Source organism: Gorilla gorilla, chromosome 1 (assembly GCF_029281585.2).
Source record: "Gorilla gorilla gorilla isolate KB3781 chromosome 1, NHGRI_mGorGor1-v2.1_pri, whole genome shotgun sequence".
Taxonomy (NCBI): domain Eukaryota; kingdom Metazoa; phylum Chordata; class Mammalia; order Primates; family Hominidae; genus Gorilla; species Gorilla gorilla.
Genome location: NC_073224.2, coordinates 50,894,195 through 50,964,686, shown reverse-complemented (window position 1 = coordinate 50,964,686; position 70,492 = coordinate 50,894,195). Strand labels below are relative to the sequence as shown.

The following is a 70,492-nucleotide window of genomic DNA, read 5'->3' as shown; positions in this document are numbered from 1 at the left end:
TATTTTACCAAATATAATTTATCAGTTAAGTTGACATTTGTCAATTCAGTTATAGTAACTATAAATAATTCTCTTAAGACACAGTTCTGTAACTTTTTAAGGATACGAGAGTAAACCAATATTGCTCCTTGCAGCCAGGCCAAAAGTACATGCAGTTGGTACAATCGGGGAAAAGAAATGAAACTTCCATGAAAGTCACCTTCATTTTCTTTCCCTCTCACCCTACAGTCCTCCTCTGCTCACACTCAGGGCCTGGGGCATGCCTATCTGTCTGCTTTTTAGGCAAAGGAGGTCACTCCAGAGTCTTCTGGGACTGCCTGGCCAAATTCCAGAGATGAGGAAGGGGCGAGTGACTGGGGTAGGGGTGGCTGGAGACCACAGGGACACAGCCTTAGGGGCAGAGGAGTTGGTTTTGATGCCTGTACGAGAAGAATCTGTGTGTAAGTATTTTTTGAGGTGGAGGAAAAGATGAAAAAAGCCCAGAGGGAGGAGGAAAAACAAGCCCAGGCTGGTGTTAATGAATTCTGTTGGACATAACTCCAACTAGAAAACTTCTAAAATTCCTTCCAATTCTACGGCTCTATGATTCCAGAAGGAGGCCTGGAGGTCTGGGTAGAAATGGAGGGAGAGAAAATATGGCCTCTGGAGGTCTAGGGCAGGTTCCTGGGATAAGGTGCAGTGTTGGTAGAAACAGGATCATTGCCTAAGCCTTCCCTTGGAGGTGGGCCCTTGAGGCTACAGATGGAAGGGTTTCTGTGGAAGCTTCTGAGAGAGAAGTTAGAAAAAGCCTACATCCAAATCCCCAGATCTGTACACGTGTGACTGCAGATGGAGGCTCCAGTTTTCTCCCAATTTTGTGCTAGGCAGAGAAAAGTAGAAACAACCAGATGATGTCTACCTTGCTAGTTCTAAATCCTCTTTTGGGTGCTTGGTAAGGAGAGGTGGAGGGAAGGGAATGTGAGGAAGGGTCGTTTAGGGAAATAAATACTGGTTGAGCAATGGGGCGGTGGCTCTAGCTGTGGTCAGCACTGCACAGAGTAGGGGTCTGGAAAGGAGAAAGAGGCAGAAGAATCTGGCTTGAAGTAGATGCAAATACTTACAACGAGGAAACTTTCTCTGCCAGATTCAAAGGGGCACATGGCCTTTGTAACCTGGAGAATGAGGTGAGGTTAGAGCTGTGTTTCCCTTACCACTGGCTTATCAGTGCCTGGCACAGTACCTAACACATAGTAGGCACTCAATAAATATTGCTCAAAGAATGTTTCAGACCATGCTTGTCTGCAGAAGAGCTCATCTTGCAGAGGCTGCATATTTGCTAAATGAACGAATAAATGATTGGTGAGTGTTTGTGGGTAGAAGCCAAGAAAGAGGAAAACTGACCTCTATGGCATGACAGAATGAGTAATTTTAGGAAGTGACAGGGTCCAAGGTGACCAAGTGATTATGTCCTCAGGAGAAATGGCAGCAATGAGACACCTGTGGTTGTCCTCAACCTCCAAACCATTCTCCACATACCCATGACCTGTCCCTAATCTCAAAACCCAACCTGGCAAGCTCTGGGGAAGGTAGTGCTTAGAGACAATTTGAGATGAAGGTTGAAGAGAGACAAAGAATCTGGGCCCAGGTAGACAAAGTCATCTGGGCCCAGGGAGAATGTGGATTTTGGGGAACCTATAGGTGGACATGGGTCAACAGGAAGAAGAGTGCACTGTTCCATTTTTTCATGGATATGACAATCAACTGGAAATGATCAGAGGGAGGGGTTGTTGATGTTGACCAGGCCATTGAACAAGAGGCATGTGCACAAATTGAAAAGTCAGTCCACCTTACTCTTTCTGCGAGTGGGAACGCTTAGGTCCAGAGGGCAAGAGAACAGAGCTGGGATCACAGAGGCCTAGAGCAGCTGTCTCCTGTCCAGAGCTTTGAAGTTGGTCCACTTCTACAAAAGTACGTCTGTGTTTGGGAGTGTTACTTATTCTTCTGTCCCTCTGTTCAACCAAAACCAAAAATAAAACAAAACAGATAAAAAGAAAACAAAACCAAAAATCCAGCAGAGCCCACTTACAAAGGGTTTCTCATTAGGGCCAAGACAGGTTGCTAAAGCCAAACCCCATGTCCCCAGATTCCAGACAAAACTCCCCTGCCCCAGTCCACATCACCTGGAGGCACCCACCATGAAACTGCACTTGGTGATTGTCTCAAAAACCTACTTGTACTGCTTATCTCAGGCCATCTGTGTTTCCCAAATTCTTGCTATACAAACTTGGCTCAATGTATAAAAATTCCCATTGAAAATAATGAGAATTTGGTATCAAAGTGAAGTCCTAGAAAGAGGTGGGAGTGTGGGGTGGAGGAGGGACAGGGGAACAAAAGAAAAATTTCAAATAGAAAGTGCAGAGGGATGGGGAAAATGTTGAGTGACCAAGCTAGTCCCCAACATCCGTGTCTCGGTCCCCTATGAGCCAGAGAACATGGAAGCTGAGTGCTAGGAGCCCAGTGCCAAGCAGGTCCCCCAGAGCAGTCAAGTATGGGATGGAGAAGTTGTCCGGGTCCAGGCCCCGGCCCCACATCCAGTGCACCATCCAGTCTGCGATGTACAGGAGAATCAGCACCTGGGGAGACAAAAGGGCCCAGCCTATAGCCATCCTCTCTCTCCAGGGGGAGCCAGAGGCCACATGATCAGACCCATTCAGTGCATCACAAGGCTTGGCTGGCCACAATCCTTACTTTTTAATCTTCCTCTTTCCACCCCAGCAACCTCTCTGTGTTTCTCCACCCCACAATTACCACTTTGAGCAGACAACAGACACAATGAGAGCTCTTTAGAAAGGAAGATGCTGCTACGACCCAGGGTCACCCACATCAGCATTATATTCTGCTCCCAAGTTTACCAAACAAGGAACTTCCTGACCTAAATCCTACTCGTTGCAGAAACTCAGCCCTCTTGCCTCTAACTCTGGGTCACCTCATTCTGGGGTCACTCCAATTCCTGCCATGTTGGCCTTTCCAGGAGCGTGGCAGGGGGCTGGCTGTTGGAGTCAGCTTTTCCTAAAGGGATGTCTTCTCTAGACAGAGTGGTATAAGGATAGTGTTTGAAGCTGCTGCTGGCGGTTGTCTTAAGTAACAGATGATCATCCCAAGCTGGCTTCCTCCTGACCCTTTTCATTCTGTTGTTGTGGCTTTTCATTCCATTTCTTTTCCATTGTTTGGGCTCAAAGAATGCAAGTTTATTTTAACATTAGTCCTAATAAAGTTGAATTGTAAATAAGTCACCTCAATATTAATATAAAGCAGACAATGCATACCAATTCAAAATACATTTGACATGATCTGTGGCTCTGATTTTATCTGTGTTCTTGCTTACTTTCTATTAATACAGATAATTAAGAATGACTCAGATCAGAATCTCGCTAGTGGGCCCAGGACCAGCAGCATCAACAACAGCTGGGTGCTTGTTAGAAATGCAAAATCTCTGGGCCTCTTGAGTCAGAGTCCGCATTTAACAAGATTTACACGTGCTTTTAAGTTGGCGATGCCCTTGATCTAGAATACCACAGTGGGGCAGGCCTGAATCTCCTAGAATCTGCACAGTGCCTGACATTTGGGCTCCCTAAATGACTGCATCTGCGTGAGAATGAAACGGATTCTGACGGTCAAGCTCCAATACAGTCAGTCATCTGGGAGGTTTTACCCTTGACTATACTTTGTAAATACTGTGGTATGAAAATTCTGCCGTAAGGGATCCAGATGCGGGAACCACAGCCCTTAAGGGATCCAGAAGCCAGAACTGATACCTATTTTTAGGCAATCTTGGTTGCTCTCCTGTCCTCTCTCTTTTTTTTTTTTAAATTTTAGGCTCTGCCTGAGAGAATCCTGCCCTCTCTCCAAGGAAGCCAGAGGTGACTCTTCACATTCTCCCTTGCTCTGCACACAGCTGTCTTGTGCTACCACGGCCTTGGCTCCCCTACCTTCCATAACTTCACACCCTTTCCAGCAGCTGCAGAAGGGTCCCAAATAAAGAGCATGGCCAGGAGGCCTTTGGGACATGTCCTAGGAAGGGAATGGTAGCAGCTGTCCTCACATTCCAGCTTCTTGAGCAGGCCCCAGGACACACAGCTGGGAGGAGGTGGCAAAGGGATCAATAAGAGCCTTTACAGGGGATCAAGTGTCATGCTCTGGCCCTCCACAGATCTAGAGAGGACAGCAGAGGCAAGAGTGTCTCCAGGGTATTCATCATGGGTGATGGCACTGAGGCTCATCCTTTCCAATTCAGGCCAAGGGATGAGCTGAAAACCTCCACCACAGACCCCTGGCATATCCACCCCCACCTTCCCACCACGTGCTGCACTGGAACCCACTAGCAACGGAATGTGGCAGCTTGGCTAACTGCTGCAGGGCAACAGCATATGGCTGATTCTCAGCCCCGCCCCTGCCAAGATGTCCGAACACAACCTTTCTAAAGCTGGGGGTGAGGGGGCTGGAGGGATAGGTGTTAATCAATACAGGACTGGCGAAATAAAATTATGGTCTGTGTATCACAGAATATGATGGAGCTGTAAGAAAATCAGGGTGTTGTTCTCTTTATGTATTGATATGGAATGATCTCAAAGATAAACTTAAATGAAAAATGCAGGGTGCAGACAGTGTGTACAGTATACCACATGTATGTAAAAAAGAGGAAGATAATAAGAAAAATATATGTTTACTTTTATAAATATAGAATAGGTTTGAAGGACACACAAGAAAGGGATAATACTGATGGTCTGTGAAGGAGAGAAACAGATGGCTGTGAAGAAGAGGACAGAAAAGAAGACTTTTCACTGAGGTTTCACTATGAACCTTAAAACATTTTTGAACTATGTGACTGTTCAAAAATCAAACCTATAAAAATTTAAAATGTAATAATAAGGGTGGACCTAGCTGTAAAGGGATAGCATAAGGGAGCCTTGTGGTGATGAAACAGTTTTCTGTATTTTGGTTATAGTGGTGGTCACACAAATCTCCACTTGTGATAAAAACTGCATAGAACGAACACACACACACACACACACACACACACACACACACACACACACACACACGAGTGCATGTAAAACTGGTGCAATCTGAATAAGCAGTGCGGATTGCATCAATGCTAATTTCCTGATTTTGATACTGTCCTAAAGTTATGCAAAATATTATTTTCCCATGGAGGGAAATTGGGTAATGGTATATGGGATTTCTGAACCTTTTTTTGAGAACTTCTTACAAATCTGTAATGATTTCAAAATAAAAAGCTTTTACAATGTAATAATACAAGAAGGGAGAAAGTGTCATGGTATTATGGAATGGCAAGGCTACACAGGATCCGACAGATTATCTAGTGCAGTGGTTTTGACAGTTTTTCAAGCTATGGGATGCTTTATGCAAATGAATTTCTTGAGAAAGCTCAACATACAAAACAGAGCCACGTGGAGCTCTGTGGCCAGATGGGGTTGGCATGCAAACCCCACAGGCTCAGCATCCTACAACCACCTGCATGAAAACTACCACCCCTGGTCCATTCCTCTCAATTTACAACTGTATCGCTGAGGATCAGGGTAGTAAAAGAACAGGGTCAAAGTCACACAGCATGTTGGTGACTCTACTGGAACTACCATCTGTTCTCCTGCACCCTTGTCTGGTGTTTATCAGCTGCCCCGACACAGAGAAAGAGGAGGTTGAGTGTCTAAGAGGCCAAGTCTGGCCTCCTCTCCCATCCCTGCAGGGCATCCTGGCTCCTTCCCACGCCCCTGCTCCTGCCACTTTGTACCTGGAGCAGTGCAGCTGTCATATAGAAGATGATGAAGATGAGTGTGAGGGTGGTGTGCCCGCCCTGCATACAGCTGATGGTGTAGAGGAACACCAGGTGTCCTGGGACCACGAGGAGGAAGAGGACCCGGGCTGAGCGAGAATTCACATCTGGAATTGGGGAAAAGAGGGTGTAAAGAGGAGGGGAGGAGAAGACCTGGCCCCAGAAGGCCTTTCAAAGTCAGGAGGGATGGCACCATACCCCAGGGCAACAGACAGATGAATGTCTCTACTTCTGCATCCTGTGGTCTCCAACCCCTAGGGTGCTCCAGGAAAAGACAGCCCTCCTGCCTGGGCTCTGCCCTTCAGAACAGCTGGCACAGCCCAGCAGAGAAGGAGAACCTGTGGATCTGGGCCCCAGCTGTCTCTTAAGTGAAGCTCACTGACAGTAGGCCCACTCCCCCCAGGGCTGGGAGGCTGGGAATCTGCCGTTACCAGGGCTGAAGAAGGTGGTACAAGGACTGGGACAGCGGCGAGGAGCTTGCTCAGAGTTCTCTCCGGGCATTCCATTCATGTGCAGGAAGGTGGAGATGCGGCTGGCCTGCACTGCCACCAGATTGCCCCCAACACCTGCAGAGACACATACGGGCTTAGACACAGACAGAGGTCAGGGGGAGGAGTGGGAACAAAATGATCTTCTCACTCTTTGTCTTCTATCTATAGAGGCACTGTCCTCTGTCTTAATTTAGGGTCTATGTGGGCATCACCCATTCACCAGTCCCCAAAAGAAGAGTAAGGCACTAAGAAGGAAGACAAAGACCCCTGCTTCCAGGGCATCTTCCAGCCTCCCCCATCCTCCCCTCTATGGAGATGCAGCAGTTCCATGTTCCCCTGGCAAAGCTGTGACAGTGCTGGAAAGGATACGTGCAGATCTGCAGACTCAGAGAGCCTGACTTCTCCACCAGTAGAGCATGGGCACCTGCCTTCCTACACAGCTGAGGGGATGAAGCCCTGCCTTGCCTCACCCCCTCTCCAATGCTCTGAGCAGACCCAGGCATCCTATGGTCATATGCTGATTCTGGTAACCAGTTTCAAGGATCAGGTTTGAGCTCCAAACTCTGGAATCTGGTATCTTCGCCAGGACCTGTGCTGATTTCTCTGTTGCCCTCACATCCCAACCTGCTCCCTGCTCTTCTCAGCCTTGCTCTGAGTTCTGGGGGACTGGTCTCCACGGACTGCATTACCCAGTCTCCTTTGCTGGCTGCTTCCACTGTGTTTGTTCAGTGGGAGGCAACAGCAGGCAACCAGAGGGCAGGTGGAGAGAGAGATCAGGTATTTCTTTCCCAATCCCTCCCTGCTTTTCAGCATTGGCTTCCCCATGTTGGGGGCAAAGACAGAGCTTTCACTGGACTCCTATAATGCTATTCCCTCGTTACTATGGTTTGAATATAGTTTGTCCCCATCAAAACTCATGTTGTGGCTTGGTCCCCAAATGTAGTGGTGGGAGGTGGTGCCTTTAAGAGTGAATAGGTTATTAAGATGGATTAATGTCTTTCTTGGGAAAGGTATAGTTCCCATGAGAGTGGGTTGTCATAAAGCGAGGTTTGCCTCTCTTGTTTTGCCCATTTTGCACATGCCCAGTTTTCCTTCTGTTTCTCCATTTGGATGTTTGGATGCAGCATGAGGCCCTCACTAGAAGCAGCTGCTCAATCTTGAACTTCCCAGCTTCCAGAACTGTGAGCTAAATAAACTTCTTTTCGTTATAAATGAGCCAGTTTCAAGTATTCTGTTCTAGCAACAGATAATGGACTAAGATACTCCCCTTGACCCTTTAGGAGTAGAGGCTTCCCATTGCTGCTAATCTCTGGGTGCCTCAACATCCCTTATCTGTCCTTTTACTCTGCTCCCACCTCTGTAAGCAGTCCCTTCATTAAGGTCTTGAACCATCTGAGCTAGATTTTCGTCTGCTGGAACCCTGACTGATACAGAAACCAACCCCTTAAGTCCTCTTCTCCTGTCCCTTTCCTTCCCCCAGCCCTGCCCTCTGATAGCTGATGCCCAGACCTCACCATTAATCACAGGCGTGAAGACAGCCATCCCAGCAAAGTTGGGGTCTGAGACAGTCTTGTCCAAGATGAGGCCTCCCACACTATAGAGACATAAAGACAAAATGACGCAAAGACCACTGAAGGGTTCTGCCTTAGTCTCTGGGATGAGAGGTCCAGGCCCACCTATCCTTGGAGATGAAGGGAAGCACCATGGCTCTCAGGAGTTCCTCACCATCCAGTCCTTGCCTCCCTTGACAGGATTAGGTGCTGCTCATAACATTCTGACTGGGCACAGTGACTCCAGAACAAGCTGGTGGTACTGGGTCAGGCAACCACCTCCTGTACCTGCCCTCTAAGTTGGCCGGAGGAGCAGCCTGCAGGACCATCTGCCTCTGAGGACCTCTGTTGTTCTGGCCACTCAGCATTTACTTCCCTTTCTGGTGATAGCACTGGGCTCCTCCACAGGGAACCACCTCTCTCAAGCTCAGTGACTATGGCTCAGGTGACAATGCCTCAATGATAGCTAGGCTCCAGGTCCATCCAATCAGAGGATTGCAGCCCCAAGGCCACGCTGACTGGTTTGGAGATAATCATGTCACCAGACGAGAAGCAGTGGAACTCTATTCTGGGACTTTGTGGAACTGTTGGGGGAAGAATCTCTCTTCCCACTGGAATTGGTAGGAGTAAGAAAAGCATAAACCTGGGCTGTAGGCCATGACAGAGAAGAGCAGAGCTGAGAGTCACAGAGTACTGGGGTCCTGATCTTACATATGTCCCTGAATTCAACTGTGCCTTTTTGGTTCTCCAGGCCAATACATTCTGCCTTGGAATGAAACCCAGTTCAGATGGTTTCTGTCATTTTCAACAGAAGGACATGCGACCGAAACACTAATGAACACATTTCTAGGGTCTGACCCCCACCCCCTCTCTCCAGGGTTTAAAAAGAAGTCTATGGCAGGGTTGGAGTGGGGTAGGAGCGGATACTCAGGGCCCCAGCCTACCTGCTGATGGCCATGGCAATGATAACAGGCTCCCAGCCCGAGTACAACACCTCCCTTGTGGCTGGACTTCGTCGGGCCAGCACCACCCAGACAGGCAGCAGGGCCACAAAGAAAGCACACACCAGTGGGTAGATGTATCGCCAGTGATCTGAGAGGGCAGAGGTCAGAAGGAGATAAGCACTGTGTTTCCCTACCCCAAGTTTCTCCCTGGCTCAGCCTGAAAATGTCCCAACAGATCAATAGCAAGACTACACTAAATGCCAGTAAACACATTACCCCATTTGATCTTCACTGGCAGCTCAGGAGGTAGATGGGACAAGCCTTTTCCATTTTATGGATGAGGAAACCAAGGGAGAGAGCTAGCCAGGCACTGAACCAATTAGGGACAGAGACCAGAGGACAGAGACTCTAGGTCTCTTGATTGGATCCCAGAAAACACCATCTCCCACCTGCTTCTTCATTTTGCAAGCAGATCCCAGCCTCTGGTTCCTTTCCTTTACCCTTTCCACCTCATCCCTCCAAGAGAAGTAAGAATCTGCAGGACCACACAGGAATATACTTCTGATACTTTTCCCCTGCCCCTGATGCCTGCTTGAATTTGAGATCAGTACTTAGCTTCAAATCTCTAAGATCAGGAATTATTACAACCTGTGTTCAAACCAAATAGTTTAAGAACACAGAAGAAACTCTTGCATATTTGCAAACTACTACCATCTCTCCCAACCCCACCCAGGACTCCACCCAAGCCACACTCTTGGTGGCTCACTCAGTTCCAGGTAGAGTCCCCAGCTGATGCCTGAGAGCAGCGCCAAGGTGATGAGGTCGCCCAGGCTGGCAGCAATGGGTGTGGCCACGTTGTCTGGGTTGATCCCAATCTTGCGAGAGCCAATGATGACTCCAATCATGATCATACCTGGTGAGGAAGTGGGAAGAGAGGCAGGCAGGGTGAGAAGAGATAAAGGAGTCTCAACAAACAAAAAGAGAGAGTGGAAGTGCCAGGTGCAGTGTTCTCTGGGGCAGCACTCCTTACTCCTCTATGCCCTCCCTTCCTTACCCAGTACCAGGGAGGCAATGAAGGCTGTGGCCACGCTGCTAGCACAGAGCAGGAAGGCGTGCGGAATACTGAAGTGGCCATCAGGGATCCAGCCAAAGACGACGGCTGCGATGGACGCCAGGAAGCCCACCACCGTGGCCTGCACCTAGGGACAGGAGTGGTAACTCAGAACGCCCTGAGAGCAGTGGGCTTCCTAAGCTGAGGTCATAAGCATCTGGGCAGACCTCTTCCTGGCTGGCAGTAGCCCCAGGAGGCAGGCTGGACTGCATGGTCCAGTCCTCCCAGGCTGGAAGGATGTCTTTATTTATTTAGGTTCACACCAGACACTAGTACTGGGCAGTGCACTCTGCAGGAGCCCAGAACATGTTACTGGCTGAATGAGTGTGCCTCTGGGGATGGGAGTGAGGTTCAACAGAGCCGGAGCCTTCCACCCAGAGTCAAGGCCTGGGCCTCAAGGGGGAAGGCTCCCAGTCTGAACCTGTGTGGTCTCATGGGGAGATGGGACAGCAGTGGCACAGGACATCTCAGCACTCCTGAGTCTGCTCATATTGCCAGGATCTGCTGGGACTCAAAGGCACCTGCACCACCAAAAAATGAGAACCAGAATGGGTGATGCTGGGCCCTCCTCATCTTGGGCGTTTTCCTGGGTAACCTAGTTACCTCCTAGAGCTACTCTGGGGGAAGCCAGCTCAGTGGGATACTGGAGATACACTCAGGAGCCTGCTGGGGCTGACCTAAGACTTTTGGAGATTCCTGACTAAGGGGAAGCTTAGCCCAACCTCTCTGGTCCCTGCCTTCTTACCTGGATGAGGGCCATGTTCCCAGTGATCATCCGCCAGAGCTCCTTGGGTGTGTCCATGTGTCCAATGTTGGCCTGGGAAAGGGAGGGCAAGGGGCTGGAGCTCCAGGCTGGAAAAGGCCTGAAGCTCCATCCATTAGGCTCCTGCCTAGATCATGAGGCAGTACATGTGGCCTAAGACTCTGAGAGCAGGACTTGACAGTCCCGGAAAGGTGAAGCAGGATCAGGGAAACTGAGGCGAGAGGGAAGGAGCTAAAGCTGAGCTCCTGCAGCTGGGTGTAGGGTGGGAAGGGGGTCCCCTAGGCAGTCGCCTCTCTTCCTCTCAGGACACCAGCTGAGCAGAGGCAAATTCTATCCTTTTCCCTGCTTATCTGGGCAGCCCATTCCTGCATGGGTCAGAACAACCCAGTCCCTGACTCTGAAGCCAGCCTGCTATCCCAGGGAAGGAAAGGTCAGCTGCTGGTGCAGGACTGAGGCTCCAAGAGTATTTGGGAAGGAGTCGGTGGCATGGGCCAGAAGTCGGGTATGGCAAGTCAGCGTCGGTTAAGTTGGATGCCACTTCTGTCTGTCACCTTCTCTAGACTCTTGACCCTGCAGGGAGATCCCTGGCCTCCTGAGTTTTATCATCTCCCACCTCCAGCCCAGGGCCCTGTATCTGTTCAGGCCCGGAATCGTCACGGCTCACAACTGCGGGAGGTAGGAATGACGAGCAGCTCCTCTCTGTCTGTTCCCTTAAAGAAGAGCAAGCTGCCATGGGTAAATGGAATGGGATGGCTAGGGGGCTGGGGGTGCTGGGAGGGCCTGGCTCTGCTCCCGCCCAGCTGCAAAGCAGGGCTGGAGATCAGAGGAGGCCCCCATCTGTGCGGGTGGAGGAACCAGCATGATGCCTGCCTGTCAAAGCTGCACAAACAGTCACGAGGTGGTTGAGAGGTAGGGGGTGGGGCAGGAGTCCAGGGGTGGCTGGGACATCCAGAAACCAAGCCTGGGAACCACTTTGGGCAGGGAGCCCCTGCCCAGGAGCAGGACACCCAGCCTGGGATCTCCCTACACCTTCCCAGCCAGGCCCTCCCTTCCCACCCCAGCCCCACACTCCAGGCCTGGGCAGTGGAGAAGGGCTCATAGCCCTCTCCCAGTCTCTGGCTCTGTGCTGCCCAGAGTCCTCTCTGTGCCCCACTCCTCCCAGCCAGGACACTCACTGCAGTGGAAAGCCTTGATGCCAGGGTCATTTCCAGGTTCCCTTTGAGCCCCAGCAGCGCAGGCACTAGGATGAAGACCTCTGTCACCTTCTGGAAGACTTCCCAGTGCTACGAGGTGAAAACAGAACCCAGGAATTTCAGTGCCCCAAAGGGCGGGCATTGAGGTTCAACAGGTAGTCTGAGATCAGGGGCTTGAGGAGGAAATAGAATCAGCAGGGAGTGAGCACGCCAGCCACCTTTCCTCCAAGAACCTTGGAACCAAACCAAGCCCATGATTCTTCAAACAACACAACCCCCCTTCCTGCCACCCAGAACCAGGGAGATGGAGAGGGTCTCTGCCGGTTGGGAGACTCTCAGTCTGGCCCTACCTTTTCTGTTTTCCTGGAGGTGGGTGGGGAAGGGTAATGGGGACCCACACAGCTGAGCTGCCCTGGGCTGCCTGACACCCCAGAAATCCTTTGCAATCCCCCCCTCAAATTGCAATCCCTGGCCCCTTTGCCTTCAGTCCAGTTTCTCTGTTGTCTCAGCTGTGAAGAGTTGGGCTCCACGGGGCTGGGGCCAAGGCTGAGGAGATTAGAGAGTTTGTTTGGTTTCTATCTCCAAGGGCTTTGGGCCTCAGCCACAGCAACTCTCCTTCTGAACAGGCTCTGAATTAAGACTGTGGCCCCTAAACCTCTGAATGCTGGCCTGCAAGAGGCTTTTTATTTCTCTGTGCGCTGCCTTACCCCACACACCTTCCTCAATCTCTCAGCTAGGAGAAGCAAGTGTACTCCTGTAGGAAGAGCCCTGGACCGGGAGTCAGGAGACCTGAGTTCTAGTCCCAAGACAATCAATCCTGGCTCTCCTACCAATGCCTTTGGTTAACATCTATTAAGGACTGATTGTGTGCTAGGCTAAGTGCTCTCCATGTATTTTCTGTTTTAATCATCTTAACAACCCAGTAAGGTAGGGGCTATTTTTATTCTCATTTTGTGAACGAGGAAACTGGGGTTCAGACAGTATTCCACTAGTTAGTGCTAAGAGGACTGCAGGAACCAGGACTGGCTATCTGAAAGCTACTTTACTTGCAATCGAAACTGAGGACTTGCAAAAAGGTTTAGGATTGTGTCTCCCTCCCTGGCCCTAACAGAGTAGGTGGTTTCTTTTATTTGTTTTAAGAATGGAAAGCCTCCAGGTTTGGAGAGGGAGGAGGAGGCAGGAGGCCAGGCGGATATATATGGGTTGGTCTGCGTATCATGGCTGGGAGGCCAAGCACTATGTTTGGCAAGGGCACTGGACCAAGAGCCTTGGGTCTCCTACAGGAGACAGCAGGGATGGCCCCCTGCTTATCTCCCCAGTACGCCTCCTCACGTAGACCGGCTGGACACCTTAGACAAGTTACAAGGGCCTCAAGCTCTTGAAAAATGTTCAATTCAGGGAGCAGATCAGATGGTCTTTCAAGGCAATTCCAACACCCACACTCTGTCGTTAAAGATGAGCAGTGGCCGAGCGCAGTGGCTCACGCCTATAATCCCAGCACTTTGGGAGGCCGAGGCGGGCAGATCACCTGAGGCCAGGAGTTTGAGACCAGCCTGACCAACATGGAGAAACCCCGTCTCTACTAAAAATACAAAAATTAGCTGGCTGTGGTGGCACATGCCTGTAATCCCAAGCTACTCGGGAGGCTGAGGCAGGAAAATCGCTTGAACCCAAGAGGTGGAGGTTGCAGTGAGCCAAGATTGCACCACTGCACTCCAGCCTGGGCAATAAGAGTGAAACTCCGTCTCAAAAATAAAATAAAATAAAATAAAATAAAATAAAATAAAATAAAATAAAATAAAATAAAATAAAATAAAATAAAATAAAATAAAATAAAATAAAATAAAATAAAATAAAATAAAATAAAATAAAATAAAATAAAATAAAATAAAATAAAATAAAATAAAATAAAATAGATAAAATAAAGTTGAGCAATACTGTAGATTAGTAAGAGATCACCTCACACTCATTAGGATGGTTACTATTTAAAAACCCAGAAAATAATCAGTGTTAGCAAGGATGTAGAGTTTGGGCTGGGCATAGTGGCTCATGCCTGTAATCCCAGCACTTTGGGAGGCCAAGGAAAGTGGATCACTTGAGGTCAGGAGTTGGAGACCAGCCTGGAAAACATGGTGAAACCCTGTTTCTACTAAAAACACAAAAATTAGCCGGGAATGGTGGCGCACACCTGTAATCCCAGCTACTGGGGAGGCTGAGGCAGAAGAATTGCTTGAACTTGGGAGGGGGAGGTTGCAGTGAGCCGAGACAGTGCCACTGCACTCCAGCCTGGGTGACAGAGCAAGACTCCGTCTCAAGAAAAAAAAAAAGCATGTGGAGATTGGAACCCTTGTGCACTCTTGGTGGGACTATAAAATGGTGCAGCTGCTATGAAAAACAGTATGGTGGTTCCTCAAAAAATTAAAAATAAAACTACCACATGATCCAGCAATCCCACTTCTGGATATTTATCCAAAAGAATAGAAAGCAAGGTCTTGAAGATATATTAGTATGCCCATGTTCATAGTAGCACTATATGTAATAACCAAGAAGTGGAAGCAACCCAAATGTCCATCAAGGAATGAATGGATAAACAAAATATGCAAAGTGTGGTACATACATACCATGGAATATTTCTCAGCCTTAAAAAGGAAAGAAATCCTGTCATATGCCACCACATGGATGAAGCTTGAGGACATTACTCTTGTCATAAAAAACACTGTATGATAAAACACTCAGATAAAAAACACTTATCTGAGGTATCCAAAGTAGTCAAATTCTTTTTTTTTTTTTTTTTTCTTGAGACACGGTCTCACTCTGTGACCCAGGCTGGAGTGCAGTGGTGCAATCATGGCTTCGGGCTCCAGCCATCCTCCCATCTCAGTCTCTCAGGTAGTTGGGACTAGAGGCATGCACCACCACACCTGGCTAATTTTTGTATTTTTTGTAGAGACAGGGGTTTCACTATATTGCCCAGGCTGGTCTCGAACTCCTGGGCTCAAAGGATCCTCTCGCCTCGACCTCCCAAAGTCTTGGGACTATAGGTATGAGGCACCGAGCCCAGCCTAAGTAGTCAAATTCATAGAGGCGGAAAGAAGAATGATGGAAGCAAGGGGCTGGGGGAGCAGGGAAAAGAGTGAGTGTTAATAGGTACAGAGCTTCAGCTGGGGAAGATGAGGAGTTCTGGAGATCTGTTGTACGATGAGGTGAATATACGTAGTACTATTGAACAGTACAGTTAAAAAAGGGTTAAGATGGTAAATTTTATGTTACGCATTTTTTACCACAATAACCAAAAAGATAAGCAAGGCTATCAGAGGGGGTGGGGCTAGGGCTTGAGCCCAGGAGAGGCTGGGCGCTGGGTGGCCCTATAAGGCAAGAACCTCTCTTTTCTTGTCGGAGCTCTCCCTGTGTGAATGGGGTGGGAGGCCTCACAGGATCCTGGGGAAGGACTCATTTCACTGGGACTGGAGCATACGCTTGCCTGAGCTTCTGGTCTGGCCAAGACCTGGGACTCTCCTTAGGGAAGCCCCACCGTAGGGACTATGGGGAAGAGACTGCCCCCCATCTCAACAACAGTTACTAGGCTTCCAGGCAGCCAAAGGATGAGCCAGCCCTCTCCAAACACTGAAGGGAGGTGAATCCCTTCCCACCCTAAGACTCCCCCCAGAGAGAAGGCAGCCCCAGTGAGCCCCACCTGCCCTGGAGCAACTTGGGGACTGTTACTCTTGGACACGGCTGGTACATACCACTGAGGCTCCAGCTCTCTGCAGTCTGGCCTTGCTCTGCTTCGCCTCCTGCTTCCTCCCAAACCAGCTCCAGAGAGGGGAAAAATCCCCCTCTTCTCCCCTCCCTTGTGGGCTTTCAAAGCTCCTCTCAGAGCACAGCCTCAGAGCTCATCTTCACCCCAAAACACCAGCTCCACCCTGCTTCCAAGCTGCCAGCTCCATGAAAATCTCACTTCTGCAGGTAGGTGTATGTAATGTACATGTACTCATAGAAAGAAAAAGCCCAGAAGAAGACTCCACATGTATGCAAGCAATGTTTTCTGAGCTGTTTGTAATGAATATTGCGTGCTTTTATTACTATTTAAGAAAAATGTATAAAGCTCAGCTAAGTTCCTCTGGTTGCCACCATAAGCACCCCAAATCTCTCTACCTCCCAGCACAATGCACCCTCTCCTTATAGCTACAGGAGGACCTACAAAGTATGGAGTTTTAGGAGCAGTGGGATAAGAGACAGACAGGCAAGGAGATGGAGCAGTCACAGTAACAGCCCCTATGCAAAAGTCTTCCCGACTCTTACAGAATATAGCCTGGAACCTCACACGACCTGACCCCAGGCCAGCAAAGCCCCGAGTTGGCACTTGGGTCAGAGAAGCCAATTCCTACACACATACTTTCTTCACCCACAAACCCTCTCAAAGCTGCAGCTCAGGCAGAAAGCCTCTGACACATGGGCATGCATAGGACTCTGGAAAGAGATGCTGGAGGCTGGAGATATGGAACCAGCCCAGGAATCAAGGTGGCCCTGAGGTTAGGAGTAGACAGGATGGGCAGGGGCAGACAGTGAGTAGCTCTTCTTCCTCCTTTGGCCAAATTCAGCCCAATCCTGTTCATCCAGGCTAGGAGTATCTGCCCCTGAAGTCACACCCGTCTGCCAAGCAGCCACCCACACCTTCCTGCTCTGATGGGGATGAAAAAGGGCACGTTCCAGGAAGTGCTGCCCTGCTTGGAGGTGAGCGGAGCATCTAGATTTTAACTGCTTCTCAGAAATGCAGCTCCTCATCTCTTTCCCTCTCTAACCTTGGTGTGAGGGGCTCATGGATCCCTGGTATTCTGCAGGTGAGGGAATAAACTGCCTCCCCCATAGCCAAAATGAATCCTGAGGCACAGCAATCACTTTAAGTCTCGATCCTCAGTGGTCCTGCCAGTACCTCTTCCTTGCCCTTCCAATGCGCCTCTTCCATCCTTCACCTACTCCAATCCAAGCTCATACACTGACCCCCACCTGCCTTCAAGGGTTCTGGCCTGAGCCACCTCAGGAGGGTAGCAGCGGGGAAGAAAGTCAGAGCCAGGAATCGAGACATTAAGAAGACTTAAATTCCCAGATACAAGCTTTAGGCTCCAGGCTGTGGGAGAATCTGGGCTCCTGTGGGAGAAGCTGGGCTGGAGCTGATCTTTTAGAGTAAGGACTGGGTCAGATGAGATTACAGTAACCCCAGGCTTCACCTGTCTGAGGCTTTTCCAAGAGGCATCCTCTAGGTGTCCAGGAAAGGGCTTTAGGGCAACACCTGGATATACGGTGCAGTACAAAGCAGGAGCAAAGCAAATGCATCCCTGACAGCAGGCAGGGGACAGAGATGGGAAAAGCAGAATGGGTGGTCAAGTGAAGCAGATAAGAGTGTCCTGCCCAGGGATGCTGCGGCCACAGGAGCAGGCCAGGCACAGGAGGAATACTTCCTTCCCACTCTACTTCCCCAAGGCCACGCTTGCCATGCACTTTCATCGTTGTAGACTTCTGTATACACAGCAGGATCTACTTTGTTCGAGATCCTTAGCAGGTGAGTAGTGAGTTAAAATAAGGACCTGTCTTAACCTAGCTGGGAATTAAAGTGCAGATGGGCACACTACTTCCTGTCACCCCATCCCTCACAAAGGCTGACAGATAAAGGGAGTGAGACATCCGGAGCAGCCTAGGACCAAACTGGGCAGATGGGCACAAGGCTCCTGCAGTGAGGAGGCTCCCATATCCCAACCCCCTTCAGAAGCCAACACCAGGCCCCAGCCTGCTTCCCTTCCAGATGCTGCAGGAACTTTCAGCCATGGTTGGGAAGTTAGAGCAGATGGAGGTCCATTTATCCTTTTCCTACTTTGGGCCAGCACCAGCCCCTTATTGCACTGCAGATGCTGCTGTGCACATTTACAGGAGGGCAGATAAGAGGAGGCAGAAATGACCCTTCTAGGAAGAGAGTGGGTTTTCTTTTTCTTTTAAATTAAAATTAAAATTCAACTTTTTATTTTTATTTTTTTGCATCGCGTTGGTGAAAAAGAAACCAAGTTTTCTACAGCAGCAAGGAAAGATGGGGGCCCTGGACCAAGCAGACATCTGAACCAGGCCCAACATGGACTCCTGCTCAGTTGCTCCAAGATGCTGGGGACACTCCATAGCCAGCTTCTCCAGATGGCCCCATGGTCTTGGGGCACTTTCAGATTCTCTTACTGAAGTCCATCTTAGCTTATGAAGGGGTAATATAGGTGTGAATCCTTAGAAACCATCCCACTCTTCCTGAATCTGAGATTGTCAGTCCCCTTTTTACTCCCGTGGATGTGGAATAACAATCTCCCTGTGGTCCCATGTCTCGGTCCCTCTGCACTCACCCCCTCCTGCCATCTCACTGTTGCCATCTGCAGGGCCTGCTCCAGCCTAGCTGTAACAGGAAGGCTGGGGGAGGAGGACATGGACAAACCTGCCATTGTCATCCACACCAAGTGGACCCTAGCTCTGAGGTGAGCTGAGGTGCCACACTGAGAGCAGCTCCAAAGGTTCCCTACCCAGGCCTCTCAATGTCTCCAGCTCATGGGCCTGGAGTGGGGATGGGGCAACACATCAGAAACTTTGGAATCTAAGTGTGTGGGATGGGTAGGGGTGTGGTGTGTATGCGGGGGTCCCTCCCTACCCCATCTAAGAACTTTTATTCTTGCTCACTTCAGAAGATAACGCTAATTAATCCAGATTCTAATCCACCCAGTTCTTCAAGGAAAGACAAAGAAAATAGGCTCCTCGTAGAGTCTTTTTTTTTTTTTTTTTTTTTGAGACAGCATTTGGCTCTGTTGCTGAGGCTGGAGTGCAGTGGTACAATCATAGCTCATTGCGACTTCAAACTCCTGGGCTCAAGTGATCACTCCTATCTCAGCCTCTCAAAGTGCTGGAATTATAAGAGAATGCCACCATGCCTATTTTTTTTTTTTGGTAGAGACAAGGTCTCACTTTGTTGCCCAGGCTGGTCTTGAACTCCTGGCTTCAAGCGATCCTCCTGCCTCAGCCTCCAAAAGTGCTGGGATTACAGGCATAAGCCACCATGCCCAGCCAGAGTTTTTTTTTTTTGAGTTGGAGTCTCGCTCTGTCACCCAGGCTGGAGAGCAGTGGCACGATCTTGGCTCACTGCAGCCTCCACTTCTCGGGCTCAAATGATTCTCTTGCCTCAGCTTCCAAGTAGCTGGGACTACAGGTGCCTGCCACCATGCCCAGCTAATTTTCTGTATTTTTAGTAGAGACGGGGTTTCACCGTGTTGGTCAGACTGGTCTCAAACTCCTGACCTCAGGTGATCCGCCCGTCTTGACCTCCCAAAGTGCTAGGATTACAGGCATGAGCCACTGAGCTCGGCCCCCTCTCCAAGTTTTTAACCAACTGGTGAACCATGGCCATGGCGAAGGCCACAAGGGTTAGTGGTGTGGGCTCTAGGGTCAGATGACCAGGGACAAGTTACCTAATCCCTCTAAGCTACAAGTTCCCTACCTACAAAATGGAGATGATTATGGATCCTACCTCATGGGCCTACCAAAGAGCCCCCCAAATGCTTCCCCACTACCATTATTATTATCTAGAAAATAAGACAACCCTCTTCAGTTCACCTCCGGACCCTGGCTCTGCAACCCTTTCTAGGTATCAAACCAGAATGCAACAACTTCAAGAATGAGAACTGAGGCCACAGGAAAGGAATAGAAGAGGTGGAGAAAAATGTTACCCTGGTCTCTTTCTCCTCCTCCTACTGTCCCAGTCCCGGCCCTAGGGGGAGGAGCAGCCACTAGCGGGAGGAACCCAAAGCTCCAGCCTGGCTTCCCAACCTCCATGTAGGAACAACCTTCAAGATAACAGTTTTGGGGAAAGGGGAGGCAGTGCAAGGCACTTTGGCATGACTTAAACAGCACTCTCATGAGCAACCAAAGGTGCAGGATTCCCCTGAAGGGCTCAAGTCAAAGTTCTCCATGTGCACACACTATCAAGAACCAACCCCCTTCAGTCTCCCAGGACACAGGCATGGTGAGACCTACCAGCAGGACTCTATATCACTATGGTCTGTAGGGTTGGCTTGGCACAGGGAAGGTGATGCTAAGCTTCGTGTCCTTCTGGGAGATATCACAGTCAGGGAACACTGGGGGTCCCAAAAAGCAAAGGCCAGATCTCCTCCTGCCTTGGTATTAATATTTCTCTGAGTACCTAGGACAGAGGCCAGCATTCAGCAGGAATTTGATACACATTGCTGAATTACTTAGGTAAACCCAGCACCTTCAAAAAGTTTGGTATGCCACACTGTGCCTAAAAAACTTTTATCTAAAAACAAAACTTTATCTCTTGGACCTGGAGGTTCTTCATAAGTCCTGACTCACAATAAATTAACACGGCACATCTCTGGCTCTTAGCTTCCATGTCCCACCGACTCTCATCCTTCATTCTACCCAATGTCCTCAAAAAGAACCCTCTTTGCCCAGGGCAGGTTCAGAATGACAGGTGAGGAGCAAAGAGGAGAGACAGTTCTGCCCAGGCCTAGTTACATTTTGTCCCCATTTACAGCAGATAATTAGCACATTTGGGTCTTGTTATAGCAAATCTCCAAATCATGCATCAGACAGCAAGTGCCCACCCCCACCCCTCAAGGGGATTATGCCAAGGTTACAGGAAGATAAGCAACACAAAATGCCTTCAAGAGCCTTCCTACTTAATTTGAGACCCTCTTGGCAGCTGAACAAATTCCTGCCCAGTAGGGGGATGGAGGAGAGGCTTGAAACTGAGCTTTCTACTATGGGTATCCTTGAAACCCCAAATGCAGGGGAGAAAAGGCATAAAGAGGAGACCCTTGTAAATGTCTCCCACTGAGCTGGGCTCGGCAGGACTGCTTGGGAGAGATGGCAAGCAACGACCCTGTTCCATCTCTCCTCTCCCAAGCCTGAGCTCGGGAGCCAATTCTGTTTCTATTTAGCAATACTGCCCTGATCTCCCCGGGGCTACTCGGTTTCCTTGAGGCTTCTGTAGAAAGGAACTAGACCAAGAAGAAACCGAGGACATGATCCAAAGGGAAACAGTATTCTAGGAAGCAGCAGCCACTTCTGACAGGGAGGTAGAGAGGAAGTTCCAAGTTTCCCAGCAGGCAAAGGTGGCCCTGGGCTCACAGTCAAGAGCTGCCCTACTCAGGTCCTACCTGCACGATGTCCAACACCATGCCGGCAGCCACGGTCCCAAAGCCTGCCAGGAGGAATGGAAACAGTACTTGCAGCCCAATGGAAAAGGAGGTCTCCTTGAGCGGGGAAGGTGGCGCAGGGCCACGGTCTGTGCTGACGTCGTCACTTTCGTTGCTCTGGCTCCCGTTCTCCAGCAGGGCGTCCTCCTCCCGAACCCCCTTGGCGTTGGCCCGAGACTCAATCACCACCTCTACCCCAGCCCCATCAGGCCCCAGGAACTCTGAGGTCCCAGCCAAGGGCTCTCTCCCCGGGCCATCTGAAGAGCAGGGAGAGGCAGAAGGGCCAGTCCCGTTCAGTTGGTGGACGTCCTTCGGCTCTGGCTTAGAGGACATGACAGGCAGGGAGGAGGGGAAGGGAGAACTTTCCTCTCTTCTTTTTGCTTTCTCTCTCCTTCTGTAACTTGGGAAAGAACTTAGTCTTGGGGTGAACCCAGGCTTGGGCGCCGCGGGACCTCTTCCCACGGCTCTCCACTCCTACCAGGCACTGCAAAAACTGATCCACCAACAGGCAGCCCCATCAAGCACTGAAGCCGCAAGCTGGGAAGAAACAAGAAATTCCTCACCAGACAGCCACTAGGGGTGCAGATGCCTGACTCCAACCCACCAGCTCTGTGCTTGAAGAAAAAGTATCTGTCCTCTTATCTTCTTTGGTTCTCAGCGGCAGGCTCCTCAGAGCAGGGGGCATCCAGAGTAGAAGAGCTCAACCAAATTCTGGGGTGCCCTCTGAAGTGGCCCCTCTTCCGTAAAAAGCAGCTTGAGTTCAAATCTTTCAGAACACAGTGCCAGCCTGGGGCTGCGGCTCTTTCCCGCTCCTTTGGCTGGGCTCTGTCAGCTTCCCACAGCTCCTCAGGCTCTGCTGGTCCCAGCGCAGCGTCTGCCGTCTTTCCCTTCTCTTCCAGAAACTTCCTCTCTTCCTGGGAAGAGCTAATACCTTTTCAAATCCCTGGTCCTTAAAGTCACGAGAATCAGTGTGGAACACCTTATGTGGGAAGGAGAAAGAAAAGAAAAAGAACATTACGCTATAGCAAAGGACAGCTCGTACTGGGAGAATTTCCCCCCAAGGCAGTTAGGAGTTCATCATATAGTTATAGAGTTTGCTATTTGCCTCCCTTTTTCCGCAAAAATTACTCAGTCCTGCACTGCTCCATCTGGAGGCTCAGCAGGAGCTATCCCCGCCATCCTCCCCACCAGCAACCCTCCTGGGGGATCACCACCGTGGTCACCAGCAACGAGATGTGACCAGCCTGGGATTGGGAAGATGCTGTGCAGGAGCCCTCTGCACTGTTTCCTCAGCAACTGGGGGTGGGTAGGTATGTCCTCAGCAAGACCCCTTCTTGAATGCCCATTAAGAACCCTGCATTATTTAAGTGGGGTTCAGTTACAAATTAAGTCACAAACTCCCTGCCACACAGCCACCCCTGTATAAAGTGACTGCTTATCATCACAAGACAGCAACAGAAAGACAGCCACACGGGGCAAAGAAATAGGGAGAAACTGATTGCTGAGTGAAGTCCCCCAGACCCCAGATCGTTCTAGCTTCTGAGAAAACAAAACAAAGCTAGGAGGACTCCCTGGGCAGTGGGGCAAGCCTGCCAGACCAAGGCCAAGAGCCAGAGGCCTACCCACTCCTGCCCTTGAGAGTCAACAGTGTTACAAAGAGCTCAGACAGCTGACTCGGATCCAGGCCTCTGTCTCTCCCCGTCTCCCCCTGCTCTTGGCCCTGTGAGCTTGTCAGATAGGACAAGGGAGTTATCTCAGTTAGAAGGGACAGAGCATAAAACGATTGCTTATTACCCACGCATTTCAGTTAATTAGGCTCCTCCTGTTCCCCAGGGTTACTGAGAGTTGGATATAGTGGAATTCTTAGAAACAAAAACAAAAAAACAAAAGTAGCAATAAAAAAAACCCAAAACAAAAACCAAAGCACCGTAAGCCAATATGCACTTGCTCCAAATGCATCTCTTTAGCTGTAATGGCTCCACTTCTCTGCCTAAAGGAATCCCCAGGCTTCCTAATTCCTCATGGACTCCCATCCTATTCCATTTCACCAGAAGAGCTCTTATTCGTAAAAAATAAATTTAAAGAGAGTTCCACCAGGTAAGAGGAACAGGTCCTTAAGTATTCCAAACACACACAATTAGTCAAGTTCAGTTTAGTAAAAAGGAGGTATCAAACCCCAGGAACTGGCCCAGGAGAACTGTTTCCTCTATCAATTCAGTCACCCACCAGGACTCCCTTTTCCAATCTCCTTAAACACAGTACTGTGGTTCTTTCAAACTCCCTCACCAGAGATCCAGGAGGAAACCTCTGAGTCCAGTGCCCCTATGCCAGAAAAGTTTCTGAGTCCGCTAAAAGCTGACACCCCCGCCTCCCTCCTGTGTTCCTGGCAGGCCACTGAACCTGAGAGGGGGCTCCCAGGAGGGGAAGCCAGTCCTCCCTCACCACTCCCCCTGTAAAGAGACTTCAGACAGGCCTAAGGCCCTGGGACGAAAGAAGCAAAAGTGAACCAGGACGCCCTATCCCCTCCTCCCAGGCGGGGACAAAAAAGACCCATTTTAGTATCCCCAACCCCGAGAAGGGAGAGAAAGTAACTGGGTGGCCTCCTCAGTCTCTCCACCACTCAGATTCAGCAAATGCGCTGCGCGCCAGGACTCCCGCCCTCCACCACCCCCTCCCCGCCCCAGGACCCCACAGGACTGACCTGCCCCTCGCTTGGGAGGAAGGGGGGCGCCTGGCGAGTGGCAGCGTGGCCCGTGGTCTCGGGGGGTGCAGGGCACCCCCTCTTCTCATCACTCCTCCTCGACAGTCCTCCTTGGCCCCCGGCGTGCCCCCCCACACCCCCAGCCAAGGCGAGCCTCCAGCCGCGACACCCGGCTCGCTACATTTCGCTTCTGCGTTACAGCGAGGCCGCCGCTCCGCTTCCACGCGGGGGAGGTGGCCGGGGAGGGCAGGATATATCGCTTCGGGCCCGGCGGGGGGGCACCCGGACGGGGTACCGGGGGGCCGAGCTCACGCGCCCCCAATCGCTTCTTGCCCGCGGACTTGGGCCCAACTGGTTGGCTGCCGGTGGCAAACGTGATCTGGGGCAGACTGGGTGGCACCCCCCCCCATCAAAAAATAGATTCTCGGATGGACAACAGTAGCAGCCAACCAGAGACTGGGGAGGGGGCGGGATCAACCTCGGCCCGGCCCCCTTCCTTCGCTTCGTGCCCAGGAGGCGGGGCGCCGGGGAAACGCAGTAGGAGGAGTGACGGGAACCGGGAGCCGGCACTACGCGCCTGGAGCGCGCGGGTCCCAGCGCCCATCGGCCCGGGGTCCGAGGGGCCCGCTGCCCGGGCTCACTGCGTGGTGCTACCGCCCCCGGGCCCGCTGCGCCGCGTCGGAGCCCCAGCAGACTTTGAGAGGCGTGTGCGACAGTGCGCGTCCTCTCCTGCCTCTGGATGTTTCCTTGGAGCCTCTGGCCTTCGGGAAGACCGGTAAACGTCCCTGTGGAGCCAGCCAGCCAGCCACCTCTGACCCCCGGGCTCAAGCAGCCAGCCGCGTGCTCCCTCCTCCCGCTTGGTACCCGGACAGAACAGTCCCTACCTTGCGCTTCTCCCGCCGGCTCGTCACTTTAGGCTCCCTCCAGATTCCGCGTTCCTTGAGCAAATGGCTCACCCCTGACGAATCCGGCCTTAAAAAAGTCCCGGCCTTGAAAGGGGTGGAGACTGGCGGGCGGGAGCGAAAGGAGGTCAGACCCATGGCTGGGGTCGCACACGCATCACCTGAGGTCGGAGAGGAGGGGAGCCTCACTTCCTCTGACCCACTGAGCCTGGTGGCAGCGTGCGGAGAGATGTCACCATCCCGGACTAAATGAAATCCAACTTTCCCTGACGCACCTTGTGGGATCAAAGAGGGGTGTTCCCATGCTCACCTTTCGCCACTTCCTCCCTGGGGTATCTCCACCTCTCCAACACAAGCTCAATGCCAGTTCTCTTTGGGATGTTTTTGTGCAGGGGGTGTGACCTCCCTCATAAAGGAACCCACGCTCCCAAGTTTTCCCCTTGTCAGTGGAACCTGTGACCAACGGTTCCTTCCTGTCCTTTTCCTCCCTGAAAGTAGCCCGGGGGCATTCGAACATGGCTCTAGACCCCTGAATAGGGTTTGGAACGGAGATGTGCCTGGGGAGAAGAGAACGCAGTGCTGTGTCTGAAGCTTTGGGCACGTGCACACAGGAGCACACACAGCAACCTGAGCAGGTCATTCCTTTTGATAAGGATGACAAATACACATACCAAACCCTGTTCCCCTCACCCACCCCAAACCAGTACCCCCAGGATGATTCCAGATCAGCTCTGGAGCATTTGCATCAAGGGCCTGCAGAGTCACAGGACCTATTAGAGCAAAATATCAGTGTCTCAGACCCCAGTTTTGGCCTCAAATACTGGGTTTTTCTGCCAGGAGAAGTAGCTGCTAGTCTAGGAAATGCTGGGACTTGTCCAGAAAGATGAGGTTTGTGAATACGGGGTGTGGGGTTGGGTGGGGAATTAAGGCTGATGTATCTGGAGGAACTTTGGTTGGGCTGGAGGCAACTTCTGCCCTGTTCTATTCAACAGTTCCCCCCCCTCCACTACCCCATTTAATCTGGCCACAGCTCAGCTACCTGTGTATAAAATCTTGATCTTTCTCCTATTTCCTTTCTACCTTCCATGTTTTTACTTACTTGAAAACTGTTCCCCTCTCCTGTGTGTATTTTTTTAATTGAAATATACCAGGCATTTAGGAAAGGAACACGAAACCTAAGTGTACAGGTCAACAAATGATGACACAGTGAACATCCCCATATGACCACCATCCAGATCTAGAACGAGATCATTATTGGCATCCCAGATACCCTCCTATCCGCTCCTGGTGACTATGCCACACTCCTTCTCAAAAGTAACGTTTATCTAACACTACAGGTTAGTTTTGCTTACTTCTGAACTTTATATACATGGAACCATTCAGTAGGTATTATTTTGTGTCTGGCTTCTCTCACTCAATACTATGTTTGTGAAACTCATCCAAAACATTGTGGTAGCAGTAGCTTATTTGTTTTCATTGCCGTACTGTGTGCCATTAAATAAATATACCACAATTTATCTGTTATTCTGTTGATGGACATTTTGGTTGTTCCTACTTTGGGGTTATTATGAATAAGGCTGCGATAATGTTTTTGTTCATGTCCTTTGGTACACTTATGTTCATATTTATACTAGATATATACCTAGGAATAGAATTACTGGGTCATAAAAGGATATGCATATTTTTAGCTTTAGCAAATGCGAATAAACAATTTTTCAAAGTGCTCATATTAATTTACACTCCTGCCAGCAGCGTCTTAGTGTTCCAGTTGCTCTATATTCTCATTAACACTTGATATTGTCAATCTAGAAAAATTAAAAAATTTAGCCATTCTGGTGGGTGTATAGTGGTATTGTAGTTTAAATTTGCTTTGTCCTGATAACCAATGAAGTTAACCACCTTTCCATGCATTTATTTGACCCTTGGATATCTGTTCAAGTATTATGTCCATTTTCTATTATTCTATTCCTTCTGTCTTACTACTTTTTTTTTTTTTGAGATGGTATCTCGCTCTGTTGCCCAGGCTGGAACCTCTTGGGTTCAAGTGATTCTCCTGCCTCAGTCTCCTGAGTAGCTGGGACTACAGGCACATGCCACCATGACAGGCTAATTTTTGTATTTTTGATAGAGACAGCGTTTCACCATGTTGGCCAGGCTGGTCTCTAACTCCTGACCTCAAGTGATCCGCCTGCCTTGGCCTCCCAAAGTGCTGGGATTATAGGTGTGAACCACTGAGCCCGGCCCTGTCTTACCACTTTGTAGGAGTTCTTTATGAATATCAGATATGAGTCCTTTGTTGGTTATAGGTATTGCAAATATTTCTATGAGTAAATAAATACAAAAGCCCTTGGTTTTGGTGTCTTCTGAAGTGTCAGGGCCACTGGAACAAGAATATAATCTCTATATCTATTTTGATCACTAGTGTAAACCCAGCTCCTGGCACATAGTAGGTACTAAATAAATATGTTGAATGAATGATGGATGAGGTGGTTAAGGCTGATGTAGGTACTTTGCTCTGTATTGTGCTGATCCCTAGAGTCAAACACCAAGAGGACCTGGGGGAAGCAGATTTCCTCTGGCTTAGCCAGCTGTGACCTTAGGAAGAGGAAGACATCCTGGCCCTTCTCTACTGAAAGAGCAGAAATAGCTACAGTCTGTGAAATGACGAGCACAGATGTAGGGAGCGGAGGTCACAGATGAAAAGACAGGAACTACCAGCAAGTAGCAGGCCAGCCAGATACTTCAGAAGGAGAGACTCAGTTGGGGGTATCAAAAAGATAGTGAGGGTCTCTGAGCATCACTGTGGACCTTTGTATGACAAGAACCTCCAAAGGTCATGTGGACTCTCTCTTGCCTCAAGACATGCCCAATCTTTGAGCTTGTTAGCCAAGAGAGCTCCTCCACACCTAGAAACACATTTCTTTCTCCAAAGGAGGTTCCCTGAAACTTTGGTTGGAGGGTCTTAGTCCTATCCCGCATTGGGCAACTCTTTTTTTAAAATCAGCTTTAACTTCCTCATGGCCTATAATGTCCATCCTGAATATGGAAGACCACCGAATCAGCCTCTTCTCCATGCACTGTTTTCATAGGCCTGTTGCATTCTACAGCGTTTTTCTTTTGCTGTGTTTCTCTCCAGCATCCTTGACCAGCTCTGGTCAAGAGTCTCACTGATTCCTGTTACTCTGGGAGACAGAAATTTCCCCTTGCACCACCCTAACAAACTCACAGCATCCCCTCCTCATGTCCTTCAGAACATAATGTGGCATTTAACTAGAAGCTAGTAGTAGCACCCCAAATTTTTATATAAACTGAGCTTGGGGACGCCATCTAGTTGGAGAGAGGCTGGGTGACTTGTCATGAAACATCATTTGTATAGCAAGCACAGTGTTTTCATTTAGAATATGAGCATGTGTTGGGTGTGGGAAAGAGTGTTGTGGCAAAAGGAATTGTTGATCACTCCACAGGCAGGGCTGTGGAGGAGCCTGTGTGGGAAGGTCCTCTGTGGGGCAGCATTCTTCAGTCTTGCTTGGCACTTGTCCTAATATGTGGTTAATTTAGCTTCTATCCTGAGGTTCTCTTAGCCCCATAGCTTTCCTTCTGGGCCAAGTACTGTCTACCAATGGCTTCTCCATAGACTACCTGAATACTCATCTTGAGACATCATAAAATTCCAGAGCCCCATAGATCCTGGACCCCCTAACCAGCATGGCTAGTTGTAAGACTAGCCTGACATGGCTGGAAACTTTTCTGTCTTTTGTTCTGTGGGGGAGGGTGCCCCCTCCCATTTTTCCCCTTGCTGTGACCCCTCCACTGCTCCCTCCCTCCCAGAGGTCAACTTCTTTCCTGCTGCCCAGAGCTGAGGTGATATCCCCTTCCGGCTTCATTCAGTTTTAGGAGGATGTAGTGATGGGGGTGGGATAGGGAAGTGTGGCCATCTGTGCTCAGCACTGTCATCATTCCCTTTGCTTCTCTATAACTGAGCTCCCTTTCCCCAAAGCCCCCTGGATACCCACCCTGGGGTTCCCTTAGGCAGGATGGTTCCAGGTATTTGGAGCTGCAGCTCTGAATTTACTGAGTATAGCTGGGAAGCCTTGACAGCAAACAAAATGGTCTGGTGAACTATAACTGGCGATAGAAAAGTAATCTTTGAGAGGCAGTGCTGCAGAGTGGAATATGCCACAGCATTGTAATCACATGGATTTGAATCCATGAATGGCTCAGCAATTCATTAGGTACATGACCTTGGGCCATGTCTATCAAATGGAGACATAATTCCCTTTCTGTAACATACGTTCCATGGTGAGTAGTTCTATGCAAACCTACCCCCAAAGTCTGAGAAAGCTCAGAGGCCAAAGAGGCTGACAAATCTGGTTTCTTGAAAGAAGCATTTAATAGGGACTTGCGAACAGAAGCCCTGTCTATATCCCGGACAGCAGTAAGACCGGGGCTTGAATACCTTATAAGGAAGGAATACCTATACCTTACAGGGAAGGAATGTGTAGGACAATTGCAGGGAAAGGCGAGAATGCTATGTGAAGCTCCCTAAGGGCAGGATTTATGGTCAGTTGTTTTAACCTAAGAGCAGGATTTATGATAAGTATATGGTCTTACCAAGGAATAGTAGATAAAATAGAAATCTTAGAGGCATTTCCGGAACTGGAGTTAATCAGAAGTCAACATGGTGGATTAGCATCCAAGATGGGGTTGCATTAGCCTTCACAGATGATGAGAGGATTAGGATAATATAGCATTTGGAACATTCCCTGCACACAGTAGGACTGTTAAGATTTCACCAAAGAGAAACAGCCAATAAACAGGGATTAGGCATTTGGAACGGGCAGCTCAGGCTCTCTCTGGGCCTCACGTGAAATTTTAGACTTCCCAGAGTGTGAGGGCATGCCTACCTGGAAAGGGTTAATGATGGACAGTCTCTTACATAGATGCAGGTGGGAGCTAATAGGGGCAGCAACCCCACAGTGGGTCACAAGCCAAAGATGAGCAAACTTTATCTTGCAAGAGCCAGGATGCAAAAAGACTGTATCCTGCAAACCAGATTACCTAGTTTCAAACTGCCCTCTGTGTTTACTGCCTACTGCTCTAGGATTTTCCTCTAGACCAGGGTTTCCTAAACTGGCCTGGTCATAGGAATCACCTGTTGGGAACTTCTTTTAAAATATAGATTTCCAGGCCTCTTTCCTGGAAATTCTGTTTCCAAATGTCTGGTGCTGGGCCAGGAAACCTACCCTTTTAAATAAGTGCCCCAGGTGACTCCCATGATCCTACTGGGTTGGGAAACTGCCCCAGTCTGGTGGTTCTCAGTCCTGGCTGCATATTAGAATCTCCTGGGGAGCTTTAACAAAAATATACCTTTGTCACAGGAGGAAACACTGTGACAAAGGTATATTTTGTCACAGGAAGGCAAGGCTCAGGACGTCTTCAAAGACATGGAGGTGCTTTGATTGAATCTGACTGTGTGGGTTTATATGCAAACTCATTTAATCCTAATAATTACCCTAGGAGGTAGGCTGTTGCAATATATCAGGTGGAAAATGAGGTCAGTGGGTTGGAGAATGGTAAATAGATTAAAAAGTTATTTAGGTTAGTTGTTAGATAATTGCAAATCAAAACCACAATGGGATACCACTTCATATCCAGTAGGTTGGCCATAAAAAAAAAAAAGAAAATAACAGAAAATGACAAGTGTTGGTGAGAGTGTGGAGAAATTGGAACCTTGTCCATTTGCTGGTGAGAATATAATGTGGTGCAGCTGCTATAGGAAACAGTTTGATGTTTCTTCAGAAGGTTAAACACAGAATTACCATATCACTGAGCAATTTCATTCCTAAGTATATGCCTAAAAGAATTGGAAACGGGAAAGAATTATTCCAGTTAGAGAGAACAGAGTGAAATGGCAGGCAGGCAAGGGAGAATTTGGCATTTTCAAGGAACAGCAGGTTCTTCAACATGTGGTTGGATGCACATAGGGACGTGTAAAATGAAAGATGAAATGGTAGGCTTTGGTGATATGTTACAGAGCTGAAGGCTTCTTTGACATGAACGTATTGTTTTATGCTTGATCACAAAGTCCTTGAACACAGAGACTTTATATTTTAAAATTTATATTAGTTTTGAAATGCCTTATATTTTAAAATTTCTGTGATGTTTGCTGACACCTTGTAATTTACACATCTGGGCCTTCTTTCTCTGTCAGACCGTTAACATATGGAGTCTCATTCACTTGCATAGTGTCCATTTATGATGCTCTGTTCATGATGCCCAAATATCTTTGTCTTAGACTTCTCTTCTGAGCTCTGAACTTGGATGTCTCAGCACTTCCAACTTGTGATATCCAAAATGCGCTAGTTCTCTCCCAGATGTATATTTCTTATTCTGTCTTCTCCATCCCAGAAAAGAGGATTCCCCCTCCCATTTGTTTGTCAGCCATCTGGGAGTCATTCTTGACTCCTTCCTCTACTTCCCCGCCTCCTCACCCACCACCCATCAATCACCATTTGCCATCCATCGACTCTACCTCCTAAATAACTTTTTTTTTGGATTTATTTATTTTTTGAGGTAAAATTCACATAACATGAATTTAACCATTTTAAAATGTACTATTCATTGGTGTTTATTATATTGACAGTGTTGAACAACCATCACCTCTGTCTAGTTTTAAGACATTTTCATCACCCCAAAAAGAAATCCTGTATCCATTAGCAGTCAGTACCCACTCTCCCCTTCCCTCCCCTCCTCTCCCTGGTTAGTCAACCACTAGTCAGTTTTTGTCTCTATAGATTTCCCTGTTTTGGATATGTCATATACATGTAACCATGCAATATGTAACTTTCTGCAAATGGGTTTTTTTACTTAACTTAATTTTGTTGTTGTTGTTTTATTTTTTGCCCTTAAATATTCTTCTATCCAGATGTTTTCAAGGTTCAACCACATCGTAGCATAGATCAATACTTCATTCCTTTTTATGGATAAATAATATTCCATTGTATGGATAGAACACATTTTGTTTATCCATTCATCCATGGATGGACATTTGGGTTGTTTTCACCTTTTTTGATTGTGAATAGTCCTCTGTGAACATCCATATATAAGCTTCATTTGAATATCTTTTGTTTAATTTCTTTTGACCATATACCATTGCTGGGTGATATGGCAATTCTGTTTACTTTTTTTTTTTTTTGAGATGGAGTTTCACTTTTGTTGCCCAAGCTGGGGTGCAATGGCATGATCTTGGCTCACTGCAACCTCTGCCTCCTGGGCTCAAGTAATTCTCCTGCCTCAGCCTCCTGGGAGTAGCTGGGATTACAGGCACGGACCACCATGCCTGGCTAATTTTTTGTATTTTTAGTAGAGACAGGGTTTCACCATGTTAGCAAGGCTGGCCTCCAACTCCTGACCTCAGGTGATCTGCCCGCCTTGGCCTCCCAAAGTGCTGGGATTACAGGTGTGAGCCACTGTGCCTGGCCTTTTTTTTTTTTTTTTTAACCTAGGTTGAACTTGAACTCTTGAGCTCAAGCCATCCTCCTGCCTCAGCCTCTCAAGTAGCCAGGATGACAGGTACACACCACCGTGCCCAGCCTATGTTTAACTTTTTGAAGAAACACTAAACTGCTTTCGATAGCTGCTGCACCATTTTACATTCCCGCCAGCAAGGTCCAAGGGTTCCAGTTTCTCCACATCCTCACCAACATTTATTATTTTACATTTTGGATTATGGCCAACCTAGTGGATGTGAAGTTGTATCCCACTGTGATTTTGATTTGCATTTCCCAAATGACTAACCTAAGTAACCTTCTAATTTGCCTACTTCATAGGGTAATTATTAGGATTAAATGATTATATATATAATATATATATATATACACACACACATACACACACACACGTGACTTAGAACAGTGCCTGGCATATAATAAATAATGTATAAGTATTAAAAAGAAAGTAGAAAAAGGAACAAAAGAACAGAAGGAAAGAAGGACCTCTTAGCTATACTTTCTTTCTTACTGTCCTAAGTCAAAGCCCACAATTCCACTCCTAATTTACAAGGCCCCAACTGGACTTCTTTTCTTCTATTTTCTTTTTTTTTCTTTAGCCAGAGTTTCACTCTTGTTGCCCAGGCTGGAGTGCAATGGTGCAATCTCGGCCCATCGCAACCTCTGCCTCCCGGGTAAAAGCGATTCTCCTGCCTCAGCCTCCTGAGTAGCTGGGATTACAGGCAAGCACCACCACGCCCGGCTAATTTTGTATGTTTAGTAGAGATGGGGTTTTTCCATGTTGGTCAGGCTGGTCTTCAGCTCCCGACCTCAAGTGATCCTCTGCCTTGGCCTCCCAAAGTGCCAGGATTACAGGCATGAGCCACTGTGCCTGGCCAACTCCTTTCATTTCATGAAGGTTTCAGGCTCTCATTTGCCTTATAGTCTTTGTCTACTGTATTCCCTGTCTGGCACAATTCTCTCCCTTGTCCCCCAACTCTTTGCCTAGCTAACTCACTGTTTTTTTGTTTGTTTGTTTGTTTTGTTTTTAAATTTAAGAGTTTTTTTGAGGTATAATATGCAATAAACAGCACAGATTTAAGGTGTACAATTTGATGTTTTGACATATGTATACATCAGTAAAACATCACTACAATCAAGATAAAGAGTATATCCATGACCCCCTGTGTTTCTTCCTGCTTCTTTTAATCTTTCTCTCTCAACCCATGCGTTGGGCCACCTGCCGTCTGTCACTGCAGATGTTTTTCATTTCTAGAATTTCATATGAATGGAATCATGTAGTATATATCTTTTTTGTCTGATTTCTCTCATTCAGCATACTTATTCTGAGATTTATCCATGTTATGTGTATCAATAGGTTGTTCCTTTCTGCTGTTGAGTAGTGTTCCATCATATGGATGCACCTGTTTGTTTATTCATTCACCTGTTGATGGACATTTCAGTTGTTTCCAGTTTGGGGCTATTACAAATAAGGCTGCTATATGCAATGTGTGCAAGCCTTTTTAGGGGTATGCATTTTGATGTCTTTTTGTTTTTCAAGTTTTGTTTTAGACTCAGGGGTACCTGTGCAGGTTTGTTAACTGGGTATACTGTGTGATGCTGACGTTTGAGGTATGAATGATCTTGTTACCCAGGTACTGAGCATAGTACTCAACAGTTAGTTTTTCAACCTTGTTCCCCTTTCCTTGCTCCCCTCCAACAGTCCCCAGTGTCTATTGTTGCCATCTTTATGTCCATGACTACCCAAACTTATAAGTGAGCACATGTGCTATTTGGTTTTCTGTTCCTGCGTCAACTTGCTTAGGACAATGGCCTCTGGCTGCATCCATGTTGCTACAAAGGACACGATTTTGTTTTTTTTTTTATGGCTGCATAATATTACATGGTGTATATGTACATTTTCTTTATCCAAACCACCATTGATGGGCACCTAGGTTGATTCCATGTCTTTGCTATTGTGAATAGTGCTGTGATGAACATGTGAGTGCACGCGTCTTTTTGGCAGAATGATTTGTTTTCTTTTGGATGCATATCCAGTAGTGGGATTGCTGGGTCAAATGGTAGTTCTGTTTTAAGTTCTTTGAGAAATCTCCAAACTGCTTTCCACAGTGGCTGAACTAATTTACATTCCCACCAAGAATGTGTAAGTCTTCCTTTCTCTGCAGCCTCGTCAACATCTGTTGTTTTTTGACTTTTTAATAACTGCCATTCTGATTGGTGTGTGATGGTATCACACTGTGGTTTTGATTTGCATTTCTCTGATGATTAGTGATGTGGAGCATTTTTTTCATAAGTTTGTTGGCTGCTTGTATGTCTTCTTTTGGAGAGTGTCTGTTCATGTCTTTTGCACATTTTTTAATGGGGTTATTTGTTTTTTGCTTATTCAATTGTTTCAGTTCCTTATAGATTCTGAATATTAGACCTTTGTTGGATGCAAAGTTTGCAAATTTTTTTCCCATTCTGTGCTTTGCCTAGCTAACTCTTACTCAACCTTGAAGTCTCAGCTTCAGTCATGACTTCCTCACCAGAAGCTTTCCTGATTTTCCAGATCAGGCACCATGTGGTATATAATATAACACCTTATCTCTCAGACCCAGGCAAGAAAGCCCCCTGCCCCAAACTTAATGCCTTAGAAGGCATCATATAATATAACCACAAAGGAAATAAATCCATTAAAAACACAGAGATGCCTCTGTCCCTTGGGATTCTGTGCTCAGCACTGGCACAGAACAACCAGTAACACTGAACACACATTACTGAGTCTAATACAGTTCAGGCTCCATAGGTCACTTCTTTATATATCTTGTTCTGTCTCATTTATTTAAGTTGATAGATAAACACTGTATGCATTTATTGTGTACATGATGTTTTGAAATATGTATACATTAAAAATATGGAGTGCTTCACATATTTTTGTTATCCTTGTGCGATTGTGTTGTTTTAATTGGAAATTTGTATTGTTCCAATTTTAGTGTATGTGCTCCCTAAGCAAACACACTCTATGTCTTTAAAAAAAAAAAAGGTAACTGTGTCTGGATGCCCTGAAGGTTTGTGGGTTGTATCAGTGTGAACTTTGGAGGCCACTGTGGTTTTGGAGTATAGGCAGGAATTGAGCTGTCAAAGTGCTTAGCTAAGAGAAAAGAAAATTAACTTGTCAAATGCTTCCTCTTAGGTAGCATGGCTGTAGTGGATTCCTTTTTTCTGAGACAGAGTCTCCCTCTATTGCCCAGGCTGGGGTGCAGTGGTGCGATCTCAGCACACTGCACACTGCTTGAACCTCTGCCTCCCTGGTTCAAGCAATTCTCGTGCCTCAGCCTCCTGAGTAGCTGGAATTACAGGCGCATGCCACCACACCCAGCTAATTTTTGTATTTTTAGTAGAGATGGGGTTTCACCATGTTGGTCAGGCTGGTCTCAAATTCCTGACCTCAAGTGATTCACCCGCCTCAACCTCCCAAAGTGCTGGGATTACAAGCATGAGCCACTGCGCCCTGTCTGTAGTGGATTTTTTTTTTTTTTGAGACGGAGTCTTGCTCTGTCGCCCAGGCTGGAGTGCAGTGGTCATCTCGGCTCACTGCAACCTCCGCCTCCTGGGTTCAAGCGATTCTCCTGCCTCAGCCTCCCAAGTTGCTGGAATTACAGGCGCCTGCCACCAAGCCCAGCTAATTTTTGTATTTTTAGTAGACACAGGGTCTCGCCATGTTGGCGAGGCTGGTCTCAAACTCTGACCACAGGTGATCCACCTGCCTCAGCCTCCCAAAGTGCTGGGATTATAGGCGTGAGCCACCGCGCTCAGCTGTGTAGTGAATTCTTGCATGAAATATTATCTACCAGTAGTGCTGAGGGTCCATTTTCTTGCTCTGTTTTATGTTCCAGTTTCTGGTTCTGGAGGTACCCATGAATTAGTGTAGTGTTTGCAACATTGCACGTGGGCGCTAAGGAACATTTTGTAGTAATAAATAATTTATATTATCCTTAAATTTTTATATTTGTACCTCTAGATACAACATGTTAAACATGATACTGGTTCTTTTTATTGACATTAGATGGACACTGAATGCTAGAATTGCAAGTAGGTTTGTTTTTATAAAAATATTTCATTAGGCCAGGTGCAGTGGCTAACACCTGTAATCTCAGCACTTTGGGAGGCCCAAAGTGGGAGGGTCACTTGAGCCCAGGAGTTTAAGACCAGTCTTAGCAACACAGTGAGACCCTATCTCTACAAAAAAATAGAAAAAAAAATAGCCAGGTGTGGTGACGTGCACCTGTGGTCCTAGCTATTCAGGAGGCTGAAATGGGAGGATCTCTTAAGCCTGGGAAGTTGAGGCTGCAGTGAGTCATGATCTTGCCACTGCACTCCATCCTGGGTGACAGAGCAAGAACCCCTCTCAAGAAACAACAACAACAAAAACCAACCGTCTTTGATTAGATTCGAATTTTCAAAAAAAAAATTTAATGAAATGTTCAGCTCTCAAGTAGGAACTTTGTCTCCTATTATCTCCCTTGGATAAAAGGAATACTGGGTTTAGGATGGCCATGTTTTTAGCAACCCAGATTCACAATCAAGGGATTCCAGCCAAACTTTCTGTTCCCATTCTCTTTGCTTATGAATATTTTGTCTTCCTTCTCGCCTTAGGTAGTGAGGTGTAAAAAGCTTGAGCTAAGTCCTTGATAGGGGTGTAGGATGTACCTGTGATTATCTGTTGGAGCTCTTTCATTGGGGGATTTGGGAAATGGTCTAGATGGATGGGGACAGAGTGGCGGAAAGTCACCGATTTATTGCCTCATCCCATCCAGAGTCTTTTCTTTTGTTTTTTGAGATGATGGTCTCACTGCATCACTCAGGCTAGTCTCAAACTCCTGCCCTCAAGCGATCCTCCTGCCTCCACCTCCCAAAGTGCTGGGATTACAGGCGAGAGCTACTGCACCAAGCCCCAGCCAGTCTTGAGGCTGCTGTTGTTCCAACCAGGCTGGGGACTTTGAACTGCTCTCTTGAGAAGCCTTCAGGGACCACTGGGCTGTAATTCGTGCGTTCTCAGAGCCAGGATTTGTAGCAGTTCCCTCTCATGGGCTTCCTACCCCCTCTGGAGCTTTTTTTCTACAGCTGGAAGAGTGTAGTGAGACTAGAGGAGGAGAGGGTCTGCTGTTCACTCTTCTCCCAGTTACTCTATGATCATTAGAGACCTGGTTGTTCCCAAACTCAGAGAAAAGGGAAAAAAGCTGAACCCAGAAGCTGGGGGTGGGGCTGGAAAGAAATGCTGGCAGACAGCGGGAGAGGTGTGAATAGGGAGAGTCCAGCCAGAGGAATACAGATAGCTAGAGCTAAGAACCAAGTACAACAATAGAATAGCCTTTGTCCTTGACATCTCTCTGGGTCAGAATGAATGAGCCACACACCACAGGTTCTTGGGGCAGGCAGCACGGTGCAATTGAAGAAGTACTGGACTTGGGGATTTTTGACCTGCATTTCAATTCTGGGGCTGCCCCTTAAGAATGCTGTCAAATGGCTTCTCTGAGTCTCAGTTTCAGTACTTTTAGCACAGGCTTTGGATTCAGATAGACTCAGCTCCTGGCACCTGCATGACCTTGGACAAGTTACTTAACCTAAGAGACTCAGTTGCCTCATCTGTAAAATGAACAGTAACACCTTAGAGTTGTTGCGATGAGTAAATAAGATAATTGATGGGAAGTAGATTCTATTGGTACATAGGATTGTAGAATAACAGTGAGTTTGGAGCCAGGTGACATGGGCTTGAGCCAACTGCCTGCAGCTAGATGTGTAGCCTCTCTGAGAACCAATTCCTCCCCTGTAAGAAGGAGTAACAATGCCTCCTTCGCAGGGTTCTTGTGGGGCTCTGCTGAGATAAGATGTATGAAAGCACTCTGTACAGCTCTGTAGAAATGTGAAGGATTATTTTTGTTCTTCAGCTCGCCCTCTAACAAAGGCTGAATAAGTACTGAATTGGCCAAAAAAGGGAGGGCAAAGGAAGGAATGTGAATCTTAGGGGGAGTAGCAAAAAAGCTGGAATAATCCCCACACTGTGTTTCCAACACTTTTCATGAAGCCCGAGCTCCAAGGAACAGTACACATCCAGGGAGGGAGGTGAGAAACTGGGGACTTGAGGGGGAAGGGGGTTAGGAGGAGAGGGAAAAGGAGCCCATTGCTGTCAAAGCCCAGGAGGACATGGAAGGTCCTTGCCTGGTGAGGAGAAGAAAAGGGTGTCTCTCGAGTCCCAGCTCCTGCTGTGTCTTCCTCCGTGATCCAGACTCTCTTGTGATCCACAAAGCACAGCTTCCAGCTTTGAGCCAAGAAATGCTGCCTTCCAGTGCCCCCCACCTGGCAGCTACTGAGCAGATTCAAATATGCTCAGGGTTGGAGCCCAGAGAAAAAAGACAGGAATTCTGCTGTCCCCAGTGGAGGCTGGTTTGTCCTCCTCATACCCCACCAGACAGGGCAGAGCCCCTCAAGCCAGCCTCCCCCTCCTCCTCCACTTTCCCTTGATCTGCCTGAACCAGGACATGATGCCAGGGCCATGGACCTGCTGGTCCTGAGCTCCGAGAGCCCTTCCCTTGGGAGCTCAGCCCATCAGATGTGCCAGGGAAATGTTTCCACAGATTAGTGCCTCCTGTGGTGAGACAGTAGCAGCAGGTGTCAGGAACAGGGCAGGGAGGGAACAAAGCCCAGGGAGCCCTTGGGAGGAGCCCAAGGACAGAGGCTTTCTTTTCCAGTCTCTGGCCTCCAGAACCAGGAGGTTTGGGGTTCCTCCAAAGCCCCTGCCTCAGTTTCACCTCTCAGTGACCAGCTGGTGATGCACAGATCACTTTATTTGACTGATTATGGTGACAATTATGGTAGTATCACAGTTTGGGTAAGTCCAGGTCCAGAAGTAGAATAAATTGGAGAGTAAGGGGAGAGATGTAGGAGAGACAGGAGAGATGAAGAGACAGCTCATGAGTCCAAGAAGAGAGGGGAATAAAAGGGGAGAAGAAAGTTCTAGTAAGAAGAAATATATAAGCTCTGGAGAAAGCATCCCAGCAAGAGTGCCCTAAATTAAAGACTCCTATCAGGTAACAACTGGTTGAGATTTCTCAAATCTACATTTGTTAAGTCAAGCCTGGAAGGCGAAGCAGTGAAATAACCAGCATAAGACAGATAAGGGACAAGAGGGCAGCAAATGCCAGTGGATCAAGGGATGCAGATGTCGGGAGGAAGGGAGAAGCCAGATTTCTGCTGACTTTACCTTACCCCGGCCTTGTTCTTGGGAGAGTTTAAGAGTGAGCAAGACAGATGGGCAATGTTTTACAATGTGGTTTTGATCAAAAGTTTCATCAACACTAGCTTTCCCCCTTGGGTTAGTCCTGTCGCGGGGTCGGGCATGCCTAACCCAGCAGGCCCCTTGACCTCACAGTTTGTGTAGGTGAGAAACTGGCTCCTGGTCTGTGTCAGCATTCTGAATCAACTCAAAGATGAATTTCACTTGGGTCTCATAGGCTTGGACTGAGATTTTCTCGTTGACTCCATGGATGCTGAGGAAAGTAAGGTACATTTAGGGAAGGAGGGGAGGGCCAAGTGCCACAGCACAAGTGTTATCACAGAGCACTTTCCTTACTTCCCTCACCAACCCGGAAACTACTGGCCCTCCAGGGCTAGGAAAGAGAGGGGCAAGGGAGGGGCCATCTGAGATTTCAGATGCACATTGGTCGTTTCTCAGGGATCCATCTATGCTCATGACAAAGAACAGTGCGGAATAAACTCCTGGGGAGTCCAAAATAATCTCCTGCTCTGAAATCCATTCAATAATTTGTCCTCCGGGAGAATTATCTTTTTTCTTGAGATAGGTTCTCACTCTGTAGCCCAGGCTAGACTGCAGTGGTACAATCACAGCTCACTGCAGCCTGAACATTCTGGGTTTCAGTGATCCCCCCACCTCAGCTCCTGAGTTGCTGGGACCCCAGGTGTGTGGCTAATTTTTTTATTTTTTAATTTTTTTTTTGAAGAGATGGAGTCTCATTATGTTGCCCAGGCTGGTCTCAAAACTTCTGGGCTGAAGTGAGCCTCCTGCCTCAGCCTCCCAAAGTATTGGGATTATAGGTGTGAGTCACCACACTTGGCCAAGAACTATCTTTCCAATTGTCTTTCTCTTAGGACAGAATGCCTAGCTAGACTATCTCTAAGCCAGTCCCCTACTCTCCCACTTACTAGGGCTAAGAGAGGGTAGGGAAGGCAACTGCCCAGGGTGCCTACCCAGTTTTCTGTGGCACCTAGAAACTTTACTATCAGACCTCACATCCACCAACCTGCCTCCCCACAGTGAAACAAAACAGAGCAAAACAAAACAAACAACAACCAAACTACATATGTAATCTCAAAGATGAAAGGAAACAGAGTACCTACCCATCTCCCATTTAAAAAACAAAAACATGAAAGCTGTTCTTAAGCTCCTATTCAAATATTTTCACTCTGTCTACAGAGGATTTAGGATGGGGAAATCAAGTCTGGACGTGATAAGTAGCAGAGAGGTAAATGGAAATCATCCTCCCAAACCCCAGGATTGAAAATGTGCTGAAGAACCCACAAAAATAGTAATTCACACAGAGCAGTTAAAATTGGTGCTCACATCTTGGATTTCCATAGTGCTTTCTTCTGAGAAGTCAAAACACGCATCCGCCTTTGACCTCATATGTGTCTGCATTTCAGAAAATGCTGAGGAGTCTCCCCATTTTGTAAGTGGAGAAAACGGGGTCCAGAGGATAAGCCCTCTCCCAAAGAGAGGAGGAGCTGGGATTAGCACCCAAGGGTACCGATTCTACCAGGTTCTCCCCAATCACCCAATTATCTCCATCTTTGTAAAAGAGGGGCCAATTTCCATAAATTCTAGGGGGTGACAATGAGACTCTGGCAATAAGGACAGTAGATGGGTTAGGTTCTACAATGTCTCTGTTTCATTTTGCCAAATCCTGGCTTTCCCCCTGATTCTGTGGACTGCCAGGAGCATGGGGTAGGAAAAGGACACATCAAGTGTATTTCTTTTCTCCCACCTGCTGCTCAAACCTGTTCCACTCACCGTTTGAAGTCTTCAGGCTGTATGTAGATGGGGTAGAACCTGTAGATGCCAGTGGTGAGGTTTGTAAAGAATCGGCTGTCTGTGTTGCCAATAGAAGTAACTAGAGAGGGAAGATCAACAGGAAAGGGGCTTTACATGAGCAATCAAACCAGCGAAGTGGCTGGGGTGTGGCCTAGCTGGAAAATCAGGACTACTGGATCACTACAGAGCAATGCCTGGGCTCTCCTGAAAGCGTATAGCTATCCTTACAAAAAGCACCATTTCAGCCAGGAACATGGAATCTCCTTCCAAGGGCATTGGTGAGACATCCCTTGGATGGACCATTCAAGGGATGTCTCACCAATGCCCTTGGAAGTGTCCTCTCCCCATGACGACCAGGGAGGCCAATATCTTCATTTCATACCCAAGGCCATGGCCATTTGCTATTCCCCATGACGCCCAGGGTGGCCAGTATCTTCATTTCATACCCAAGGCCATGGCCGTTTGCTGTTCCCCATGACGCCCAGGGTGGCCAGTATCTTCATTTCATACCCAAGGCCATGGCCGTTTGCTGTTCCCCATGACGCCCAGGGTGGCCAGTATCTTCATTTCATACCCAAGGCCATGGCCGTTTGCTGTTCCCCATGACGCCCAGGGTGGCCAGTATCTTCATTTCATACCCAAGGCCATGGCCATTTGCTATTTAAGAAACCAGAATCTAGATAGCACTTTTTTATCACCTGACCTTTATTCTGTATCACTCTAGGTCAGAAATAAATACCCTCTGGGAGAACTTTACTACTATAAAATATAACCCTCTTGAATTGGAACAAAATTTCCTGTTATTCTCATCCTCTGAAGTCTTCCTAGAGTCAAACCTTAGGTCTGGAAAGTGCCAGGATACTCTCTTTCCAGTTTCCCACTCTCCTGAAGGTGGTAGCAGGTCACCTAGCAGAGGCTGGGACTTGTGCCCATAGGTGTGTTCTTTGGGAAAAGACACCCTGGAGGATCAATTCAAGTGTGTGTGGTGATTTGAGATGGTAATTTGTGTTTTGTTCCATCTTCCACTCCTGGTTTCAAATGGACATCCAGGCCCTTCAAGTTCCTTGCTTTGTGGTTGATTGCTGCCTATCTTTTTTCTGCAAAAGCCTGGCCCCATTGGTGGATTACAGTAAGTGCTCCAGAAGAAAGAGAATAGAGTAGGTAGCCTTTGAGGGCCAAGAGAGGAGAATCTGGGATTGTGAGGGCCGGGTTCCTGGATGTTTGGAGGAATCTCTGATTAAACCAAGAGAAAAGAAAACTAGACACAGGCCTTAATATTGAGCATTAATAATTGAGCAATATCATTATTATTGAGCAACGTCTCTCTCCTTTTTTTTTTTTTTGACAGAGTCTTGCTCTGTCACCCAGGCTGGACTGCAGTGGGGCTGTCTCGGCTCACTGCAACCTCTGCCTCCTGGGTTCAAGCGATTCTCCTGCCTCATCCTCCCGAGTAGCTGGGACTACAGGCGTGAGCTACCATGCCCAGCTAATTTTTGTATTTTTAGTAGAGATGAAGTTTCACCATATTGGTCAGGCTGGTCTTGAACTCCTGACCTCGTGATCCACCCACCTCTGCCTCCCAAAGTGCTGGGATTACAGGCGTGAGCCACCGTGCCCGGCTGAGCAATGTCTTAATATTAGAGCAATAACCATTGACCAGAGATTCTCAAACTATAGTTAGTCATCACCTTGTGTCAGAATCTCCTGGGGGTATTTGTGAAAAAGGCAAATTCCAGGGTCCCTTCCAGATTTGGTTAACCCAAATCTTTGTAGTGGGTCCAGGTAATCTGCATTTTAATAGTTCCCTGGGGAGACCTATTCCACTCTTAGATTGGAGAACCACTGTCTGCAAAGCACAGATTTGGATGGGGTGCTAGAAGGCTGCAGAAGGGGAACAGAGGGGTGCTGCTGGGATTGGTCTGGGCTGGGAAACATAAATTAGGTTAAGGCAAATGGTATGGGCTGGGAGGCTTTTCTGAGCTGAGGATTCTGAGCTCTGCTGCTGAGCTGTTATCCTAGAATGGATCAGAACCAGACTTTGGGAAGATCTTGGCCCCTTCTGTGGCTCCTAGAGAGGAGGGAGTAGTCTAAGCCAATTCTCCCCTCTATGCCAGAGTGGCTGGCCTAGGTTCAGCAAGGACCCAGGCTTGACTGACCTAATTTATTGTTTCTGTTCCTTTCCTGTTTGCGTTCTCACTTCCACTCTGAAGGGAAAATACAGTTCTAGTCTCATCAGGAGGGGAAGCAGCCAGCTGTTTACAGGCTGAACATCTAGGGTGGGGGTGGGGAAGTAGACATTGGATAGGAAACAGTTCCAGCCCCCTCCTCCCTCCAGCCACAGCTGATGAAGTCATTACCTGGGGCAGTAATATTGACTTCCGGGAAGACGGACTGTACGGTCTGGCAGAGCAGCTGGTAGCCCAAGGCCTTGTCATCAGAAGGGCTGACGGGGAGGGGGTCAAAGGCACTCAACACATGGAACTGGACTCTGTTATCAGCCACAATGTTCTTTGTGAGTTCTAGGACCTCCAGGGTAGAAACAAAGGGGGTTCGATTTCTTATTGATTTCTATACATGTACAATATGAGCTTAAATATCCTGATTTCTTTCCAGCAAGGCAGAGCCTGAGGGTTTACAGACAGGACTTATTTTTTTTTAAGCACTGGGACTTCAATTTCAGCTGACTGGCTATAGGTGATGTAAGAGCTGGGTCTTCCTGGAAAGCAACCTACAGCATGATAGATTTAGGTTAAATGTTTTGGGAGACTTGTCTTACAGTCATGAATCAGATCTTGAATTGGAACAAATTTACATGAGCAATCAAACCAACGAAGTGGCAAGGGGATGGCCTGGCTGGAAAATTGACTACTGGGTCACTACAGAGCAATGCCTGGGCTCTCTTGAAAGCCTATAGCTATTCTTACGAAAAGCACCATTTCAGCCAGGAACATGGAATCTCCTTCCAAGGGCATTGGTGAGATATCCCTTCGATGGAAAGTTGGATGGGAATTGGAAAATCAGGAAGTTATGTATCTTTCCCCTTGGGTGGTGAGCCACAGGCTGGATGAAAGTGTCGAAGACACAGCAGAATGTCAATCATCTCGAGGCTGGGGAATAGATGTGATGACCTGGCTTCAGCCTCGGAGAACCTCAGACAGGTAATAAAAGGGTCACACAGTTTTTTCCCCCCTCTGGGCATTCCTGCTTCCTGTTTGTAACCAGCTGCACTGGGGCCAGGAAGATGAGCTCAACACAGACAAAAAGTCAGAAGTTATGATACTTGTATTCAAGTTTTCTCTCTTTGCTTCGTTTCCTTGGGAAAGAACCTGAGGAAACTCCTAGAAAATTCTGTCTGAAATGACTAGAATGAATCCAGAAAAATTCCTGGCTGCAGTCAGGAAGTAGACCAGACCCTGAGGATTAGGTCACATAGAGCCACGTGGGAATGGACCAGGAGACTGGCTTAGAGGGACCCTTGCTCTCCAAAGCTCCAGCACTAGTCCCAACCCATTTGTTCAGTAGTTGCTTTAAAACTGCCTCTGCTCTAGAAAGGGGGGGTTGTCCCATAGCTGCAGATCACCTGAATGGGGGACATTATCTTAAGAGTACCTCTTTTTTTTTTTTTTTTTTTTTTGAGACAGAATCTCACTCTGTCGCCCAGGCTGGAGTGCAGTGGTGCGATCTCGGCTCACTGCAACCTCTGCCTCCCAGGTTCAAGCAATTCTCCTGCCTCAGCCTCCCGAGTAGCTGGGATTACAGGCATGTACCACCACGCCTGACTAATTTTTGTATTTTTAGTAGAGACTGGGTTTCGCCATGTTGGTCAGGCTGGTCTCAAACTCCTGACCTCAAGTGATCTGCCCGCCTTGGCCTCCCAAACTGTTGGGATTACAGGCGTGAGCCATCATGCCTGGCCAAGAGTACCTTTTTTTTTTTTTTTTTTGAGACAGAATCTCGCTATGTCGCCCAGGCTGGAGTGCAGTGGCACCATCTCGGCTCACTGCGATCTCTGCCTCCTGGATTCAAGCAATTCTCTTGCCTTAGCCTCCCAAGTAGCTGGGACTACAGGCATGCACCACCATGTGTGGCTAATTTTTGTATTTTTAGTAGAGACGGGGTTTTGCCATGTTGGCTAGGCTAGTCTTGAAACTCTTGACCTCAGGTGATCTGTCTGCCTTGCCCTCCCAAAGTGCTAGGATTACAGGCATGAGCCACCGTGCCCGGCCCCAAGAGTACCTCTTTTATGCCAGAAGAATGTTAGGAGTTGAGTCTGGAGAGGAAGTGAAGGTTCCCACTTCTGGCTTAGAAACCACCATTTGAATCAAAACAAATATCCTGCTATTGGATGGGCAAAGGGGTCATCAAAGTGTATTCTCACTTCTCAGAGCATATTTTCACTCTAGCACTTATAATACAAATATCCTAATACAAGAATTAATGCACGGTCTTGACATATTCTCAGCCCATTGGCAAGTTTGTGAAGTCAGCCTCCATGAGGTGGGTTGGGACTGTGCCCACTGCCCCAAATTCCTTAGAAGTCCCTCCAGAAATCGAAGAAGGCATGCAGAATGGATCCCTTCAGTAAGAGGCTGCAGGAGCTCAGGTTTCCCACTAGCTGCTGGGCTAGGCAGGGACTGTGTCTGACTCAAGGGCAGGGACTGTGTCTATCTCATTTCTGCATTTCCAGTAGCAAGCACATAAAAGTCATGCAATAAATCTTGGATACATAAAATTTAAAAGATGTGAACCAATAAAAATAAGAATAGGCATTGATTCATTAAATAACTTGCCACGGGTTATACAGTCAGTATTGTCAGGTCGGGTATCTGTCTGACTTTACAGGAATAATGCTTTACTGCTTCCTAAGTACGTACAGTTAGAGGTGGTGTGGAGTATAACCTGAGAGGAGGTGTTCATCTGAGATGGACTCCTTAGTGGTATGAATGTTTAGCCCAAGTTTCAAGGAAGGATATGAAACTGACAGAGACAAGGTAACAGATCGTCTGAACATGGAGAAGGGCAGGCACAAAAATTGAGATGTGACAACCAACTTTGTGCCTCAGTCACTCACAGTTGTATGACCTTGGACAAGCTTCTTAACCTCTCTGTGCCTCAGCCTGCCTATCTGTTAACATGTAGATGATGGTAGCACCTACCTCATAAGTGGTGGTGACCATTACTGGAGTTAATATGTGTAATGTGCTGAGGTCAGGAGATCGAGACCAACCTGGCTAACACAGTGAAACCCCGTCTCTACTAAAAATACAAAAAATTAGCTGGGCGTGGTGGCGGGTGCCTGGAGTCCCGGCTGCTCGGGAGGCTGAGGCAGGAGAATGGCATGAACCCGGGAGGCGGAGCTTGCAGTGAGCCAAGATCATGCCACTGCACTCCAGCCTGGGCGACAGAGCAAGACTCTGACTCAAAAAAAAAAAAAAAAAAAAAAAAGGTGTAATGTGCGTAGGGCAGTGCCTGGCACATGGTAAGCACTCAAAAAATGCTAGCTGTTATTTGCTTATTTAGAATAGAGGGACCACCTTGGGCAAGAATCGGAGGTACAAGAATGGAACTAGGAGGAGACACTTGTCAATGGTGAGAGACCTCAAAGGTGACTTTAGAGCACACGAATCTCTCATTTCTCTGATCTCCTGTTCTTTTTTTTTTGAGACGGAGTCTCGCTCTGTCACCCAGAATGGAGTGCAATGGTGTGATCTTGGCTCACTGCAACCTCTGCCTCCTGGGTTCGAGTGATTCTCCTGCCTCAGCCTCCTGAGTAGCTGGGATTACAGGTGCCCACCACCATGCCCGGCTAATTTTTGTATTTTTAGTGGAGACGGGGTTTCACCATGTTGGTCAGCCTGGTCTTGAACTCCTGACCTTGTGATCTGCCCAGCTTGGCCTCCCAAAGTGCTGGGATTACAGGCGTGAGCCACTGCACTGGGCCCAGATCTCCTGTAGTTCTTGCAGTGCATTCCCACAACCTTATGTTGTTCTCTGTTTTATGTGTAGAGATATTTTCCTCTAAGTGAACGGTACAGCTGTTGAAGGCAAGGACAATGGATACTTAAAAACAGGTAAGGTCTTTAGAGTTAGCAAGTCCAGCTTCTGTCCTGCTGTAAGGCTGCTCATCAGAAAACTCATGACAGGTTGTCATCCCATCTGCTGCAATATTTCCAGCGGCAGAAAGCTCGTCACTGCATGCTATATACCATTCCATTTTTGAGTAGTTCAGTTATAAATATCTTGCTTATAACTCAGATATGGTGTCCCGTAATATCTAATCCCTCTCCTTCTTTTTTGAGACAGTGTCTTGCTCTGTCACCCAGGCTGGAGTGCAGTGGTGTGATCATAGCTCACTGTAACTTCCAACTTCTGGGATCAAGAGATCCTCCTGCCTCAGCCTCCTGTGAGTAGCTGGGAGTATAGGAGTGTGCCTGCTTAATATTTATTTTTATTTGTAGAGATAGGGTCTCACTGTGTTGTCCAGGCTGGTCTTGAACTCCTGGCCTCAAGCAATCCTCTGGCCTCAGCCTCCCAAAGCACTGGGATTATAGGTATGAGCCACTATGCCTGGCCCTGCCTCTCCTTTTTTTGACAATGAATATACTCCACAGGATGTAATATAGTACTAGACGCATCATAAACACTCAGCAGAATCTTACCTGTCAAAATTAGAGGGCATCTGTACTGCTCCCCACTTTGTGCTCTTGCTGCTTGGATGCTATTGCCAGGTCTTTGCTCCTCCTCAGAAAGGGCTTCAGTGACCATTGCATTTAAAGGACCTCACTGCTGTACTTCTGCCCCACAATTACTCTGTGACACAGCATCCTATTACTTTCTTTATGGTATTTACCACTTAAAAAAAATTTGCTTGCTTACTGCTGTCTCTTCACTAGAACGTAAGCACCATTAGAATGGGAATCTTGTCTGTCTTGTTCACCATTCTCCCAAATGCTTAGAAGAATGTCTAGTCCACAGTAGCTACCAATAGACACTTGAATGAAAAAATGAAGGAAGAAAGGAAAGAATCTTCTCTACAACACTCTTATTGAGCCCTTTTAGTGGTGAGGAGCACAATCACTGTCCAAGATAGCACATTCCAAAACTCTCCCTCAAGTGGAGACTCCCTCAAACATCTCCCACTGGCCTTCTCTCTACTCCTTCAGGCCCATTCAGGACACACCTTCCTTTCCACATGGCAGCCTCTTGGATTTCTGAAGGTTCTGTTCCTCACAGATAGGTGCTGGAGACCTATCTACAACTGAAGTTGAATATGGAGCAAGAGAATTCTGGGGGCGGCCTGTGTTCCTGCTGGATCCAGCCCGAGGCTCTGTGCACAGGGAGTGCAGCAGGGAGTGTTCCTGACGCATGGAACTGGGGCTGGAGGGAGAGGAGTAACCAGGACAAATGCGCCCACAAGCTTTCTGAATATGGAGGCTTTCCATTCCTCACTGCGGCACGTGGGCAGGATGAACCTAGGGATTCCAGGGGTTTCATCAGAGAGACCGGAAGGAAGGTCACTGTGGCAAGGGAGTAGAGAGGAGGGAAGAGTGCCAGGACCTGGGGAGATGAAAGCCCCAGCTGGGTGGAAAACAGCCCTTGGAAAGGGCATGGAGTTGGAATGAGGCTGGAAAAAACTAGTGGAAAGAAGCTCAATGAGGGGAATTCAGTGATTTCCTGGCCCCATGAGACCCCAGGGAGAGGACAAAGGTTGGCACCTGATGAAAGGCAGGAGAACCCAGGGCTCACATTGGTCCTAACTACCCCCCACTCCCCCAACCTGCTCAATGCTGGGTGGCTCTGGGCAGGATGTCAACCTTCTCCCCGCTCTACAATGAGGAGTGTGCCTCTCTCCTTGCATGAGGACAATTAAAGTCCTCTCTGGGGAAGAACTTAGGAGAAAGGACCATAGAAGTCCAAGTGCCACTGACCCTTGATAATCTGTGCCACAGAACTGCCCCAAACCCTGGTATATTCTGGAATGTATTACTCATCTGATAGTCACTGGGTTGTCTTTTTGGATCTTTTTTTTTTTTTTTTTTTGAAGCATCGGGTTTACCTTTTGAATTCCTTTTAGCTCAGCCTGATGTTTAAATAAGCTGGCATTTACTGTGGATGTCAGACATTCTGTGTAACTTCTACTCACCCTTCAGTTTTCAGCTTAAACATTACTGCCTCAGGAAGCCCTGCCTGATTCCCAGATGGGGTCTGGTTCCTTGTTATATTCTCTAACAAGCACCAGGTTCCTCTTCATTATAGCACTCATCGTGGTTTGCAATTATACATTCATTTTTAAATTGATGTTTGTAGCAGACCATTGCAAGGCTCTGGCCTCAACTCTTTTCTCTCCTAGCTCTCTGCACCTTCTTCCCATGGGCTTTTATTGAATCTAGAGGTTCCCATGATGTTAATGACACTCCAGCCTATATCTCTAGTTCATATCTCTCTCTCCAGACCTGAGGTATTTATAATTGCCTATTTCATATGTTATAAGCTTCTCAAACTTCCAAATTATGATATTCTTGAACTTGTTTTAATTTCTGAATTCCCAATCTTAGTCAAAGGCATTAACTACTTGGTCAACTACCCAGGTTAAAAACCTTGGAGCCATCCTGCTTTTCTCTCGCTCCATACCCATATACATACCACATCCTATTGAACCCACCTCTCTCCCACCTCTGGTGGTTGCTCTCTTCTCCACCCCATGACCATGGCCTCAGTCCAGACCTTCACATGCACTACCTAAGATGCTGAAATAGCTCTCTGTCTCCTTCTCCTCCAGCACTCCCTCTGCAATGCTGCTAGCATGACCTCTCTAAAAGCAAATCTGAGTATTTGGTTGAAGACCTCTAAAAGTTCTCTCCTGTCATAGATTTCACAGATTAGGGCCCAAACTCCTCAGCATAGCATACAAGGCCTAGATCCCTAAACTACAACTTCATTTCCTATCAGTTTTCATCTCCTATTACTTGTCCCCAATTTATTCTATTCGTTAAGCCACAATGAATGTCTTACTTCTAGCCAAGTTCTGTTTTTCCTCTAAGGCCCGGTTCAACATTTTAGTAGTCAGAAAAGACTTTTTTGACCCTAAGAAGTAGCATGAATTTCTTTCTTTGCAGTGGTCCTATGGCAATTTGTTCACCTCTAATTTTTATAATCATAGTTTAGGGTTGTGGCTAAAAGCACAAACTCTGGAACTAGACTGCTAGATATATAATCTTGGGTATGCTGTTTGATTGCTCTGGTACTCTGTACCTCAATTTTCACCAGTTAAATGCAGATTTAGGGTGGGTGGTTGTGAGGATTAAAATGTATGGGTATACCTTAGAAAGGTGCCAAATATGGCTGGGCGTGGTGGCTCATGTCTGTAATCCCAACCCTTTGGAAGGCCGAGGCGGGTGGCTCACAAGGTCAGGAGATCAAGACCACTCTGGCTAACATGGTGAAACCCCGTCTCTACTAAAAATACAAAATACAAAAAATTACAAAAATACAAAATACAAAAAATACAAAATACTAAAAATACAAAAAATTAGCCAGGCATAGTGGCACGTGCCTATGGTCCCAGCTACTTGGGAGTCTGAGGCAGGAGAATCGCTTGAACCCGGGAGGCGGAGGTTGTAGTGAGCCAAGATCGCGCCACTGCACTCCAGCCTGGGCGACAGAGCAAGACTCTGACTCAAAAAAAAAAAAAAAAAAAAAAAAAGGAAGAAAGGTGCCAAATACATAGCAAGCCTACTACACTACTACATATATATAATGTTATATATAATGTTTGTTACTACAGGTATTGCTATCATTTATTCATACTCATCTTCCATTTCAGACCCCATGTTTACCCAAACCCAGGATCTCCAATCCTAATGAAGTATCTGGTGCATAGGTTGTCTTTGAAAAATGTTGGTTGAATAAATGGGACACTGGACCAGCCCTAGGACTGTAGTTAAACCCGGGCCCTGAGGGCCACATCTCCCTGATGCTGCATGAGTTGTTGTCTGGAACATATGGTACATACCTCTTGGACTGTCTGTCCAGGGTGAATCCGGAAGTTGACTGTGGCCTGGGCCACTGGGGGGATGACATTGAACTAGAGAGAGAAGCACAAAACCCTGGCTTGAGTCAACCTCAAATCTTCTACATCTGCCTGCCCAGGAAATGCTAATTTCCTCAGCTCAGGCAGAGTTGGCTGATTTGACTTAAGGACCCAAGGCTTAGCTTTTCTAGTCTGCCTCTTGTCTTCTCTGAACTAAGTGACATGTTATATTCAGAGCTGAAGGGGTGTCTCTGCTAAGCCAGACCTTCGTGCTTCTTGGTGCTGCAGGGGGTCACAGAGATGTTCAGAGCAAGGCTGCTTTCTCTCATCACCCAGATATCTCTGTTTTGGCCCCATGCTGTGCTATTAGAAGCCTTCTGTGTGCACTTTCTTTCCCAGCACACCCAGGACATTTCTGCAGCTGTTAACATTAGTGCTTACTCACGATGGGGCAGCCAGAGCCTCTGTTGACCCCCATCATGGCATAGCATGGGGCTCACATCAGGTTTGATCCTTGAGGGGGATGAGAAGAACACATACTCCTCACATATTCCTGGTCAGGCAGGAACAAAAGAGTGACAGAAAAGTAACCTTCAGAGTAAGAAAAGGACCCTAGTGCTGGCCAGTGCTCTGCCTATTCTCAACTATTCCCAGCCAGTGACTGAGCCAAGACAGAGGGATCTGGCTTGTTCTCTAGCGCTGTTAGTATGTTTCTGAGACCCTAAGACCTAACATACCCTTTGGGAGCTGGTTCCCTCTTATCCTTGAGGCTGCTGAGCAATTGTTCTAACCAATCAGATAAGCCAGTCAGGCAGTAATTGCCTCCCCATTCCCGACCTTCTAGCAGGGATTGGTGGTTTCCCAGGTCCAGTTGTAAAATCTGACTTTTTTGCCTGACCAGGAGGAATCCAGGACTAACTGGAGAAAAGAGTTAGGCTATGGAGGGATTGTTCCTTGGAGGCCGGGAGACTCCCCAAGTGCATATCTTTCTTTGAACTCGTATGGTGCAAAAAAGCACTAAGTGGTCAGGGACAGAACTGGGCTGTTGCAAATTAGCTGTTGCAACCTCTTTGTGCCTCTGTTTTCTCAACTGGGTATTGGGGCAATACTCATAGGACACTTAGAAGGCTCAGATGGAGTAACAAAGTATCCTGGGGAGATGAAAACACCATTCAAATGTCAGGACACAGTGCTATTATTCTGATGAACACTACAGCTGACACACTGGACAGTCCAGTAAGTTATGCCAGGAATTAATTCAGAGGCATCATTCACTTATATACCCGATTACTAGAGTGCTTCAAGGTCACATTGTACTCTAGGTGAATGGTGCCCCCTGAGGTTGTGCTGGTGGTACTGGCAGTTACAAGAATGGTCTAACTCCCTTCAAGATTTCAGAAAGGCCTATGTCTTTGCGTGGCTAGGCTTGGATCCAGCTGACACACACAGAAGGAAGGAAGAGCCAGTAGATAGATTCAAGGAAGGGAGGAGGGGAGGGAGGTAGGGAAAAGCTATATGGGGATGAACCAGGGATGTTACCTTGACCCCTGCTTTGAATATGGTGAGTGCCGTGGTGGTCCTGATTATTGCATTGGTTAAGGGATTTCTCTCCATAAACCTAAAACAAAAGGACCAAGGTCAGATGTTAGAAAGAACCAATGGGGTGAAGGAAAGGGCAGAAACATTACCCACTTTCCTGAACCTTGGGGATCTTTAAGACTGAGAGAGACATCTTAGAGATGTCTTAAATATACACACTTATAGATGCAGTATCTGGTGGCTGAGGGATGATAAGTCAGGCCCAGTTAAGCCAAGGAGAGGGGCCTGGGGGGTGGGTAGGTTTGAGGTGAGGGATGTGAAAAAAGGAAAGATAATACTTTACCTGCTTATAAGTGGTTCAAATAGCCATGGGTTGCTCAGGATTATATTGACAGGGAAGGGAAACTGGGAAAGAACAAGGTCAGCAGGATTTCAGAGGGGTCAGCACCACAGGGTCACCTCTAGTTTAGCCTGGGTCTCTGAGACCTGAGTCTCTCTCTACTTTAGAGCTGCCTCAGGGGCCCTTAGCAGTCAGGAGTGCTGCTAAATTCAGTTAGCTCAATCCCTGCTAGAGGATCAGGAATAGGGAGGCAATTACTGTCTGGCTGGGCTTATCTGGTTGGTTAGAACAATTGCTTGGCAACCTCAAGGATAAGTGGGAACCAGCTCCCAAAGGGTAGATTAGGTCTTAGGGTCTCAGAAACACACTAACAGCTGTAGAGAACAAGCCAGATCCCTGTGTCTTGGCTCAGCCACTGGCTGGGAATAGGTGAGAATAGGCAGAGCGCTGGACAGTACTAGGGTCCTTTTCTTACTCTAAAGGTTACTTTTCTGTCCCTCTTTTGTTCCTAGCTGACTAGGAGTATGTGATACTTCTTCCCATACCTCATTTGCCAGTTGCTGCAATACCGTCACCAATGTCCCGCTTCCAAATATGATAGGCATTGGTGTCTGCTCCAATCTGGAAGAGAAACAGAGTCCTCAAGACTTAGCAAACCTCAGCCAAAGATCAGTGGCTTGAAGAGGAGAAGAAGGGAGATAGGAGGAAGTTTCAACACTCCTGGCCAAAAGGTCTCCCATTCACCTCCCTCCCACCTCCACCAACTCAACATTCTGAAGATCTCAAAACACCCCCAGGGGCTTTCCCTGTCTACCAAGTCTGCATTAGGGTCCTTCTTTCCTCCCTCTGCTGTTCTCTAGAATCCTGTGTGTCCACTCTCATAGCCCATCCCATACTACAGCAGAATTGTCAGTCTCCTGACAATTTGAATGAATATAGCACTCCTTCCCACTTTGCTAAGAAAACCCAGCCAGGAGTAAGCTCTGCTGTTACAGATTCTGCTGTCCTCATTCATAGCCAGCAACTCTTATTTATTTTTGTCCTCCTGCCAGGACAGGTGGAGAATTTCGACAGCTCTACCAGTCATTGCCAATTTGTGATTCTAAATGTCTGGACTCTGGACTACTCTAGCTGCCTGACCTAGCTTCTGCCTGTAGGTCCTTGCTTTCCATATGGATATACTGATAGATCCTCTTCTGACTCCAGCCCTTGCAGGATACTGGTGGCTCTGTCTCTCCTGTGGCTCCCCCAACCCCCACCTTGGAAGGAATTCTCACTCCATTTGAGATGACCGCAGCCTGGTATCTGTGAGCCATGCTGAGATAACTCTTTATTTACACCTGTTGTATTAATCACCTGGATCTTTAGTCTGTCCTGGGCTTCCCCTTCTGTTCTTCCTCTAGTGTCAATTTTTTATAGCATAATTTCCCAGCCCAACTTTAGGGCAGGAAGCTTAGCCTCCTCAAATTTAAAGTGGGAAAGTGCCAGGGCTTCCATCTCAAGTCTGGCATGGGAGCAGGGCCAGGAGTTGCTTACCGGCTGACAGCAGCTGCAAGGATGCCAATGCTCGTCTCCTTTGGAGGAGCTGAAGAATGGCCTGAAGTCATGTTTACTTGCAGCATGAGGTTCATGGAACCCTTCTCTGAGACTGCAATCCTGTAGAAGAGGATCAGAAACCACTCTCTTGACTTCTTGCCTCTCTGAATTCTCCCATAGGCCCATAGGTCCATCTGTGCAATAGTCTAGTGGGCAAGGAGGTAGCTTCATGCTGCTTTAAAAATTTTATACTGGAGGAAGAATGGAAGGGGAAGCCTAGGAGAGGTTAAAGATTGGGGCGATTAATGTGAGAGGTGTAAACAAAGAGTTGTCTCAGCATGGCTCACAGATACCAGGCTGGAGTCATCTCAAATGGGGTGAGAATTCCCTCCAAGGTGTGGGGTGGGATGCTTTACTCACAAGGCGATGGGCTTTTTGAAGTTAGGAATGAAATCATCCAAGATGAAGCCCCCCTCGTCCACAATGAAGGCTAGCTGGACGCCCCTTGACTGTAGCAGGGCTGAGATCCTCTGAGCCCCTGTCCCTGACGACTGCAGACATGGAACATAGAGCTATAGTCCTTCTCAGCCAGAGACAGACCTCCAGACATAGCTAATGGGGACCCATTCAGCCTAGCTAGGGGCTCCAGAACCTTTCTACCTAGTCTCCTTCCTGGGAGCCAGGGCCCTAGAGAATCCTGCCTTACAGAATTCTGGAATGTCAGAGCTGGAAGGGCTCACCCTCCCTTATTTCACAAATGAAGAAACTGGAGCCAAAAGAGTGAAGTGACTTGCCCAGGGTCTAAGTAAGTAGCATCATTGGAAATAAAACGCAGTCGTCACTCTCCCTTTTCAGTTCTTTTTCCATCACACGTATGTTTCTCAGGGTATAGGTGATGGACCCCCTGCCTGCCTCAGATATTATGAAGGAGTTTGTTAAAAATTCAGATCTAGGGCACAGGGCCCAGGAATCTGAATTTTGGTCAAGGTCCTTAGATAGTCCTGGCATACAGACACACGGAGAAGTTGGCAAACTACCGTATCATGGAGACCTTGCTGCTGTGGGCAAACTGGACTAGGGTTAAGCACCCACTCCTCTACCCTCAACAGAGGACAGAGATAGGTATAAGGTGAGGAGGCTCTACCTCCTCATCATGGCCCAGAGAAATGAAGAAAGATCTTCGGGGGATGTACTTCCTGATCAGCAGGAGCTCCAAGGCCTGCAGTAATGCCTGGGGTTCAGAAGCACAATGGAAGAGGAAAAAGACGTTATTTAGGTGGGAGTACCAGGGTATCAGAGACATTGAGTTGCCTGTTATCAGGGCTGGTGGGATGAGGATGTGATAGATCCTCTTGAAAGAGAACAGATTCAAATGGTACAGGGGACCTGATGCGGAGAAACAGAACGTTTACCACCTGGAGAAGAGCATAAACATATCAGTGTCAGGACTGAAAGGGTCCCTGGGGACCATTCAATCCCATTTACAGCTGAGAAATCAAGGCCCAGAGAAGGGAAGTGACAAACTCATGGCTGGAACCCAGGTCTCCTGGAGCCAAGATTCTTTTTACCATTATCTCCCGCCTCCCAGGGTCAGCCAAGCACCCCCATCCTGAATTGATCTTTAGGGCCCCAAGGCAGAGGGAACATTGCATCTCAGACCATCACAGAGTTCTTGTCGTCCAGTGTGCCCCGACCATAGATGACACCATCACGCTCCAACCCAGAGAATGGGGGCACCTCCCAGCCTTCTTCAGGGGCAGGCACCACATCAAAGTGAGCCATCAGCAGGTAGGGCTGCAAGCTGGGGTCCGAGCCTTGGATAGTGAACAGGTGGCTATACTCTTCCACGACTTCATGCTGGATAAAGCTGGTGCTGACCACTGTAGGAAAGACTAGAAGCAAAAAGGGCAGGAAGAGAGAACCAGGGTTAACAGTTTCCTTAGGTTTTCCTACCATGTTGTGCTTCCTGTTCCTTTATTTATTTATTTTTTTAAACATGCATCCTCCTTTAGGAAGCCTTCTAGGACAAAGCTAGTCTGATTCCTGATCTACCTGGACAATCTTTGAAATTCGTCTTCCCCATATTTCAATGTGCTGTTACTATATAATAAATGCAAATCAAGAGCCACCATTAAGGCCAGGCGTGGGGGCTCACGCCTGTAATCCCAGCACTTTGGGAGGCCGAGGCAGGTGGATCACCTGAGGTCAGGAGTTCCAGATCGGCCTGGCCAACATGGCGAAACCCGTCTCTACTAAAAATACAAAAATCAGTCAGGTGTGGTGGCTCATGCCTGTAATCCCTGCTACTCAGGAGGCTGAGACAGGAGAATCGCTTGAACCTGGGAGGCAGAGTTTGCAGTGAGCTGAGGTTGTGCCATTGCACTCCAGCATGGGTGACAAGAGCAAAACTCCATCTCAAAAAAAAAAAAAAGACTCGGCCAGGCGTGGTGGCTCATGCCTGTAACCCAGCACTTTGGGAGGCCGAGGCGGGCAGATCACTTGAGGTCAGGTGTTCGAAACCAGCCTGGCCCACATGGTGAAACCCCATCTCTACTAAAAATACAAAAAACAGCCGGGCGTGGTGGCACGTGCTTGTAATCCCAGCAACTTGGGAGGCTGAGGCAGGAGAACTGCTTGAACTCAGGAGATGGAGGTTGCAGTGAGCCGAGATCAAACCACTGCACTCCAGCCTGGCTGACACAGCAAGACTCCAACTCAAAAAAAAAAGACTCACTATTAAGATGGTCAATATCTCAAGCTCAGGCTTGGTCAGACCTATAACATGCTATCACAAGTACATGTTAAAGGGCTATGCAGATGAGGGATGCATTAAATTTTGACCATAGGAGGCCTCATTAACCAAATTATATTAAATTATTATATTAAATTAGTAGGCCTCATTAACCAAATTATATTTAAATATTATATTAAAAAGTTCAGAGACATTTTTCTTTTTAAAAAGCCACACATCTAGTGTATGTGTTATGTGAACATAAAGATTATTCTGTTTAGCACAAGGTCGTACTTCTGCGTGCAGGTGTAGATGTTCCTAGGGTCAATTATTCAAGCGACCTTAGCTACATAGGAGAAATAAATTTTATCTCTCTCTGGGCTTTTTGGAAGAATTCACATATACTTCTGTGGATACCCGAAAACTGAAGAAGAATATGGTTTTATCTTGTCACTTAGCTTATCTAGTTTACTGTCACTATACATTTCTTTTCCTATGTTTGTCTCCTATTTAGTAAAGACTTCCAGCCTTTTCAGCCTGGCCTCAGCTTGGCTACTGGGCATTAATCCCTGAGCCACTCATTTTTGTTTTTTCCTTCCTTCCTTTCTTTTTTTTTTTTTTTTCAGAGACAAGGTCTTGCTCTCTCACTTATGCTCGAGCACAGTGGCACATTCATAGCTTACTGCAGCCTTGAATTCCTGGACTCCAGCAATCCTCCCACCTCAGCCTCCTGTAACTAGGACTGCAGGTGCTCGCCACCATGCATGGCTAATCCCAGAGCCATTTGTCCGAGGGTGTTAGAGAGGGGGCTGCTTGCTGCTCCTAGGCCACCTTCTCCCACCTCTGATAACTTTGGAGGGGTTGTTTTTAATTAGATTTAGGAAGGTAATCTCATCACTCTCCATGAGATTTTCGTAAGGGGAGGGAGGAGTTCCAAGAATCCTTTTTTCCTCTGACCCATCCTTCCTCAGCTCTGTACTCAATGGGTGGTAGGGATGAGGGAAAAAGATTGATGTTATAGCTCAAAGTTGTTGACTGCCTAGAGGCCTAGAAATGTGTTAGTAATGAATCTGGGGTAGGCCTGAGTATGTGGAGTGTATGTGTACTGGTGTGTGGGGGTGTATAAGGAGGTAGGGGTGGGAGGAGCATGGAACATAGTTCTGGGCAGTTGCACAAGTAGAAGGAAATCCTAGTTCTACTTTTTGATGATTTAACACTTATTGAATGACACATACGTAGGGCAAAGTTTGAGAGAGTTTATATTCTAACGCAATGGCTGGATGAACTCTCAATCTTTGCCCTACATATGGTGGCTTAGTTTTTCCAAGAGCAAATCTACAGTCTCTACTCTGCCCATGGGAATTAGATTGTCCTCTGATCAGTCACAAAATAAACGTCTTTATCACTTTGTAAAAGAACTGTGTCTCCATTGCTATTTCTACCACCCACCCCTTGCCCCTGATTTGCAGCTGACCTTTATGAATGTATTTTCCGAACTCAGCCAGGGCTGTAGTATTGGACTTCTCAGAGCTAAAAGTCACTGTTGGAATCTGGATGGCACCTGTCAGAGTCAAATAGAGATGAAAGATTGAAAATGAGTTAGTCATTGTTTTTTTCTACAGTCCTCTGTGCACAAAAAGTTCTTTTGCATTCATTATCATATTGCAGAGGGCAAAACACTAATGTGAGGTAGGCGCTATTGTTTCCTCTAATTCGAAGATGAGGGAAAATGCTTGGAGAGGTTAGGTGAGCTGTCTGAGCAACAGGCAGACTATAGATTTAAACCTATGTCTTCTGGGTTTGTTTAGGCTGATATGGTTCTTAAAGGCAAATACAGTCTAAGATTGGAGGGAAGTGGATTTTTGGACCCTGGTCTTGAAGGGAAGCCACTATAAATTGCTTCCTAAGGCCTCACTACCTCTGAAATCACCAATTGCTTTGATGAATCCAAGCTTCATCATTCTCAAGGCACCCACTGTCCTGGGTCCCTACATCAATGAGGCTTGTGTGTTTTTGTGTGTAAAGGCTTATTCCTCATGCAGAGTCTCACTAGTCTGTCAACCAAGACCAGCTTTTTGGGCATATAATGCCTGGGAAGGGGTGGATTTAGAAGCCCCCAAACAAACTCCTCAGTCCTAAAATAATCTCATCCTCCTTACTCAGTTGTCTCAGTTCCTGAACCTTCACTGGGCTCATCGCTTTGAGTCTTTAAGGCTTTACAGTTTTAAAGAGTTCCATGATCAAAGACAAAACCACTGGGAGGGAAAGTATGAATCATGAGAATATTGAATTAGACTGCTCTCCAAGAACACAGTGCAAACAAATTCACCTGAGGCAGGAAGGGTCTCTGAAAGACAAACTTCATCAGTTTTGCTAAGGATCAACCCTACAATAGCATAGCCCACCAGATAGATGGGGAAGCCGAGGTTCAGAAAGATTCAAGTGCCTACTCAAGGGCAGACCCAAGGATCTGATCTCAGGTGTTCTGTCCCCTGCTCAGAGTTCTAAGCTGTGTTGCTATGAGGTCCCTATTCTAGCTTATGTAGCTTTTGTTCTCTTCTGTGCAGACTGTGAGTGGCTGTCTAATGCCTTTTAGAGAATTATTTATGCTTTGGGAAAGCCCTGCTCTGCCTCCCAGGCTTGTCACTCTAGCATATGAACAATCTATATCCAACTATTGGGGTTAGCTTTTGGTCCCTGCATCTGCTTCTATATGTTTATGCAGGCAGTCTCTCTTAATCCATTACTTAATGAAAGGGAAAAGACTGGAGCTAAGCTGAATGGTAAAGAAGGATTTCATCCCATAGGATCTAGCACTCAACAGAAACTTTCCTGTTTCCTGGAAAATGCAGATTCAGAACAGGGATGAATTTTTGGTCTGGATTAGAGATCTAGAGGAGACATGTTCTTCAATTAGGATTGAGAATTAGGAACATCCCACACCCGGGGAACACTCCACTCCCTTTCTTTAGAGCCATCTGATCCCAGCGAGTCCGACAGGCACTAGATGCTGTCACCCACTGCCCACTCTTTGCTGTGGGGCCCTGGGGAAGATCATTTAGCTGACCTAAGCCTCAATTTCCTCCTTTGTAGATAAGACTAATATCATTTGTCTTATTTTACGACACCGCAGTAATTTATCAGGCATGCAAACTTTCAAAGGTTAAAATTGATGTACAAATGAAAGCTGGTGTAATAATCGAGGCAAGCAGGGGAAAGAATGGACGGTGGTCACGCCAAGAGGGGTGAAGTTGGAGCTTCCAGGTTAGGCAGGGCACACCAGAGTTCCAGGAGCCAGGTATGGGGGAAGTGTGGCGTCCCCAGACCGGGGCACGATGTGCTGGGAAGGGTGTTGGGGCCGGGCTGGGGTGCGTGTCGGGGCTCCAGCTGCAGTAGCGGATGCTTTGCGGCGGAAGCGGGGAGTCACGGGTTGACCTGGGGAGGGAGGGACCCACATCTGAGCATAGGTGGGCGAAGGGGACCCGGGTTCACCTTTCAGCGCCTCTTTCATCGCGACGCGTTCCTCTTTGCTGAACTGAGAAGGGATTCGCGACGCCCTTTGATGCTCCTCGCTCCTCAGGCCCATCGATATGGAGACGGTGGGGAAAACTAGGAGCAGCATAGCCACCAGGGCCAGCACGCAAACGCACCGCTGAGCCATGCTTCTCTCGAGCTCCTGCTGTCAGGCTACCGGGGTAGTTCTGACCTAAACGCCCAGACTAGCGTTTCTTGGCCCTAGCTCTGCTCTTATTCCGGCAAACAGCCTTAGCCACACCCCATATCCAGATCTGACCAATCATCGCTTCGCTAGGACAGCGGAACAACCAATTGACAGAATGACCCCGCCCAGGACCCTTAAGGCCTTTCGAGGGTTGTGGTTTTTCGTGCTGAGGCCAGCAGATCCTGCAGAGCAGAGGTGAGGTCGGGCTCCAGGCTAGAGTCATGTCTGGTCCGCACTTGATCTCTCACCCATAAATCCTTTCCTGTATGACAACAAATCAAATAAAGGAGGAAAAGCAAAATAAAATGCACAAAGCTTATCAGACCATACTCTGCTGCTCGTTTTTTCCGAAGCTTAGGACCTGACTACAATTCCCTAGATCTTGGGGCGGGGGAGCTCTCTAGGTTCCCAGCTTGATTTCATCTGAAATTGGAACAAATTGCTCTGTTTATAGATACTGCTTTGAAATACCAGCTCAGAGGGTTGGCTCCTGTTTAGAAATTTCCTTGAAAGTGCTTTTAATATTAATGTTAACACTACATTTTTGCAACTCTAGACAAGTACAGTAAGACTGAAGGATATTTAGAAAGATTACTATAAAATATTTAAGAGAATTTTGATGTATAAATAATTTCGATGTATTCCACAAGTGAAATTTTATGGTTATTCAGAGTAGAAGATTATTCTGGAAAAAAGAAAACCTGTCTTATGTCACAGAAATATAAAATTAGATTTATTGAAGCCAGAAGAAATCGTTCCTTTCAGATTTCTTGATGCAATTTTATCTGGCATCACTCTCAAATTTTAGAATTCTCAAGAAAAATTCAGTAAGTGCTATACAACCAGTAAGGCCATATTGCTACCTGTGACCAAAGCTACAGATTCACAGTCCTGGTGTTTACATTTCATTTAAGATTTGCTTTAAAAAAAACTTCAGCCATGTAGTTACTTTTCTTTTCTTTTCTTTTGTTTTTTTTTTCTCTCTCGGTGCCCAGGCTGGAGTGCAATGGGGCGATCTCGGCTCACTGCAACCTCCACCTCCCAGTTTCAAGCAATTCTCTGGCCTCAGCCTCCTGAGTAGCTGGGATTACAGGCATGCACCACCACGCCTGGCTAATTTTGTATTTTTAGTAGAGATGGGGTTTCTCCATGTTGGTCAGGCTGGTCTCGAACTCCCGACCTCAGGTGATCTGCCCACCTCGACCTCCCAAAGTGCTGGGATTACAGGCGTGAGCCACCACACCCTGCCTAGTTACTTTTTAATAGCAACTTTAAAACAGTATCATGAAATACTTCACATATTATAAAGATATAAAAAATAACATAATGAACATTTCTGGATTCACCACCTAGTTTAAGATTTAGAATGTTAAAAATAGAGTTGAAATTTAAACATGAACATTGACATAATTTTTAGTAAAAAGTAGCTTAATCTCTACCTAACTTTAAAATTTTTTTAAAAGAGACTTTTTATTTTATGTATTTATTATTTTTTAAAATTATTATTATTTTTGTAGAGATAGGGTTTCACTATTTTGTCCAGGCTGCTCTTGAACTCCTGGACTCAAGCAACCCTCCCATTTAAGCCTCCCAAAGTGCTAGTATTACAGGAACGAGCCACCACACCCAGCACAATTTTTATGATTGTAAAATTCATGTATATTTATGCCCTTGTGAAATATTTGGAACATTAAGAAAAGTATAAAGAAAAAAATCACATGCTATCCCAATATCCAGAGACGTTCACTCATAATATTTTGATGTTATCCAATCTTTTTTCTCTGCACACAAATACCCACAAATGAAGGATGTCCCTGTTTTAAAATGAAACAGATGCATATACTGCATCCAAAGTTCTATGTTCTGCTTTTTTTCCTTTAGCATTATGTCATAAACACTTCCTGGTCCTTAAATATTCTTTAAATTATCTTATCACATAATATTTGATAATTAAGAGTATGTACAACAAGTATGTAAAGTAAATAATAACATGAACACCCGTGATTTGGAGTTTAGACCTAACTGGTCAAACTGCATTTTTTCTCCTGTCACTGCTCCAATTCTTGCAATCTGTCTAATTCCCACACTGTTCCCAGATCTAGCCAATCATGGAAAATTATCAATAGCACTGAAGGTGCATGTGTTCTATTGCCTTTATTTTCCAACTCCCTGCCCAAGGTAATTGTATGACCATGTTGTGTGTTTTAAATAGTTCTACAACATATGTATGATATACATATATGTATAGTGTGTGTGTGTATATCTTATAAAAATGACATCATGTTGTGTGTAGTCTTCTGCAATTTTCTCTTTTTACCCAACACTGTTTGTGGGATTTATGCATGCTGTTATATCTTGCTACAGTCTATTGACATTACTGTACATGTCTCTGGGCCACAGGTAAAAGAGATTCTCTGGAATATATATCTAGGAGTGAAAATGCTGTGTTGTACTGTATGTTCTATTTTACAAGAGAAGGCTGAATTATTTTCCAAAGTGATTGGAACAATTTATACTAATCAGCAAGGTAGTGCATAGTATATAAGTTCCTGTTGCTTCACTTTCTCACTAGCTCTTGGCATTGGCATTTCCGATATCTTCATTTTGCCCATTTAGTGCCTGGAAAATATCTCCTTGTGGTATTATTTGGTACTCCCTAGTTTGTTAAAGAGTTTAAGCTTTATTTATTTATTTATTTATTTATTTATTTATCATAGGGTCTTGCTCTGTCACCCAGGCTGGAGTTCAGTGGCACAAGTATAGCTCACTGCAGCCTCCAACTCCTGAGCTCAAAGAATCCTCTTGCCTCAGCCTTCTGAGCAGCTAAGACTGCAAGTGCACACCAACACCTTCAGCTAATTTTTAGAAGTTTTTTTTATAGAGACAGTGTCTCTCTATGTTGCCCAGACTGGTCTTGAACTCCTGGCCTCAAATGATCCTCCTGCCTTGGTCTCCCAAAGTGCTGAGATGACAGGCTGAACCACCATGCCTGGCCTAAACATCTTTAAATATGCTTATTTGCCATTCATGTTTCTCTGCTAAAATGACTGTTCATATCTATTGCCCATTTTTGTTTAGAGCTGTCTTCTTATTGAATTTTAAGGGTTTCTATATATTGTGGAGTCTAAAATTTTGTCAGTTTTATTTAAATTATAAATATTTCTCTTCATTTGTGTCTTGTGTTTTTACTTTTTTAATGGCCTTTTGATGGGTTGAAGTCTTAATAATATAGTTGAATTTATTATTATATTCTTTTATAATTAGTGATGTTTTCTTTCTTAAAAAATCTTAACAAATCTAGTCCAAGGTCATAAATATATATATATATGAACTTTTAGTAAAAAATAGCTTAATCTCTACCAAACTTTAAAATTTTTTAAAAAGATACTTTTTATTTTATGTATTTATTATTTTTAAATTTATTATTATTTTTGTAGAGATAGGGTCTCACTATTTTGCCCAGGCTGCTCTTGAACTCCTGGACTCAAGCTTTTTCCCTTATCTTCGAATTAGGGGAAACAGTAGTGCCTACCTCACATTAGTGTTTTGCCCTCTGCAATACGATAATGAAGGCAAAAGAACTTCTTGTGCACAGAGGACTGTAGAAAAAAAAATGATTAATTCATTTTCAATCTTTCATCTCTGACCATTTGACTCTGACAGGTGCCATCCAGATTCCAACAGTGACTTTTAGCTCTGAGAAGTCCAATACTACAGCCCTGGCTGAGTTTGGAAAATACATTCATAAAGGTCAGCTGCAAATCAGAGGCAAGGGGTGGGTGGTAGAAATAGCAATGGAGACACAGTTCTTTTACAAAGTGATAAAGAAGTTTATTTTGTGACTTATCAGAGGACAATCTAATTCCCATGGGCAGAGTAGAGAATGTAGACTTGCTCTTGAAAAAACTAAGCCACCATATGTAGGGCAAAGATTGAGAGTTCATCCAGCCATTGCGTTAGAGTATAAACTCTCCCAATCTTTGCCCTACGTATGTGTCATTCAATAAATGTTAAATCATCAAAAAGTAGAACTAGGATTTCCTTCTACTTGTGCAACTGCCCAGAACTATGTTCCATGCTCCTCCCACCCCTACCTCCTTATACACCCCCACACACCGGTACACATACACTCCACATACTCAGGCCTACCCCAGATTCATTACTAACACATTTCTAGGCCTCTAGGCAGTCAACAACTTTGAGCTATAACATCAGTCTTTTTCCCTCGTCCCTACCACCCATTGAGTACAGAGCTGAGGAAGGATGGGTCAGAGGAAAAAAGGATTCTTGGAACTCCTCCCTCCCCTTATGAAAATCTCATGGAGAGTGATGAGATTACCTTCCTAAATCTAATTAAAAACAACCCCTCCAAAGTTGTCAGAGGTGGGAGAAGGTGGCCTAGGAGCAGCAAGCAGCCCCCTCTCTAACACCCTGGGACAAATGGCTCTGGGATTAGCCATGCATGGTGGCGAGCACCTGCAGTCCTAGTTACAGGAGGCTGAGGTGGGAGGATTGCTGGAGTCCAGGAATTCAAGGCTGCAGTAAGCTATGAATGTGCCACTGTGCTCGAGCATAAGTGAGAGAGCAAGACCTTGTCTCTGGAAAAAAAAAAAAAAAAAAAGAAAGGAAGGAAGGAAAAAACAAAAATGAGTGGCTCAGGGATTAATGCCCAGTAGCCAAGCTGAGGCCAGGCTGAAAAGGCTGGAAGTCTTTACTAAATAGGAGACAAACATAGGAAAAGAAATGTATAGTGACAGTAAACTAGATAAGCTAGGTGACAAGATAAAACCATATTCTTCTTCAGTTTTCGGGTATCCACAGAAGTATATGTGAATTCTTCCAAAAAGCCCAGAGAGAGATAAAATTTATTTCTCCTATGTAGCTAAGGTCGCTTGAATAATTGACCCTAGGAACATCTACACCTGCATGCAGAAGTACCTTGTGCTAAACAGAATAATCTTTATGTTCACACAACACATACACTAGATGTGTGGCTTTTTAAAAAGAAAAATGTCTCTGAACTTTTTAATATAATATTTAAATATAATTTGGTTAATGAGGCCCACTAATTTAACATAATAATTTAATATAATTTGGTTAATGAGGCCTCCTATGGTCAAAATTTAATGCATCCCTCATCTGCATAGCCCTTTAACACGTACTTGTGATAGCATGTTATAGGTGTGACCAAGCCTGAGCTTGAGATATTGACCATCTTAGTAGTGAGTCTTTTTTTTTTGAGATGGAGTTTTGCTCTTTTCACCCACGCTGGAGTGCAATGAACTTAAACTATACCCTAGAACAAATGGACTTAACGGATATTTACAGACTATTCTACCTAACAATTCAGAATATACATTTTTTTCATCAGCACATGGAACATTCTCCAAGATAGGCCATTTAATTGGCCACAAAACAAATCTCAATAAATTTAAGAAAATCAAAATTATATCAAGTACTCTCTCAGACTACAGTGGAATAAAATTGGAAATTAACTCTAAAAGGAACCCTCAAGACTATACAAATATGTGGAAACTAAATAATCTGCTCCTGAATGATCTTTGGATCAAAAATGAAATAAAAATGGAAATTAAAAAATTCTTTGAACTGAATGATAATAGTGACAGAACATGTTAAAACCTCTGGGATACAGCAAAAGTGGTGCTAAGAGGAAAGTTCATAGCATTAAATGCCTACATCAAAAAGTCTGAAAGAACACAAATAGACAACCTAAGATCACACCTCAAGGAACTAGAGAAACAAGAACAAACCAAACCCAAAACCAGCAGAAGAAAATAAATAACAAAAGTCAGAACAGAACTAAATGAAATTGAAACGAACAAACAAAAAACAATACAAAAGATAAATGAAAGAAAAAGATGGTTCTTTGAAAAGATAAACAAAATTGATAGACCATTAGTGAGATTAACCAAGAACAGAGAGAAGATCCAAATAAGCTCAATTAGAAATGAAACAGAAGATATTACAACTGATACCATAGAAATACAAAAGATCATTCAAGGCTACTATGAACACCTTTATGCACACAAACTAGAAAATCTAGAGGAGATGGATAAATTCCTGGGAATACACAACCCTACTAGATTAAATCAGGAAGAAATAGAAACTCTGAACAAACCAATAACAAGTAGCGAGATTGAAATGGTAATTAAAAAATTGCCAACAAAACAAAGCCCAGGATCAGATGGTCACACAGCTGAATTCTATCAGGCATTCAAAGAAGAATTGGTACCAATCTTACTGAAATTATTCCATAAGATAGAGAAAGAGGGAATCCTCCCTAAGTCATTCTATGAAGCCAGTATCACCCTAATAGCAAAACAAGAAAAGGACATAATAAAACAAGAAAACTACAGACCAATATCCCTGGTGAACATAGATGTGAAAATCCTCAACAAAATACTAGCTAACTGAACCCAACAGCATATCAAAAAGATAATACACCATGATCAAGTGGGTTTCATGCCAGGAATGCATGGATGGTTTAACATACACAAGTCAATGAATGTAACACATCACGTAAGCAGAATTAAGAACAGAAATTATATGATCATCTCAATGGATGCAGAAAAAGCATTTGCCAAAATCCAGCATCACTTTATGATGAAAGCCACCAGCAAAGTCAGCATAGAAGGGACATAACTCTAAGTAATAAAAGCCATCTATGACAAACACACAGCTGGCATTATAGTGAATGGGGAAAAGTTGAAAGCATTCCCTCTGAGAACTGGAACAAGAAAAGATTCTTACTTTCACCACTGCTACTCAATATTGTACTGGAAGTCCTAGCCAGAGAAATCAGACAAGAGAAAGAAATAAAGGACATCCAAATTGCAAAAGAGAAAGTCAAACTGTCACTATTCACTGATGTAATGACATGATATGATGACATAATTGTATACCTAGAAGACCCTAAAGACCCATCCAGAAAGCTCCTAGATGTGATAAATGAATTCAGTAAAGTTTCAGGATACAAAAACAATGTACACAAATCAGGAGTACTGCTATACAACACCAACAACCAAACTAATAATCAAATCAAGAACTCAACCCCTTTTACAACAGCTGCAACAAAATTAAATACTTAGGAATATACCTAACCAAGGAGGTGGAAGATCTCTACAAGGAAAACTACAAAAAACTGCTGAAAGAAATCATAGATGATACAAACAAATGGAAACATATCCTATGCTCACAAATGGGTAGAAACAATATTGTGAAAATGAGCATACCACCAAAAGCAATCTACAAATTCAATGCAATTCCCATCAAAATACCATCATCATTCTTCACAGAACTAAAACAAATATTAAAATTCATATGGAACCAAAAATGAGCCTTCATAGCCAAAGCAAGACTAAACAAAAAGAAGAAATCTGGAGGCATCACATTACCAGACTTCAAACTATACTACAATGTTGGTAGAAGAGCTGAGGCAGGACTAGCTTGTCTGTCATACTGTAAAAGAGTCTTGGAAGATGTCCGGGGTCCAGGGTCTAAAACCCTTCGTGGCCTTTGGAACACCAAGCTCTATGCCAAAGGGTGGAAGGCTGCCCTGACATGCCAAAATCTAAGCCCAGGGCATAAAACCCCTTGTGGCTTGTATGGAATCCGGGGCTCAGGGCATAAACCCCCTCGTAGCCTCTGGAATGTGCACAGACTTGTTGGTTCCTTGCTTCTTACTTGTAAACATGTCCTCCATTATCTCAAGCAGCAGAGCATATTCTATATGCATCAAAGAAAATGCTAAACCATCACAGCTACGCTTAATGCACCACTACCTTTCTACCCCCACGTCCTCATGCCCTCACCTCTTTACCCCCACATCTGCACGTCCTCACTATCTGCTTCTTTGTTTGGTCTCCAATAAATAGTGTGGGCTCCCAGAGCTCGGGGTCTTCGCAGCCTCCAATCTAGTGTTGGCCCTCTGACCCACTTTATGCACTTTTAACTTGTCTTTTCTCATTCCTTTCACCCCACCGGACTTTGTAGCCCTGACGGCCTGGTGTTGGGCCTGATCACCCCAAAATTTCAGGCACCCAACGTGGGGCTATGAAGACCATGGTAAAGAAATGCTAGAGTATATGGAAGTGAAGGACACATCATCAAAGGACACCCGAGGATGGCTGAAAGAAGCTTGGTGGGTAAGCTGGGCACTCTGAAGAACCAAGGTAACAATGGGACAAAATGAAAGTAAACATTCTGCTTATTTAAACTTTCTTTTTTTTTTTTTTTTTTTTGAGACGGAGTCTCGCTCTGTTGCCCAGGCTGGAGTGCAGTGGTGAAATCTCGGCTCACTGCAAGCTCCGCCTCCCGGGTTCATGCCATTCTCCTGCCTCAGCCTCCCAAGTAGCTGGGACTACAGGCGCCCGCCTCTGCGCCCGGCTAATTTTTTGTATTTTTAGTAGAGATGGGGTTTCACCGTGGTCTCGATCTCCTGACCTCGTGATCCGCCCACCTCGGCCTCCCAAAGTGCTGGGATTACAGGCGTGAGCCACCGCGCCCGGCCCTATTTAAACTTTCTAAGGCATTTATTATGGAGAGGGGGAGTGAAAGTACTCAGAATTTATTAACACTCTTTAGTACAGTGGAGCAGTTTTGCCTGTGGTTCCTAGAACAAGGGCCAATGGAGTTAGATGAATGGGAAAGAATTGGCAGAGATCTAAAAAAGGTGCATAAAGAAGGAGCCAAAATTCCAGTTTCTTTTTGGTCAGTGTGGGCATTGATAAAGGCAGGTCTTGAGCCATTTCAAACAAACGATGAGGCAGATTCAGATAAGGAAGAGGCAAACGAGTGTAAAAAATTAACTTCAGATTCTGAATGTGAGGAACAGCAACCAGAGGAAATTAAAGAAAGGGAAACTAAAACAGATATATTTTAGTAGCCCGTTGGTTCCACCTGCTGAATTAAGTGAATGGCCACTTCCTTCCTCTCCCCCTAATGGTCGAGAAAATGAATTAGCTGCAAAACTTACCGCTCTGGTAGCTGCAACATTAAAACCTAGAGGAATTGGTGATGCTATACAAAATTCTATTCAGAAGGTTAGAGCTGAAAGAGACCTAGATGCATGGCAATTTCCCATTACTATAATCCAGCAAGGAGGACAGAATATAACTAATTGGACCACAGGACAGAATATAACTAATTGGACCACGTTTCCTTTTAAGTTGTTAAAGGAATTCAAGCAAGCCATTAGTCAATATGGGCCAAATTCTCCTTTTGTACAAACTTTTCTAAAAAATGTGGCTCTTGATAAT

General features: G+C 46.4%; 2 protein-coding genes across 5 annotated transcripts in view; both read right to left on the bottom strand.

Moving 5' to 3' along the window:
- The window catches only part of SLC41A1 (solute carrier family 41 member 1), a 24,817-nt gene extending 17 nt beyond the window's left edge, over positions 1-24,800 (bottom strand). Inside the window, exons 1-11 of one of the 3 annotated variants that reach the window (XM_019029707.4) lie at positions 24,707-24,800; positions 21,083-22,100; positions 11,868-11,975; positions 10,675-10,746; positions 9,873-10,017; positions 9,585-9,731; positions 8,819-8,966; positions 7,839-7,918; positions 6,265-6,399; positions 5,792-5,940; positions 1-2,612 (exon numbers count right to left, since the gene is read on the bottom strand). The exon at positions 1-2,612 is cut by the window's left edge and continues 17 nt beyond it. In XM_019029707.4, the coding sequence (XP_018885252.1) occupies positions 2,427-2,612; positions 5,792-5,940; positions 6,265-6,399; positions 7,839-7,918; positions 8,819-8,966; positions 9,585-9,731; positions 9,873-10,017; positions 10,675-10,746; positions 11,868-11,975; positions 21,083-21,454 (1,542 nt within the window). In that variant the 5' untranslated portion in view covers positions 21,455-22,100; positions 24,707-24,800 and the 3' untranslated portion in view covers positions 1-2,426. Of the gene's footprint in view, positions 2,613-5,791; positions 5,941-6,264; positions 6,400-7,838; positions 7,919-8,818; positions 8,967-9,584; positions 9,732-9,872; positions 10,018-10,674; positions 10,747-11,867; positions 11,976-21,082; positions 22,101-23,822; positions 24,330-24,706 lie in introns of those variants that run through there. The other 2 variants (XM_019029702.4, XM_063709060.1) reach the window with 2 other exon arrangements.
- Positions 24,801-39,038: 14,238 nt separating this feature from the next.
- PM20D1 (peptidase M20 domain containing 1) lies at positions 39,039-61,272 on the bottom strand. Of its 2 annotated transcripts, XM_004028266.5 has the most exons (13): positions 60,986-61,272; positions 58,968-59,054; positions 56,422-56,654; positions 55,907-55,993; positions 55,183-55,313; positions 54,763-54,882; positions 53,772-53,847; positions 53,230-53,291; positions 52,887-52,965; positions 51,330-51,401; positions 43,675-43,843; positions 41,297-41,396; positions 39,039-39,758 (listed from the first exon to the last, which is right to left on the bottom strand). In XM_004028266.5, exons 1-13 carry the CDS (start codon positions 61,152-61,154, stop codon positions 39,635-39,637), a joined length of 1,509 nt encoding a protein of 502 aa, XP_004028315.3. In that variant the 5' UTR covers positions 61,155-61,272; the 3' UTR covers positions 39,039-39,634. The 2 variants fall into 2 exon arrangements, with proteins under 2 accessions (XP_004028315.3, XP_018892930.2); XM_019037385.4 differs by lacking the exon at positions 43,675-43,843 and having other exon boundaries at positions 60,986-61,271.
- Positions 61,273-70,492: the final 9,220 nt, after the last annotated feature.

Bases quoted from the DNA above. Each gene is read 5' to 3' on its own strand.
- PM20D1 (XM_004028266.5), bottom strand. From the start codon at position 61,154: ATGGCTCAGCGGTGCGTTTGCGTGCTGGCCCTGGTGGCTATGCTGCTC. The intron at 59,055-60,985 runs GTGAACCCGGGT...TGACTCTGACAG, and splicing joins GATGAAAGAGGCGCTGAAAG to GTGCCATCCAGATTCCAACA. The intron at 43,844-51,329 runs GTATGTACCATA...TCTACCCTGGAG, and splicing joins CTGGACAGACAGTCCAAGAG to GTCCTAGAACTCACAAAGAA.